The sequence below is a fragment of the Gobio gobio genome (assembly GCF_949357685.1).
Source record: "Gobio gobio genome assembly, chromosome: 6".
Lineage (NCBI taxonomy): Eukaryota > Metazoa > Chordata > Actinopteri > Cypriniformes > Gobionidae > Gobio > Gobio gobio.
In genome coordinates, this window is record NC_137102.1 from 52,630,092 (window position 1) to 52,702,180 (window position 72,089).

Sequence of the window (72,089 nt, forward strand, 5' to 3'; positions counted from 1 at the left end):
CGTTTTGGCCACTCATTTACATGACAACTGTTTTGTTTTGGGGGCCTGAAAACACATCATTTTCGATTTTTTTTAATAATTTTGAAATCGGTATCGTTATCATCTCCATGTAAATGACAAAAACACAAATTTGTGAAAAGTTGACGTCATGCGTACATGTTCAGTCTATAGGCGCGTAGTTATTTTTTTACAAAGTGACATCGCCAACTACTGGCCAGGCAAGAATAATAGTGTTTTTAGTCGTTTTCGCAGATCCGTTTAAACGGGTATCATTTTGACGTTGTTGTCTGTACAGGAAAAACGCAAACACGTTTCCTTTTTTAGTACATCTTTATCGTGTAAACATACCCTTATGCTGCGTCCACACCAAACGCGAATAGAGCGTCAGGAGCGAGTGATTTCAATGTTAAGTCAATGGAAAGGCACGTTGATACACGTCTGGAGGTCCTATGGCGTTAGGCGCATTTCGCGCGGCGTGATGGACGCGATTCCGCCTCGTTCGCGCGATTGATGCGAATTTGACGCAAATTAGGCGTTAAACTAGCCCAACTGGCTTTGGCTTGCTTAGTTGGGGACACTAAACACTCTAACTATATTACTGATCAGCTCATTTCAATTAGGCCTATCATAAAGTCATAAATAAGGGATAAAAAGTTGAAAATATGATTTTAAAAGTCATAATAGTGAGATAAAAAGTCAAACATACGACATGCTAAATAATAATGTGATGAACGGTTGAAATTCTGAGATAAAAAAAAAAAAATGTTGGATTTAAAGTCAAAATTATGACTTAAAAATCTAAATTATGATTAAAAAATACGACATGCTAAATCATGCGCGTTACGCGAGAATGGTGCTTTTTGTGCATTCACGCGTTTGAAGCGAATTCGCGTCTGACGCCCGAGTTGAAAAATTTGAACTTTGGCGTCAATTCGCGCCGCGTTACCATATCAGGAGCCTGCTTGCTGCTGTCACGTGGTAAAGTGACGTGATGAGAAACCCTGCATAATTTATACTACTACTGGGTCACAAAATGTAGACTTTTTCAGGTGAGAATATAGTTGTTTAAAAGCTCAAATCTGTGGTTTATTTATAAAGAGAGCGCCTTTTTTTAAAAAAAATTAATCTTGCGTTTTTGGAGTTGTGAGATCCAGGCTATCACCGGGCGCTCATCGCTCATTAACCCCAGCGAGAGCAGCCTTTCCTCGGACTGTCCTTCTGACGTTTGCCGCTGGCTCTGATGTCCTGTAGTGGTTCGTCTTGTGTAGATCTAACGGGCGATCTTTGATGTCATGAATCTATCATTTGTTGTCTGCCAATGTAACGGAGGTTGACCTGGGTTCGAGTCCCACTTAGAGAGGGTGGGTTCGAACAGGAGGGGTTACACCAAATCGTTTTGACTTTTATTTTTTGAGGATATTTAAATATACATGCAGTGAAGATAATGTAGGAGTTGCCTGGACCACATTTGTGTGGCTATTAATGCTTAATATATATTTTTAATGAAAATAAAAAGAGGCAGAGTGGTGTTTTATGACATATTTCTCCTGGAGCGCCTTGAAAGGGCATCTATTTCGCTTCAAATGCTCAATTTATACTGAGTAATGAATGGAGTCAAAATGTTCAACCATCCAACTAGACGCGGTAGGCGCGTTTTTGACGCTCTATTCGCATTTGGTGTGAACGCAGCATAAAAGCGTAACAATTAGGGGGCTCGTCCGGGATCTGCACAGACAACGGAGAAATTAAGAAATCAATATCAAATAAAGTGTATACGTCACAAGACATAACCGTAGTTAGGAACAATAAACACAAAAAATATTCTAATAAAGATCTTTATTCAGTTTTAAATAGGCCAACAAATCGTAAAAATACATAAAGGTCAATAAAATGACAAATCAGCTCCTCATGTGCATCTCAGCCTCTTGGGATACGGTTGTAAATTGTCCTCAAAACAATATTTTAAAAAAATGGATGACTTGCAGGTGTGAAAAAAATATTTTGTTGTTGGTAGGATTTTCCTTTTTCCAGATTGGCTGATCCTGAGAGTCAGTCGGTATGAGCTCAAACTCAAATCAGTGGGATGGACGCCAGCACTCACCAGCCTCCAGGCACCATAAAGGAAAGTTCCAATCTTGACATCACAACACAGGACGTGACATCGTTGCACGGAACGATAATGCAAAAGAAACGGCACAACAACAAAAAAAAATCCTCCAATAGTCCAAGAGTCACCCTATATCCCAAATAAAACCATGCCGAAAAAAACTAACAAAACCCCCACAACTGATTAAATAAGTTTCACTTAAGAGGACAACACAGGAATATCAGCATTGCTTAAAAAAAAACTCAGCTCAACGGAAAACACAACATCCACTCGCCAACCTACCCGATTACATTGATTTTCTGATAAGCTCCTATATCTTGGAATGAAGAAATACATGATTTCAATAATTTAAAGTGACACTAGAAGTTAAATAATGTGTGGAATTTAAGCACATTGTAGAATTTAGGCCATCATTTCTTTAGCAATGTTTCGATTTTGACATTGCAAAACACTTTAATATAAATCATCCTTTTTGTTGTTGTTGCTTAGGACGTCTCAATGTAATTTCTACTCAAATGGAGGGGGAATAAAAAGCAGAAAACTCAAACCTTGACCCCAAACTCGTAGCGTTTTATTGCTCAGATGTGCTTGAAGGCCAAAAAAAAGTGAGCGTGGGTGATCAAAGTGATCAGCTCTAAGAAATCCAAAAGAACAGTGAAGCATTCTTCAGCACAAAGCCTCATTCAAATAAATCACTCACTCGAACCTTAATTCAGTCACGCTCGGGGGTTGTTTTTTTGTACTTTTTGAAGGAACTTTCACAGAGCTGTCTGAAAGCGCAAAGCAAATAAATAATTAAAGAGTAGCTTGGAGAAAAGCCTGAAGGCCAGCACAGTTATGACACGGAGGGAAAACAACAGAACGCTTATTGAAAAACAAAAACAAATCTAATTTTAGTCCTTTAATTAAGGAAACAAAAATGGCCATCTGAGTGAGTGTAAATGCAGAGCGCATGCCTTGACGCTTCAACTTTCGGGGTGATGCTGATGAAGACAAGGATGAAGGTGGGAATGGGAATGTTGTCATGATTCCTCGTTTCCTGAGTCGTCCTCATCATAGCAACAGTCCTCGTCATCGTCATCCTCGTCCTCCAAGTCCTCGTCATCATAGTAATCATCGTATAACAGGTCGGACCCCTCGTCCAGTGCGGGGGCGCGTGTGCGCACGCAGTACTCTGCCAGGGTGGTGGGAACTTTCACTCCGTCCCGTTCTGCCTCGGCTTTAGTGGCCAGAACTTGTTTTCTGTAACAGACACAAACACCTCATAAATGGATTTGAAGGAATATTTGGCATCACTTTTGTGCTTTTAACCCTTCAGGCTGGACTTCAATTGTGAGTACATTACCATAAATGCACTATATTGCCAAAAGTATCGGGACACCCCTCCAAATCATTGAATTCAGGTGTTCCAATCACTTCCATGGCCACAGGTGTATAAAATCAAGCACCTGGGCTTGCAGACGCTTCTACAAACATTTGTGAAAGAATGGATCGCTCTCAGGATCTCAGTGAATTCAAGCGTGGTATCGTGATAGGTTGCCACCTGTGCAATAAGTCCATTTGTGAAATTTTCTCACTACTAAATATTCCAGTGTCAACTGTTAGTGGTATTATAACAGGGAGGAAGCAATTGGGAACAATCAGAGCGGGGTCAGCGCATGCTGAGGCACACGCACAAGTCGCCAACTTTCTGCAGTCAATAGCTACAGACCTCCAAACGTCATTAGGTCTTCAGATTAGCTCAAGAACAGTGTGTTAAGATTAGGGTTGGGTACCAAACTCTGTACTTTTAAGGGCACCGACCGAATTACGTCTGTACAACAGAGTACCGATTCACATTAAATAAATCGGTACCAATTTCAGTACCTGAGAATGCATATTGTGATATAGACCAGTGTCTGTGAATTAGTGCTGGGCGGTATGACCAAAAATGTATATCACGGTATTTTTCTAAATTATATCGGTTTCACAGTATATGACAGTATTTTTTCCCCTATGCATGACCGGGTGTTAATCACATTTTCTACTGATTAAGAGAGGAAATACTGCAGGAGATTCACTAGAATACCTGTTTTACTGTCATGATGAGTGACTATTGTAGAAAAATTCCACACTAGAGTTAATAGGCCTGGTTTACCAAGCCTCACAAAATGATGCTGTGGAGAGACAGCAACCAATAAAACACAGACTTGCAACACACTCAGAGTCATACTTACAGACGAATATTAAAAGTTGAGTTGAGGGCACCTTAAACATTTAAAAAATCTAACCCTATATAACAACAAACTGCCAAACGAAGAAAAACGCGGATATTTGCAATACATTTAAGAGCACTCTATGAACGAATGACACACATCAGTTTAACACAGAAAGAATAAAGCAGTTACTTTTTTGCCCATTCTTCTTTGAATTGTCAGTTTATTTATTAATTTACATCATTGTCTTTTGTGTAGCAGAATAATCCATCGTGTCAGCGCGTTCGTGATCAGACATACGGTTGTATCAGTGTAATCAGTGCATACTGCATACATTTCATTTTAAAAAGACGTGATGAAATATGCGCGCATTCACGCTTCTGGTTCATGTCTAGAGCACTAGAGTTTATGAAATATGTAAACGCGCTCGCTCCGGTCTATATCAGTGCTATATGATCCATGTGGTGAGCGTTGTTAATCCCATAGTGGCGCTCCGCGCAGAAACCGCTCTCTCTCGCGCGCCACATGTAGTTTGAATTCTCCACTATAATCAAGGGCTGAATCCGAAATCGCCCCCCATAACCTCAAATATAGCATTATTTGGAGGGGACAGCACTTTTTAGTGGTGTCCGAAACCCTAGTGGACGTTATTGAGTGCACTCATTCTTTATGAGTGTACAGCCGCAATAACGAGTGTACAGCCGATGTACACACATTGCCTGTCAGACTTCATGCACGTTTTCATTCACTCCTTCAAATAAAGTGATAACAGGGAATCATGAATGAGAGTATAGGATTCAGCCATAGGCTATGCTGTTAATGCGATCTCAACTGTGCTCTGACTGCTCCTTACTACAGTGTTTCAATGAAATGGGTCCCCTCTCAAACAATGACGCGCTGCGCCACGTTCCGAACGTTGTTTAAACGACATATACCGGTATAGCGGTATCATCAAAATTCATATCATAAAATAAATAAATACCGGTATTCGGTATGAACCGGTATACCGCCCAGCACTACTGTGAATATTAAAACGCAAAAAGACCATTTAAATACGAATCCTGCGTGTCTCTGTGCGAATGAATGCGTAGACGGTGGTTTACAGTCTATGGGTTTACCTCACAAACTCTCATTCAGAACCGTGCGTGACGGTCGCATGTTTCCATCTCTGCCGTCTCATATGAGGACATGAACGCACGAACGTCATCTCCAGAGCCACTGAGTCACTTTATGAGCATTTTACCGTTTCAATTGAGAAAAACTACCGTCATTTCATAAACACAGAAACTCAAATTCACGGCAACCCGTCAAAATAAAAGTTTGGCTAACTTGACAAATACATCACTGTTGTACAGTAGAATTTAGATACGTCTCAATGTAATAATAATACTAACACTAATTTAATAATAATAAATTATCAAAACTATTTTTTTTATTATTATAATAAATTGCGATTTTTCTTCATGTTTTAACCATATAAATCTCAGTTGTGCAGCTTTGTTTGACAAAAAAAGTTTAATAAAATGAAAAGATTAATTTAATTTATGTCTTCATTTGATTATACCAGAAAATACACAACACATAATCTGTGGGAAATCTTTTCATAGAAATGAAATTAAAAAGAAAAAATAATAATATGGTTGTTTTTATTAATTAAATTAAGTAGCCTACTATTTACTAGTAAATATTACAGTAATCAAACATCACAGACAATGGCAGACAGCGACCAGGGCAGCTCTGGCATAATGTCAATAACACTTCTATAAATGACTTACAGGTTCTTTACAATTTTTATGTAAACATCCCAAAAGTACCGAAAAAAAGTACCGGTACCAAATTTCAGGTACCGATACCAGTTAAAATGTGAACGGTACCCAACCCTAGCAGAGAGCTTCATGGAATGGGTTTCCGTGGCCGAGCAGCTGCATCCAAGCCTTACAACACCAAGAGCAACAAATTACACTTCTCTGTCTGGCAATCCAATGGACAAGTCTGGGTTTGTCCATCGCCAGGAGAATGGTACTTGCCTGACTGCATTGTGCCATGTGTAAAGTTTGGTGGAGGGGGATTATGGGGGGGTTAGGGGTTGGGCTTGGCCCCTTAGTTCCAGTGAAAGGAACTCTTAATGCCAAGATATTTTGGACAATTTCATGCTCCCAACTTTGTGGGAAAAGAGTGGGGATGGCCCCTTCCTGTTCTAACATGACTGTGCACCAGTGCACAAAGCAGGCTCCATAAAGACATGGAGGAGCGAGTTTGGTGTGGAGGAACTTGACTGGCCTGCACAGAGTCCTGACCTCAACCCGATAGAACATCTTTGGGATGAATTAGAGCAGAGACTGCGAGCCAGGCCTTCTCGTCCAACATCAGTGAAACACACTCCTAAACCTTGTGGAAAGCCTTCCCAGAAGAGTTGAAGCTGTTATAGCTGCAAAGGGTGGGCCAACTCTATATTAAACCCTAGGAATGGCATGTCATTAAAGTTCATGTGCATGTAAAGGCAGGCGTCCCAAAACTTTTGGCAATATAGTTTACGTATTCCATTCGGTTTCACATTTGATATTGTGGTTTGTGGGAATCGACAGCACGCCACAGACATTGCTTTGTGTTCTTTTTAGCGTCATTTTTATACAGCTGAAATATTAACCATGTAGCTTCTGTTTCTATTACATTAAGACTCATCTGTCTTAGGCAGTGGGACATGTTGACATTTTATGTCATATTAGTTCTCCGTTTGATTTGTTGCCCTGAGGTTGTAAGAAGCCAAGGCAGAGAAATAAACAACTGATGTCCTGAAGGATGAAATCTGATGCAAGTCAAATGTTCCAACTCAGATGGCTGAAAACATGAATTGCAACATGCAATAGAGAGATTGCCAAGGAGATAAACAGTCACTCGTGTTTCAGTGACTCATTCAACCACAGGAGGGCACCGCTGATCCAGAAAATAAATCAAAATCTTTATAAAAGGGGTTTCCATTAGCTAAAGTGTTGTTAAGCACTACGTCTTCTGACAGAGCCATCAAAATGTAAAAAGCATGAAACAAATCCACATTAAAACACAGCTGATCTCTTAAAGGGACCATATTCAGCATTTCTGCATTACCTAATGATCTCTGCGTATTCCCGGTCTTTTCCTTTGCTGTCTCTCCATTTGCGGTACATGACAGAGGCGTCCACGTTGGCCGGAGAAAACGTGTTGGGTTCGTTCAGTAGAGAGATGACGCTCAGCAGTATAGTTCTGAAACACACACACAGAAACTCAATGTTATAATGTCATTGCCTTTAAGCTCATCTGTCCCAGAGTTTCTTTGTGCTGCATTCTCCTGAAGTTGTCTTTATGTATTGCTTACAGCTACTCCGGTGACCTCACATTGGCCGTAGGAATACAGAGTAACTTCAGTTACCAAGTTGGTAATAAAAAAACAACAGTGTTCACTGGGAAAGTAACTTATTTTGAATAATCACTCGCATAGACATTCATTGTCAAATGAGCAAAGCGTTTTAAAGTTAGCAATTAGATGTAGGCCAAAATAAATGTAACAATTATAATAGCATTAATGATAATCATAACAACAGTAAATATTACTATAATTATTGATGTTATTAAAAATATTATTTTAATTATTAGTATTATTTACTTTTTTTTATTTATTTTTTTTATTTGAAAAAAATAAAAGGGACAATACATATTTATGAACATTTTCGCAAATGTAAATGTCAGATTATAGCCTTAGGCTAATTTCCATCTGCAGACCCCCGCAGGTTGGTGTTACACACAAGTTAATAAATACATACAGATACACTATAAACAAGACTATATACACAAGGACAAGAACAGTGATCACCTCATGTTAAAACAAACAATAACAACAAGAGTGGACAACAAAGGACATATAGAAAACAGGAAAGCATCGACTGTATTGCACAAACCACAATTTTGCACATGCCCTGACATTACACTGACCCGCATGACCCCTACTAGTTCTAGTTCTACCCCTACTAGTTCTATTTCTCTAGTTCTTATTGTTCTTTACTAGTTCTATGATGCTAAATTAATTCATATATTCATGTGGTGTAATTAACAAGTGGGAAAAAATAAATACACATTAGTTATAAATATGACTGGGCAATACAAAAATGTATATCTTGAAATTTTCCCAAATTTTGACGATATTTAATACATATATTTTTGTCATTTCCAATCGAAAAGACATGATCTGAAAAAACATGACCCCATGAAAAAAAGTACATACAAATCAACAGGTGGCAACATAACCATAACCGTAAAGCCATGTTGGCCAATCAGAAGCCTGGAAAAAGGTTATTGCCGTTTCCGGTTCTGATGCAACAAGCCAAAATCTCCGGTTTCACCGTCCACACGACACCACTGAAAACTGAGTTTCTAAAAAAAATGTTAACCCTGGCAGGATTTTTCAAAAAAGTTTGGTTTCAGTTTCCGGAAACTGCGTTTACGTGTGGACAAACGGCCAAACCTCATAGAAAAAGATGCGGTTTTGAAAATACCTGTGTTCGTGTGGACAGGGCCTCAAATCAACACTATGTCAAAAATCTAGATTTACTTACAGATACCGATATAAAAAACATGAAACATGAAAAATATGACAATTATACAAAAAGTTGTGGTTGTTGCAACAACAAAGCAAGTTCTTTGAAAAACATGAAACAAGAAACACATGAAGAACAAAGAAACAATACATAGATTAAATGGCAGGAGTATTTGTTTGCACTGAAGACTTCAATACACAGACCTATTGTGACACACAGTATCAGATTTTCAAATTAGTTTTATACTCAAACAATATAATAATAAGTCACTAAAAACAACAAGCTACACCTGAGCAGGGGAACACTAGGATTTGACAATGTAAACCATGCAACGTTCAGTGTGGGGTCAAAATATGCCCATCTCTCTGTGTACAGCGACAGGTGTTCTTCAACAACACAAATTATTAACATGAGCTTCCTGGAAGACACTAGCTTTTCCACCGAAGCACAAAGCCCAGTGAAACAAGACACCAGACTAACTACAACAGAGATCAGACTCGAGGGAGGAAACGCACAAATACACTGAATCTCCTCTGAGAATGCTTTCCTTAAGGCAAGCAACAGGAAACTCATGAACACAAAACCAGCCTGGTCACTCTTCCTATAATTCTGTTAGTGGGGAAAACACATGATCACTCTTCGTGACAGCTACTGCTGAAGATCTAGCCTGTAGACCCCTGAAGGGGAATTCATGTTAAAAAAAAACAAAAAATTTCTCTGTGGAAAAAGGCCAGAATAAGCTGCAAAATGGACCAGACTTGATGCTGAGAATGAAACAGGTCTGGCTGTTAGAGATTGCTCCGTACCTGACATTCTGTGTGGGGTTCCACCTCTCTGAGGGAAGCTCTCCGCTCTGTGGATCGTCTACTGGAGGATGCAGAATGGAGATGCACACATCCCCGTTCTGTGAAAGCACACGCAGAGATTCAATAAATCACACGATCATGATGCAAAACAAGCATGTCAGTGAACCCCTCGCCTCCACACCACTGCTGTGAGAACTCAGAGTCAGAGTGAGACGTGTGAAAGGGAGATAAGGAGAAACGGCCTGTGAGAACTGAAGGACGGTCTCTGCAGAACTCTGAAAAGCGTTGTGCGTGCGTTGCATAAATATCCAATACAAGTAAATAAACCGGTGCATGGGGTAGGCGATATGACCACAATAAGTAATTTTATATCACATTAGTGTTGTTACGATACTGGAATTTCAAACTTCGATACGATACCTAAAAAAAGTATCGATACCACGGGGGAAAAAACGCTTATATACTGTCAAACAGATATTTTTAATATAATTTAGTTTTTTGTCCGTCTATTGAAAGTCTAGGCAATTAAAAATTTCTTCAGAAGAGATCACTTTATATGATAAAGCTTTTAAGCTTTTTCCTCATATATAAACGTTGCTCAATTACCATTACAATTATCTCACAAATATTTGCTAGCTAATTTTGTTGCAATAGCTTACATAAAGCACAAGGAAGCTTGATTTCAAATTGAATTTAAAAAGACAAATAAACAGTAATAAAATAAGAACAAATAACCAAATTACAAACAATAGCACAAATAAATTAGACTGTAGGTCTAACAGTATTCAGGTAAGAAACTGAATTTAAAAACAAAACATAGTAATCAAATTTAAAATAACATTGGATAATCTTTATTGTAAAAAATGTAATACAGATGAATCCATTAGAGTTACACAAGTTAATCAGTCAAGAGCAGCAAGTGATCGTTTGTCTTTTTGTAGTTTGAATAATAAATAACTGCTGTCCCTTTAAGACCTGACGCACGCCTGGATCCTGCTACACATTCTTCCTGAACTGTTTACGACTGTGTTTATGTTAATACTCACCAATATGGGCATTGAGACATTTTTTGAGTGTATTTGACCATTAATAAGCTGGAAAAAGGGGCTCATTTTTGCACTTGTATGTCAGAGGCGACTTTATTACGGTATGCGTGTGCGCGCTTCAGATGTGAGCGCGGAATCTGTGGGAATGAGTAGATGTGCAATCCAGCGCGAAATTCAGACCAGTCACACCAACACTAAGACGCTGTCCGTGTTCAGAGGGTTAATCGGACTGAATGAGAGGAGGCGGGTGCGTGTCAACTCGCTGTCGGTCGGAGAGGAGAGCGCGGCTGGTATCAATACTGTTGAAAAGGAGTATTGTATCGTTTCAGATATTTCAGTATCCATACACATGAAATATACCTTTTAGTGTTGTCAGAAAAATATTTATATGTCACAATATTAGGGCTGGACCATTTTTTGAGCTTCGAAGCTTCGGTTGTAATCAACACCGGATATTCGAAGCTTCGGAGGGAGGGGGCTGAACATATTCTTCTCTCTAATAAAGGCAGGAATCTCGAGATTCTCAGCGGCACGCCTCACGCGGGCAGGGCTTATATGCTCCAAGAACTGACACTTCGCTGGTGATACAAAACACACAGGTCTGTTACGTCCCAGTAACAAGGTCCTATATTTCACAGTAGATTCATTACGATTGACAATAACGGGTAATATTAGGCTTGCGGCGATAGTCGGTGTTAGTGTTCAGGCATAACACCGGTTACATCACTTGCCCACTGGGGCACCGTCGTTTTGATATAGTAAAAATTAACTACAATTAAAAACTGAATGCGCAGCGTGAGCCAAACGAGAGTCGCAGAACAAAAAAGCAGCAGGAGTCAGATCTCATTCATCACGAGAGTGAAGAGCTGACTGACAAGATGATTGCAGAAGATTTGGTTTCAAAGCAAAATGTAAAAGCGGCCATTTAAGGGAGTTTGTCATTATACCGTTTTGTTGTGTTTTTCATTAAGAATAATATTGAACACACCATTCAAGCAACCCGCCCCTGAATTGGCAAACCAAAAGAAACTGCACTGTCATTCAGGTCATTCATGAGACGCAGTCTGGAGCCCTGTACCACGCATCTTTTGGTATGAGAAACGTGTGTCAAATATAATAGTACCACTTACTTACAGACTTACACTGATCACAGCATCAATTAAAATGTGATGCAAGATTGACGCAGAAGGGTAAGGAAATATTGACAGATCTGTAAATTGGCTTTTGCTATTGTTATGCTTATAATTTCAAACCTAAAAGGCACAAACAGGTCAGAACTGCAGCTCGGTGAACCACACATGTTGGTGCTTGCTGGTGAGAGTCACAGTTCTTCCTCCTTTTTAAGATTTCAAATAATGTGCTTACCTTATTTTCCCATTTAACACATTGCACCCATTTATATTTAATTGTATAAAGAGTAGGGGTGTGCCATATCATACCATCCACGATAACACCGGCATACATTATTACATGATAAAAAAAGTGTCATATCGCGATATCAATGATATAGCGACGCAATGACGTATGGTGCATTTACGTTCTCTAGCGCACACAACAACACCTGTAAGAGCAGCATGTCAGACCTCTTGACAACTGACAAAACATTGAAAACTTAAAGCTGTTATTGATGTTTGCAGCGCAATATTTGAGAAAGAGAGAATCGTAACTGCGTCTGTTCAGCGTCTCTCTTAACAACGAAGATGTGTGTTTAATACTTAAAAATAGGGATGTAACCCCATTGTTGCTGAGAAATATAATGTAGTGATCCAGTAGCTTAGCTGTTTTAATGCTAAAAGTTGAGGGCGGAGTTGATAAGTTTCTGTGCTCCTGAATGCGCATTGCCACCTCCGCGCTCTGAATGCAAATGACGCGCGCGTGTGTGTGTGTGTGTGTGTGCTTCAATGAAAACAGCGCATTAATATAGAACGGTGATTCAACTGACTTGAAAATACCTGTGCATTAAAGGATTTTATTGCACACCTTCCAACCAATCAGAATCGAATATTCAGACAGACCATGGTAGTGCTGGGCGATATGCCGGTTCATACCAAATACTAGTGTTTATTTTTGTTATGATATGAATTTTGATGATACCGCAATACCGGTATTTGTTCCAAACAACGTTCGTAACATGGCACAGCGCAACACTGTTTGAGAGGGGTCATGTTTTACTGTTGCACTGTAGTGAGGAGGACACCGCTGAGATCGGATTACATCCTATGGCTGAATCCGAAATCCCCCCTATACCCTCAAATAGGGCATTATTTGAGGGGACAGCCATTTGTAGTGGTGTCTGAAAGCATAGTGGACGTTATTGCATGCACTCATTCAATCCCACATTGCACCGAAATAACGAGTGTACAGTCCTCCTTCAAGTAAACTATATTAGTGGATAATGTAGGGAATAGTGAATGAGGGTTTAGGGGGCGATTTCGGATTCAGCCTATGATAACAGCGGAGAATTCAAACAACATGGAGCATGCACATGAGAGCGGTTTCTGCGCGGAGCGCCGCGATGAGATTAACAACGCTCACCGATCATATCAGATTTGGACCGGAGCGAACTTGCTTAAGTTTTTTTATGGACTTATTTCAATGCTTAAAGGGTGAGTTCACCCAAAAATAAAAAAATAATAATGTAATAATAAAATAGAAAATAATGTCATTTATTACTCAGCCTCATGCTGTTCCACACCCGTAAGACCTCTGTTCATCTTCGGAACACAAATAAAGAATTTTGTTGAAATCCGATGGCTGAGTGAGGCCTGCATAGCCAGCAATGACATTTCCTCTCTCAAGATCCATTAATGTACTAAAAACATATTTAAATTAGTTCATGTGAGTGCAGTGGTTCAATATTAATATTATAAAGCGACAAGATTATTTTGGTGCGCCAAAAAAACTAAATAACAACTTGAAGCAGTGTTTTGAAATCGGCCATCACTATACAAGGCGTTATTTAGTTTTTTTTGGGGCACCAAAAATATTCTCGTCGCTTTATAATATTAATATTGAACCACTGCACTCACATGAACTGATTAACATATGTTTTTGGTACATTAATGGATCTTGATAGATGAAATGTCATTGCTGGCTATGCAGGCCTCAATGAGCCATCGGATTTCAACAAAAATCTTAATTTGTGTTCCGAAGATGAACGAAGGTCTTACGGGTGTGGAACGGCATGAGGATGAGTAATAAATGACATTACTTTCATTTTTGGGGGAACTAACCCTTTAAAGTGCCCTTTTTTTTCCCTCTGTGGTCATTTAATATTCATGTGTCTGTAATGAGTGTGTTGCAGGTCTGTGTTTTATTGGTTGTCGTCTCCGTACAGCATCATTTTGTGGGGCTTTGCAAACCTGTATTAATTCTAGCGTGGAATTTTTCTACAATATTCACTCGTCACGACAGTAAAATAGGGCATTCTAGTCAATCTACTGCAGTATCTCAATCAGTAGACAATGTGGATAACACCCTGTCATGCATGGGGGGGGGGTGTCATTTACCACGAAACCGGTATAATTTAGAAAAATACTATGATATACATTTTTGGTCATATCGCCCAGCACTAGAACATGGCATAAATTACTTTAGTTATTGTTAAACTAAAATGTTGTGTTATACTTTTACTTAAGATTTCCAGTGAAAACACTACCAACTTGTACCAAGGCTACTTTGCTTCCATTTGACTTGTGCTGTGTGACTATAAAGCTGCTGCTGCCAACTTATGACAATACAGTTACACTTCGAATTAGGTATTCTGTCATCAACGACAGTAGCTCATTGGAAAAGGATGGAAAATGCCCTTCATTTTGTTTGCACAAATAAATGCTGCTGCCTACCAGCTGAGATCACCAATAAAACATTGTTCCATTTTTTTCTATATGGTCATAAATATCATTATGGCAAATATTCTTGAAATATCGTTATATAATTTTGAGGGTATATCGCCTACCCCTAATAAAGAGTTCAAATAACATGATGCTTTTCATCTCTGTTCCTAACTGTTCGGTGGCAATAGCCAAGATACAAAGGTTCGTGTTTACCTGGTGCAGTAATCCAGGGCTTAACTGAGAAGGAAATGAGGAAGCACAACGGACAAGCTACGTGCCAGAGTACACAGTGTGAGGGCTAAAACAATCCTCTTACCTCATAGATGTTGGGGTGCCACATCTTGGTGAGGAATCTGAATGTGGGTGGGGAGTATGGGTAATCGATCGGGAACTTAATGCGAGCCTGCAAAACAAAACCAAATGTCAGGACAAACTCTGTGCCAATGCATATTTGTTTATAACGTATTATGGCTAAATTGATTATGATCTCAGCTGCCAATAAGGCACTTTTCACACTTGTTTCAATTGTTGGGTCTGAACCAAAGTTCAATTCCAAACCCCTCACCCGCTGGTCTCTTTCACACTGTATTCCCATTTGTCTGCAACGGATGTGTCACAAGAGATGTGAAAAACGTGACCTGCTTTCCGAAAGCAATTCATTTATAGATAAGCAACCACGCATAATAACCACAGCAACTTAAAAAAAAAAAAAAAAAATGACTATGCCCTTGTGAGGGACCCTCTTCCTAAAATATGAATCAACAGCTATGAGTTTATACATTAAAGATCTACATATACTGTAAAACTAATTTGAAAAAAGTAAAATTATAAAATAATAACCTCTCATTATTGTAATGTTAAAAAAATAAACCTATGGCTGTCAACAGAGTAAAACGACTAAACTCATTCATAAACAACTGCCTCATTCTTGATTGAATCAGCCGTTTGAATGAATGACTCAATACCTCACTCATTAGGGCTTTTCACACTCCGTTTAACCTCGGGTTATCTAAAGGAACGTTTCACACTTGTAATTTGGAAGTAGGGTTAGCACCGCTTTTTCTCTGGGTCATAACAACCCTGCTCCGGAGCGCGGTTAGCACCGCTTTTGGAGTGTTAACCCCGAATTGTGGTGCCAAACTTGTACAGTGTGAAATGACGCAGTGTTAGAATGTTAAAGCTAGACATTTAGCAACAGACAACCAATCGTGTACTCATATTTGTGTGCTTTGGACAGTCACAGAAACACTGCACATTGTACATAAACAGCGTTTGAGAGGAAAAAATGTCAAATGCTGACAGAAAACGCGACAATTTGAGTGTATAAGAGACCATTTCATTCTAACCTCTATAGTATCCACACAATATAAACTCGATAGTCGGAAATTCGAGGATGTGCAATGCTAGAGCTTTTATGTAAATAGGTCGAGCGCTGCCTTCATCCAATCAATGACACCGTCCCCGCAAATATGCAAATAAGAACGTTTAGGAATGTACAATGTAAAACGTCATCTTATGACTACACAGGATTAATTGTTTTCCCCTAGGTAAATTATGTGCAGTGTGAAACATGAAGAAAGATAACCCAAGGTTCAGTTTAACCAGGGTTTAGAATGACCCAGGGTTAACTATTTCAAGTGTGAAAAGCCTATTGACTGTTTAGATTCATGTTTAAAAGTATCACCCTTTTTTCAACATTTCTTCAAAAAAAATTTCAAACAATCTCAGTGTAGGGTTGGGCGATGTCTCCTAAATTGGCAGTTGACGATGTTTACAGTAAAACATCGTGATGGACGATGATATCGTCGTTTTTTTTATTAATACAAATATATAATTTACTATATCTGTATTTTACCATCTCTTTACATAAATATTATTTTCTACTTAAAAACTATATAATCTCGTTATTTTTCTAACCCAAATAATGACTCATCCGCGCTAGGTTGCACACGTGAGGGGAAAAAAGTAGCTTCCTTCAACTTAAGAAGAGTTGTGCACTTTTTATTTTAATATATCTCTTTACATAAATACCATTTTCTACTTCAAAACTATAATTTCGTCAGTTTTGTATGGTAATGCTGTTTTACGTGAATAATACAGAGTGAAGCACAAAGCTTTGTTTACAAAGGAAATAAATTTTTTAAAACCCTCAAAATAAAAAAAAAATGAGAGCGGTAGGCTGAGCCCAATTTAAGATTTGTCAGCTTTTTTATTCTGTTTTGCGATTTCCGTGAATTTTAACAATAGGCCTAACATTAGTCCATTTTATCCCACATGGACATTTATCTCTTTTCTTTTCTCAAATCTTCACTCGCGTCGCACCCATTTCGCAGGGAATTATAAACGTTTCTTCCTTTCGTTTGTTTATAATTAAGTCTATTATACCCATTCACGTCCTTTACTGTGAGAAAGTAGAAAAACATTGTAGGACGAATAGGCTACCTTTTTACTTAATTTTATTTAACACAGTTTGTGCTTGTTATTAGACTTGGTAAGGCGCGTCAAGTTTATTTGAATAGCGCATTTCACACACAGAGGCCATTTTACTTTCGTTTTCTCTGGCAGTGAATAATCAAACATAGCTTAAATGTCTTTACCTTGTGGAAGATAAAATATGCTCTTCAGAACTTTTACAACAAGTGTTGCTTTGCAAGATCATGAAAAAATATGAAGACGAAGATATTTGAGAAGGTGTCTATCCAGTTCGTGTTTCATTTCGCGCAGAGTGGAGGGGACGCATCATTGAGGGGAAATGAACAAATTTTTTTTTTTAATAATATTTAATTTTCTTATATTCTTTAGGTTACCATTATTTACTGATAATTGTTTAAATATTTAACAGGCTGTGGTGTGTTGTTTCACTGACGGAAGCGCTGAAAGAAACATGCATGCTTGAAATGGATGTTTGAGCCTCGTTTATTATTTCAAAATGTAGGCTATATCTGGCATAGACTACAGTATTTAAAATAGAATATATGCATTAGTTATATTCTCAATTTAATTTTCAGGGCAATCCCTGCAAAGTTTTTAACTATAGAAAAGGATTTAGTGTGCTTCGCACTCACAACAAGACTCGCAATGGGGGTCGTGGCATCACGATGGTGGCGCTCCATCGTGATGTCAGTCAGCCATCACGATGGACGTAATGATTTGAAGAACGCGTATCGACCACCGTTACTGTAAAATATGCACATATGTCCATTTAAACTCAATTTTGGTCAAATGTGGATTATATCATTACACTGGCAAGAATATGGTTACATGTAAAGATGCCGTACCAAGTATGACACCGCTACATTCAACTGCTTTTGAAATACGGTGTTTTTTTCACTTCCTGAAAAGTAACCGTTCTGGACATACGTGAGTTTCATCGGGCAGCGACGATATATTTAATAAGATTAGGGAAAAAAAATCATGTTATAAAAGGTAAAAAATAACACCCTCAGGCTAAATATCACAAAAATGCTGATTTAATTTTATGTTTATTATCATTTAAAATGATTATTGTGTACATACTATTTTTTTCCTAAACTATTCGACAGAACCATTTTGCACTCCCTTGCAACTGCAACCTGTACTGGAAACTAGCTTACACAACAACCTAACTCTGGCATTAAATGGACTTGGACCCACACCAAAAGCTCTAGTGTGAAAGCTTGCAAAGGCTGTAGTACCCTCAGCTATATTTAACACATTTACCACTTTAAAAACCATTCTGCAGATTTCCCTCACTCCAAAAAACCTCATTTCGGTCCTGCTGGACAATGCAGCCAAACACTAAGTTCAAAACGATCAACATCAGAGTGCCGTCAGCTGGTACGCCACAGAGAGATTTCTTATATACAGCAGCTTTGGAGGATTCGGTCTCAGGGTGAGCCCAGGACAGCTGCTCTTAATAGGATTGGAGACGCATCACATTGCAGGAGAACAGTGCAGATGGACAGGGGGGGAAATCTGAGAGAAAACACACAAATGGACAGAGATCTGGAAAACCAGGAAGTGGGGCAAATCATTTTTTGGCACGAAAACAACTAGGTTAAACACTCGTTACGCAAGAGATATGCCCTCCATCTCAATTCAATACAGACCTAATTATTTTCAAATCTTGTGGCAAAACTGCCCTTGAAACATTTTATGCTGCTACTATTGAAAGTGGACATATTGACATATGCAATCAACTACATTGAATCGACTATATTAAAAGGAACAGTTCAACCAGTCATTTACTCACCTCTATGTTATTCCAGAATCGTATGACTTTCTTCCATTGAACACAAAAGGAGAAGTCTAAACCTAAATGTTCACTCTGTTCTTACTCATACAATAACAAGTAAATGGGAACTGATGCTGTTGAGCCCCACAAGTAGACAATAACACCATAAAAACCATAGTTGTTTTAGTAGGGCTGGGTATCGACACAAATTTCACAATTTGATTCGATTTCGATTCAATTCAATATCTACTATTTTGGATATACACACACACACAATACATGGCAAATTTTCTCAAGGAAAACAAATCTCTTAAGTAATGCTGTAAACTATGGGAGTCAGTTGTAGCCTATAGGCTACATTAGCCTACTATTGAATATATAATAATAAAGTTATATTAACTTTCCAATTACATAATCATATTTCTACTCCAATTCGTTTTTTGACATATAAACATTTAAATGGTGGTGGCTGTCATAAACTTGCCAGATTTATTCAAACATGCATTAAATATTGAAAAACGTTAAAGGTTATAATGAATATGTGATATGGTGCCAATATTTAGCAAAATGCTCCTCTCTAGAATTACTACGGAACTAACGGATTTATGGACACTGGATATGGTAAATGTGATGTTACATGACATTGTTCACAAGCAGTTTTATTGATGTCTTTCCACGCTTAAAACACTGATTGAGCGTTTCCATGTGACATGATACGGATTTCAGTAAGTTGTACTATATCTTTTAACACACTTTCAGATGCTCATTCATGTTTATTTCGCGTTGTAACTGGTATTAATGCGGAAGAGAAGAGCAGTTCATACGCAGCTTCTCGAGCGTTCTCATGCCACAGCGCCAGAAAGTCTCCGATTTAAAATTACGTCCATTTTATTACAGAATTCAAAAACAAATACCGATTTGTTTTTAGTGGACAGTAGTGAAAAACTACTTCAATTTTATTCCATTCCTCTCACAAAGCAACTATATGATTTGAAATACAGCACATATAAAGTTCAAAATTTGGGGTTGTAAGATTTTTTTTTATGTTTTTGTAGGGCTGTAATCAACCAAAGAAAATCTTGGTCGACTGAAGTCCTGAAATTTTCGACTAAAATCGACTAAAATTACGTTAGGAAAAAAAACGTTAAATGAATAAGCTGCGCACTGTGCGCAGTACTTGGTAGCCTTGTTGTCTACCTAAATTAATTATAAATAAACATAAAAAACTAGTAGGCTATTTGCAGTATATTAAATAGTTTTTGAGCTGATTATTTTGCTCTGAAATGAGTCTGACACACGAGTCTGTCGGCTCTGACTGCGTCGCATCAAGTGCACCTGCACAATATCATAGACTATGACTTCCGAAAATATAGTACTATGTGTTGTCAACTAGATATCATCACAAGAACTTTTGAGGAATATGCAACATAATTTAGACAATTGTTTTTGTCATATGTATTATAATAACTGACAGCAGTATCATTTCAGCCGCTCTGTGCAGCTCGAACAGGAGCTGAGCTCAGCTTCGCGGCGTAGACACAAATAGACTATTAACTTAAAGCTTTTACTCTTAAACACAAAAGGCACGTCCACTTTAATAAAAAATGAATATTTATTAAACAAGCCAGATCAAGAGCAGAAAAAACGCTCACAATTAAATAAATAATATACAAGAAAACTAGCCTTCTTCAATCTGTCTCTCTTCTCCAGTGGGTTGGGCTAATCCAAAAGAAGTGAAAACAATGGGGGTGTTCTGAAGACAGACTGTTACCTTTGGAAAACACCCCCATTAGCAATTAGTGCTTTCCACCTGATCAAATGAACGCGGCACGGCAAAACTGATGAAATGAATGAACGCAGCAAAACTAATGAAATGAACGTGGCTCGGCAAAACTGATGAAATGAATGCGGCAAAACTGACAGTACAGATCCACTTATAGCGCGGTGTTGTGATGCTTCCCCTCATGTATATTTTGATGGGCGTTCCTCAAGTTTACCGCTATTGGTGTGCGTTTGAGCCAGCGGGGAATGAAAAACAAAGGACCCGCGAGAGACTTCTCTTCGCCAGTTGGCTGGGCTAATCCAAAAGACGTGAAAACAATGGGGGTGTTCTGAAGACAGACTGTTACCTGTGAAACAGGGGTGCTCTCAAAACACCCCCATTAGCAATTAGTGCTTTCCACCTGATCAAATGAATGCGGCGCGGCAAAACTGATTAAATGAACGCAGCAAAACTAATGAAATGAACGCGGCAAAAAATCGACCAATCTGAATTTTGGTTGAGCCAGAACGTATCGACTAATCGACTGGGAGATTACAGCCCTATGTTTTTGAAAGATTATGCTCGACAAATACCGATTTGGGATTTAAGAATCGAGTTCGTAAAAATGAGAATCGATTAAAATCAATCAAGAAAATTCAAGAAATCAATATTTTTTACCCAGCTCTAGTTGACAGCCCATATGGCTTTATAGTCACCAAAGCCATGTGATAGCTTTTTTGTGAGAAATTGAATAAAATTGAAGTCTTCATCCACTGAAAATGCTCGTCTCCACTATACACTCAAACTCCATTTGCTGCTTATATTCAAAAACGGTAAGTGAAGATACATAACGACAGGTTTGACACCAATGATGCCAAACGGCAATATTATATGCATAATAGGGATGTTATCATGATACCAAAATTCCAGTAGTCGGTACCAATACCATCAAAATTGTACAGTTCTTGGTACCAATTTCGGTACCACAGCAAAATCTATTGGAACTATTTTACTATTTTATTTAACCATTTGATAAAAATATTACATTCAATTCAATGAGTTTATTATTTATGATATGTGCGCGCGTGTGTGTGTGGCAAATGGAGACATGCAGAACATGAAGGATTAACATTTAAATAGTCTTTTGCGGTTTAATATTCACATACAATACTAGTATATATCGTCTACAGTCAGCTGCCTATTTGTGGGTACTGAATATACTCAGGAAATGCTGGTAATCGTCACATTTTCAAAATTTCAGTACCGACTTGGTACCGTAGTACCGGTACTTGTGACATCTCTAATGCATAACAGAATGAGAGGGACAGTTAGTGAAAAACTACTTCAATTTTTTTCCATTCCTCTCACAAAGCAATTATATGGTTTTAAATACAGCACATATAAAGTTCAAAATTTGGGGTTGGTAAGATTTTTTAAATGTTTTTGACAGATTATGCTCAACAGGGCTGCATTTATATTGTGTTAAATTGTGAAATTGTTGTTTTCAATTTGAATATATTTTAAAATGTAACTTTTTCCTGTGATGCAAAGCCGAATTTTCAGCATCATTACTCCAGTCTTCAGTGTCACATGATGATTTGCTGCTAAAGAAATCAATGTTGAAAACCGTTGTGCTTAATTTAGAAAGCTAAAAGAATGTATTTTAAATATAAATCTTTTCTGTCACTTTTGATCAATTTAATGCATCATAAAAAATGTATCCTAAACTTGCCAAAGTCATGTGGATGACTCCTATGGTGCTTTTTGGGTTGCTCAACAGCATTTGTCAGCACTTCCCTTTTACCTTCCAAAGAAGAACGTCAGTTGAACTGACTGGAACAACACGAGAGTGAATACATGACATAATATTCATTTCTGGGTGAACTGACCTTTCAAAGAAAGCATGTAACTATTCCAGACAAATTAGGCACGACCGGTTGCACGTTCTTGGCTGACTACGAGATCTTGACAATGTGCCAGAAGAATACTCAAGAGAGCTTTAACATTGTTGTTCCTGTGAACAGGCAAACGGTGCAAAAAAAAATTCCCCTATCAAACAAAGAGAAGCAAGTCTCTGTCATGCAAATACACTCTGATTTATCCTCAAGCTGGGAGCAGTTGCGGCTTTGAGTACCATGCCTTCGGGCTTTGCCAGACTGGAGAGTTTAGTTTCAACAACAAGCTCATGTCCTGACACACCAGTGAACAGTGACGCCACTGTATCTGCCAAACCCACTGTACGTGTGTGAGTAAACAAAGACACGAAAAGTCATTGACCTACTTCAAATCGCTACACAGCCGTCCTTTACAATCCAGAGAGGAACTCGCATGAAGCTGAATAATTCAATAAAGCTTCTGACATTATTAAAGTCATTAATTATAAAGCATTCAGGCTGGTGTGAAGGAACAGGTTTATCTGCTCTGGTGGAATGAGGTGAGACCTCCATACATACAATGATCCCTTGCGGTCATTACTCTATTTTTATAATTATCATAATAACAAGAATAACTTGTGGTGCCACAAAAGACACAATACAGGTCAAACGTGATGTCAACGACTAATGATAAGTGGGTGCCTATTAAGTCTTTGGAAGGTCATGAATATGACATTTTTAAAGTCTGAACAATCAGTTTTGATGTGTGCTTGCATTCAGCAGAATTGGATCACAAAAACAAAAAAAATATTTTTATAATAGCTGGTAAATTAAATCCTTCGAATCAGTAATGGGCTTGCAAACTTAAAATAGCAATACTGTTATGATAAAGAACATTTAATTGTAATATTAATCATGTTTGTACAAAGTCATGTAAATCATCTCACCCTCCATCTATCAGAATCACAATGAGTCAATGAGGAACAAAGAAACCAAACAAATGAGCCCTATTATCTCAAACAAAGACCCCAGAATCTCATCAAACCGACATCTGATGGAAAACACAAGACGTGAGACCATAACCAGGCTTTAAATCAATCAAAACCCTCCATTATATCTAAATATGTCAAAAGAAAACAGACACGGGGGACACACATAAAGAGAGGCAGTTATCCAGAGCTGGTTCCAGGTCTAAATTTAGACCATAGCCATCTGTTCCTAAAAATAACGAATATTGACACCCTAAAACCCAACCTCAGCCCTTACCTTGAAATACCCCCCTTCATAGTGAGTGTTTGGGGGTCCGAAAATCGCCACTTCCCAGTTGTAGAGATCCGCTTCATCCACTAAAGTGATCTTGAAACCCTCCACTGGTTCCTCCTGTAGAGACTTCATCTCCAGCATTAAAGCTTTCTGTGAGCTGGCGACCTGAGCACTGCTCTGATGGGCCATCTCTGCTTGATTTCGGCACAACTGGACTCAAAAAGGGCGAAAAGTTGACAAGATGTGATGAGGCGATGAAAGCTGCTTTTCTTTCTTTGTCTGGAGTTGCTAGCTTAGCGAGGAAATGACAATGTCCTCAAAAAAAGAGAGTGTTTTCGATCAAATAAAATGTGTTATTAGCTATAAAGCATTATAAGTGTGTTTTTCGTCGTCCATGAAAGTAAAAAAGGTTGTTTGGTTGTTTATGTGTGGAGTTTTGTCTATCCAAAAAATAACAAATCGCTCTCCGGGTTTGTTGTTTTTTTTCGTAGCTGAAGGCTAGCTGTGAAAATCCACTTCGACTCAACACTAATCTTCACTAAAGGGAGGTTTTCGTGAAATAGAAGTAAATTCAGATGTCTGGACGTACAAAAAGAAAGTCTGCGCTTGAATTCTGTGGCAAGCTGGTCCGTCGAGAAGCAAAAATTGCCGTGAACTAGTAAATGTGTAGGAGAGTGGCGAGTTATGAGTCGATGTCCTGGATGCGTCTTTCCTCAATTCCAATGGGGTCGCGGTGCATTGTGGGTCTAGTAGTTCTGACGGCTCACATTACACTGTCAACAGACCTACATTCACAGACAACGTTCCAATTATTTGACTAATACTAACTCGAATGGTTAGTCGAACTAAATAATGAACTAATGATTTAATTGTTTGTGTTATTTCTTATGTTATAATATGTAGACTATGTTTATTTTCTTTTTCTGTATGGGAGAGTGGGGCTAGTTGTCACACAACTACACAACTTCTTTTTATCCTTCTATTGCCCAGCAAAATGTATTGAGCACAAGTACACAACATGCTCAAATAAACAAAACAAATAATCCCCCATATCATCCATTTATCCTAAACAAAGGCATGCAGATCTCGTCAAATCAATATCTGAAATCAAAACAAGGCTTAACATGATTAGATCTGAACTATATCAACATATAAGAAATCCAATGCTGTGTTAGCACTTTAACTCTACAGTAGACTACATTTACAAATAAAAAAGATGTGAAACTGATGTTTATATCATAGTTTAAATCTGTATGTCTTTGTGTACACAATCACATTAGACAATATAATGAATAAAATATTCCATAGTCAAAACATCCTAAAACTAAGGAATAAGTGGGACTACTTACAGAATTACTTTCATTAAATATATCAAATATATTTTTTGTACTTATACTGTTCTTTTGGCTTCAGTGAACCATGCAGTGAATATTCAAGAATATCTAATCCAGTTAACAGACTCTCTTATTTTGATTACATCTACACTCCGTTCATTATTAATCTCTTTTATGTAATCAATCAATGAGTCCAGAGATTGTAAGGCTAAGGCAGTAACAAAAAAAGTCACCCAGGATCAGCTATGATGTCTGTAGTCATACAGGCACGGTACATGCCAAAAAGGGAAATAACAACATATCAAATGATGTCTGAATCTCACCTGAAGTGCATAAGGCACATTAAATCAATCGTCATTACAATTATGTTTCTCTTCGTGTTGGAGACCCTGAAGTAACCTTCTCTCCGACGTCTCTACTTCTGATATGCTGTGGGTTATCTGATACAGGACAGCATTGCATCAGGAACTCACTGGATGTTTGCAAAGGACCATCTGTTAGTCCCTGACATTCATGTTTACAGTTGTGCTTTGACATTTAGGAATTTTATAGGCCAACCTTTAGTACAAATCACAGTACATTTGTCAGTAACATGATCTGTGGACTGTATTGTAGGATGCTTTCTTATAGAGTAAAACACACATCATTTTATATGTATTTTTTTAAAGATATTATTATATTAATATAAATATATTTTCAATACATTCTAGTAGGCTACTTATATACTTATATTTACTAATTATATATATATATATACTGTATATATATATATATATATATATATATATATATATATATATATATATATATATATATATATACCTCTCTACTTTACCGTTGGACTCGCACATCCGTCATGTTTGTAGTTTTTAAAACACGTTTATCCACGTTTGTAGTTCTAATCGAATCCTCGTCCAACTTGCAATGGGTTGTGGGCAATATCAACCAGTGTGTGTCGATCTGCACTTCGAATTCTGACCGGAAAAAGTAGACCATGCGAGTATCTTTGGAATACTAATTTCAACACTATACGATTTGGGACGTACTTTCTAATTTCGAAAACTATTTAGGACGCATAGTAGCTATGCCAATTGGGACGCACCGACAGTCTTTATGAATGGGTCATTGAATCATTCACTCTCTCGAATCATTCAAAAATGTAAATTCCTTCAGCAACGAAACACCAGTGTGTTGCTCGGAGATGCAACTGTTTCACTGTGGCTTTGTTTGGAACTATTTTCATTGTCAAAATAGAGAAATAACAAATATTTGCGCATGTTTGAGCTGTGTTAACTGAAAGCAACTTATAATTGACATATAAAATATGTCAGTGCCATTGTTTTGTCTCAAGAGGCACACCAGTAATGTTTTTTTTTTTCTCTTTGATTGTTTCTACATGCAATATAATATACATGTTTTCAGTGGTGTGTAAAGATACATAATGAAGCGTTATGTTTTTATTACCTTAGAATGAGCCATTTCTATCTACATACACAGTGGGCCCCCTTAAGTGAAGTCGCCAGTTTGCCCCATCATGTTTCTACAGAGCACTAGCTACTCTCTGCTGTCTCAGGCGACGACTTCTTTGTCCTGTGTTGGCCACCGTAGCTTCTCTTTGTGCTTCGAAAGGGAGGGGTGGGCGGTTGCAATTTGCAACCTCACCACTAGATGCCGCTAAAATGTACACAGTGCACCTTTAAATGTCCTAATCTAGGCCCGGTTTCAAAGACAGGGTTTAGACTAAGCCAGAATTAGGTTTTAGTTCAATTGGGGCATTTAAGTAGCTTTTAGAAAAAAAACCTTACTGGTGAGCATCTGTAACAGACATAGGCCAGTAAGAGCCCACTCCCCTGCTCGCTAGAGTCTGGAAAACTAACCAGCCGAGACAATGTGTCAGGTGGGGTTCAGGGAAGAGGCGAGGAGAAAATAACTGGCATTTATAAGTAACAAAAAACAAAAACTACCCCGTGAGAGAAAAACAGACAGGCAAGGCTGGGCAACGTTGGGCAAGACTGGGCAAGGCTGGGTAAAGTTGGGCAAGACTGGGCCTAAATGGAAAAACATCCACAATGAACTGGAAGACAGAAGCTGCATCCAAAATCGCATACTTCTATAGTAGGTGAAAAACAGCATGTGACAAAAGAAGTATGTCCGAATTCACAGTACTCATAAAAGAGGCAAAAAGTACTCGGATGACCTACTTCTGGTGAGATTCTGAAGCATGCATACACTCACTTTAATATGGTCCTGTCCCATATGGCACCTTAAACACTCGCGGTCTTCCTACGAGTCCGCACTTTCGTGATGTAACGCCGCTTTGACTGTTGGGTAGAAATCTGCTGCGGACCTTGACCCAGTGCAGGCTCAACAAAAGTGCACATCGAGGGTGTGTATCGACTACAAAGGGGGTGCTAGCGAGCACCCCTCTGAATCCTAAAATGACTAAATGGGACACCCTACGGTCTCATGGATTTAATGGACACGTGTACGTGGCAGCCATTGTAAGTCCACAAGAACAAAAGTACATATGAAGTGTGCCATTTGGGACAGGGCCTATCCAATGAGGATTTATGAATGGCAGTGAAGCGACATAACTGACGGTCACAAGATAGGCCCTGTCCCAAATGGCACCCTAAACCCTAAAAAATGTAGTATGTAGTGTTGTAGTACTCGAGACCGGTCTTAAGACTTTTTTTGAAGGTCTTGGTCTTGTCTCGGTCTCGACTGCAGTTCTTCTCGGTCTTGTCTTAGTCTAGGACTTAGAGGACACTGGATTTTAATCTCAAGACCAGTCAAGACCACAACTGCAAGGATATCACTACATTTCTAGTGCATTGTCTTATTTAACATCATTATTGTGATTTGATGTAAAACTTACAGCTTAAAATGCAATCAATAACTTCTTTGTAATGTGATTTTCTTTTGTTACTGTGCTGCCGGGTTCAAAAATGCAGCATTGTCGCAAAAATGCCCAAAATTATCATAAATGAGAGATTTGTTTTTTTTAATATAACATAGAACATAATTGTGTTTATGGTGCGCAGTATAACATGTCTTAATACTTCTTTTTTTTTTAAATGCTTTCTTATATTTCTTATATTTTACCTTTATTCCACACCACTGTCTCCACTGTCCTTTGAACGGCTTGTTTGCTTCCTGCTTCTGTGAAGCCCATCCCTCCGAAAAACGCAAGGGTCTTAGATTGGTTAGATGGCCAAATGTAGTTTGTAGTTCTGCAACAGCTCTCTCTCTTTCGTAATGACTGCGACGTGGCCTCGCCCACTTTGTTGCGTGTTCGCGGGGGCAGTGTTTATGTTAATAGCAAGGGTTTATGATGTCATCCACCCGGGAAGAAGCTTGTTGTAGTCCAAACTGGCCATTTTTGTAGGCAATAAACTGCCATAACTTTAAAAGACAATATCTCCGTTTGCATTGAACTTTCAGCGCTGTAACTTTGCAGATACTGTTTATGCTCAAGCAGCAACATTACACACTAACTAAAATGAAAAAAGTGAAATCGCATGCAGCTGTATTCGTGAATATAAGCGTGATTGCAAATTATATTGATTTATACAAACATTCAATAAACAAGAAGTTAATATTAAATGACATATTTTAAACGGTGTATTTGCTAATTCGGCCACGTTTCGTTATTAAATGAATCAACTGCTTTGAACAAATCGGTTGAATAAATGATTCCGTGTCTGTTAATGTTAATGTTTTAATGTTAAATTAATCTAAACATTATTTATGTGTAATTGTACTAATTCAGATGCAACTTCTGCAAGTGCCATGAATTTTATTGTTTGTGATTTGATTGGTAACAGCGCTATAGTGTCTAGTAAAAGTATAGTCTAGTATAGTAAATATAAGACAGTAATTTCTCAGACAGTAGATATGGATCTTTTAGATGAATTTAAGGAGTGCAGAGCCATAGAGAGAGAGAGTTGCGACAACGGAAGTTCAAAACGCTTGATAGTCACGTGATTCATGTAGACCTCGAATAGTTCCAGGAAGTGCTTTGACGGGCAATTCAAATTGATAGTCACAGTGACAGAACTGCGATTTCTGGTAATTAATAGTCAATAAATATATTGATTTTCAATAATTTTATTACACATCGACATGTGTATGTAGCATGAGTATGTACAGCGATGTTGTTTTTAAAATATAATTTTTTTTAATGATGAATAATCTACACAAGCAGGCTTTAATGTACAAGTTATTTTGATTAAGATGTGCTGATAATTTAAAATCTTACTGATTAAACGTCTTACCTTTTAAAAGTGCATCACAAACGGTCTGTTTGTTGCCATTGCCATTGCTGTAAAAAAAAAACGTTCCATTGGAGTCTATGGAGTTGTCGCAACTCTCTCTCTCTATGGCTCTGAAGGAGTGCTGGTCTGGTCTTGACTCGGTCTCGCCCTGCCTTGGTCTTGGTCTTGTCTTGGTCTCAACCCCACAAAGTCTCGGTCTTGTCTTGGTCTGGGCACACGCTGGTCTTGGTCTCGGTTTAGGTGGTCTTGACTACAACACTAGTAGTACGTCCAGATTACATTTACATTGTGAATGAAAGAGCCAATCGTTGATTAATAAAGTCATCACGTGACTGCAGCTGCCGATAGAAGCTCCGGTTGCTATAGAAACAGGCAGTATTCTGAGACTTGCGTTCATTCTGAGACAAATGCATGCGCATTTGTTTTGTCCTGGCTGAAAAATTCATTTTTTTGTCATGAATCGAGCATTTAGAAACAAAATTTATGAGACAGTTTTTTGTCAGATTTCATTAGTGATTATGAAATATGAAATTTAAAGTAGCACTAGGTAACTTTTCAACCTTTATAATATATTTTCAAACCTCTTGTGATGATACATCGACTTACAATAGGTTGAATGACACGTCTGCCATAGCCTGACGGGGTCTGTATCGTTTTTAATCGTACTTTTAAACTTCGGGTTTCGGGTAGTAACCCAAGAAAAAAAAGAATACAAAATTCGACTGCTTTACAGCATAAACATCACTTCCACCACCACCCCCACTTCCTTAAATTCGGACGTCGAGCCAAACTATTATTTGTATGCCGAATGTTATAGTCATGGCCGAAGCAGCACAGAAAAATAAGAAAGCAAAGGTTTTGTCGGAGGAAAGCAAAAAGAGGAAACGAGAAAGTGATGGGATTAAAGGCAGGACGAGGATCAACATTGGGCTGCGTTTGCTCGTTGGCGTGAGCTGAAGGAGGAGGGGCTACATTCTTGCAAGTAAATACGTAAGACGTACAAAATCATATTTTAGGATACCTAACATGTCTGTGATATTGGTTTATTTGTCTTGCCTCAAGCTATAATGCAAATCGATTTTTCACATTTGCAGATTCATCTATGGTAGCTTGATATTATAATATTGACGATATATGGTGATTCCTACCACTCAAACATTGAATTGAAGTATCATATAGATTCTGTAAAACGGGAACCAATAGACTAGGCTACTATAATGACGCTGGCTTGTAAACGTGAGCATCGCGATCATTTGGCGTTTGAAAAAAATAAAACCCATGAAATGATATTCATATGACATGCTGAAACATATGCCACTGTACCTGGGATGAAGACGTTTCACACGCGACGCAAGCAGAACACCTGCATGTGAACTCCATAGACATGTGAGCTCCTCCTGCAGTGTTCAGGGCTATCATAGTTGTCATGTCAACAAATGCACGTGCGATGCATCCACTGATGTAGAATGACAGTTTACGACAGTAGTAGAGGACAATACTGTTTCCCAACTGTAGGGGGACCACGAGAGCAAAAACTACCTAGTGCTGCTTTAATCGTTAGCTTGGCGAACACTTTTGGAGAATTTGATGTTTCCCCATTCAAAGAGATAGGAACTGCACTTGCATACCCGAGAGGTGTTTCAAAGATGGCCGCCGAGTGAAATGCCTTGTCTTTGAATAAACAAATAATCATGTAACAAGAGGGTGAAGTCAAGACTAAAGACTTATAGAAGAGCACACGGCACACATAAACAAAAAAAAAGACAAACTTGATAGTAGTCATGTCCTCCAACAGAAAAGACAAACACCCTCAAGTGCACAGAGCATGGATGTCAGAAACCCAACGCCGAAACTGAAAAGAGACTAGAATGTCAGGATCAGACACCATTCCATGAACACTCAAAACACAGACACACAGCACACAGCCCATGCAGAGAACAACCCCGACGCTGTGTACGCTCACACAAGGACAAGACAAACATATGAGTGCTAGGATCCTTTCACCAAACTAAAAATAAGACCAATCAAGATGACACGACCCTGACCCAATGTTACTTTTCATTCAGTAGAGATTTTTTTTCATCCACAACAACACACACTTGCTGCCGCAGTGTGTTACTCAAGGGCACATTGCTGATAGAATGTAATATCAAGGACTCTGTGGGTTCTGAACCTCAACCAACAACATTTGTTGGAATTGTTAGTAGTTAATAGCACAATAGACCACTCATTACAGAAATGCACATCGATAGAAATATATACATTTGTCACTTTATTACATTCACATTTGCAGCTGATGTCTTGGAAAAGTCCAAACATTCTCATTTTGAAAATATCTGCACTTTTTTTTTTTACATGATATCCAGATGTACAATTGTTATGGAGCTAAATAAATCAACCTATGCATCGATATGTGATTATTTACCTCTAAAATAATGTAATTATTTACAATTAGGCTTTTAGAGGTAAATAATCATATGTTATTATATCAATCTTATTATTTATAGTAAATGTATTTCTTTTTTTAATAACATCTGATGTTGCATAGAAGTTTATAGGTCCTGTTAAACTTTATGTATAGTTTTAGACAGGAATTATTTCTCATTTATAAAGATGTGTTGAGAGACAATTTGAATATCTCAAAAAATGTTGTGCTTAAGAATCAAACTTGAAGTGAGTAAAGCCACTGTAATTCTAAATCATATCTGGTCATGAAGTTATGTATGCTATCAGTAATAGAGATGTACTAGATTAAGAAAGTCATATGAGATAAGAAAGGCCTACTCGAGGTCTATCTTAACTGTCTTTGTTTGTTTTAGTTATACCCCCGGTTTCACAGACAATGCTTAAGCTAATCCTAGACTAAAATGCATGTTTGAGCTATTTTAACTGAAAGAATCTTGCACTGACAAATCTTAAAATATGTCAGTGGCATTGTTTTGTCTCAAGATGCACACCAGCAATGTTTTTTTCTTGGGCACGATTATAAAAGTTGCTTAAATGTCCTAATTGAACTAAGGCCTAATCCTGGCTTAGTCTAAGCCCTGTCTGTGAAACCGGGCCTTATAGTGATACAAATATCTACCTTTAGTGAATTAGGCAATTGTTGCTTATTTTCCTCTCCCACATCATAAAATGATAATGAATACAATTGTTATACCCCGTTGGGGAGTCTCTGAAATGAGCATGATGGGAGGATCACTCTGGAGGAAAAAAGGCTCATTCGCTTCCAAACATTGTCCATGAGCCCAAATCTAATACAAACTTTGAATAAACAAGTTTATTTGTGATAACAAGATTACATATATATTATTTTTTTTATTTGTTATATATATACTTATTGGTAATTCAATTAATCTTACAATTGTAATATTTTTTATAGGTTTGTCTGGGAAGTAAACCTTTCCGGTTAAGGGGCTTTTATTGTGAAATACTGCATATCCGGCTCTGCCTTCGTTTTGCCCGACAGATGAAAACATCAGTGTTGGGTGCTAATGCCGGGCTGATTCCTGTCACAATCAGCAAGATGTTTGTCATCCTACTGCCTATTTCCAGTCAACACGGATCAAACTGTTAGCGTTTACTGTATATGTAGGTAGCCAAAGCCCATTTTGTATTACAGTACATTATTGGTAAGTGATGTCTTTGATTTATTTGCCCAGAAATCCAGCTAGTGCTAACTGCCTAGATATTAATTCATATTGGCTGGATTATTTTTCAAGAGTGAATTATTTATGGTCATGTCAAGAGTAAAGTAATGCGTTTTTCTAAATTATTTGGATACATGTGATGTGCGGTTTGAAGAATACATTTGTTCAATGGATGCCTTTTTGTGTATTGTGCGAATGGTGTGTTGTGCATATGTTGTATCTTAGCATATTTTTAGATATATTGTATTTTATTTTATATTATATCGTACAGTGTAGCTGATGCAATACAATTTCCCCACATGGGGCTATCTATCTATATTATATTATAATACTATTTTATTTTCATTTGACTTGTACTACATTTGCTTGTATAGAGAGGTCACTAGTCGATTTATTGCATTTTAATTTAGTTTTAAAAAATGTCATTACAAATTATATTTTAATATTGTTTAATAAATACTATATTAATATAATAAAGTGGAACGTCAGATAAATACTCATTTCACATTTTCTTAGTATTTGGTATTATACAATTGTTAAAAAAATATATACTTATATATTATATGGTCTCTCTCTCTCTCTCTCTCTATATATATATATCTATATCTATATCTATCTATCTATATATATATATATATATATATATATATATATATGTATATATATATATATTAGACCATATAAAATTTGACTCAGCTCTCAGTAAGCTTTTACAGAAGAAGCACTTTCCCCCCTTTTAATATTCATTAAGCTGCTGCATAGATTTTTTTCTGCATAGAAGTTAAGAGGGTGAGCTCTGATCTGTGATTTAGTTTTGTGATAATTTGGGCAATATGATAATGTGTGATAATATGGCGCTATCCTGACATCCGCCTTGCTGTATTGATGAACCCAAATACAGCTTTGATTTCTGTGCCCCATTAAATGTCTCTAAAGGTTAATCACACAATGACCAAATCTACATTTCTCTTTAATCTAAATGTCAACCCTCCTTAGCATTAAATGACATTCTCACTTGGCTGGATTTCTTTTTTGGCATTGGCTTACATGAATGATATTTTGAAATATGATAATTAAACCATGCAATCTTTCACAGGTCTCTAATTTCGAGCGGAAGAAAATGAACGGCTTATCCATCAGTGAGTTGTGCGGCCTTTTCTGTTGTCCGCCCTGTCCGAGCCGGATTGCAGCGAAGCTGGCCTTCCTGCCCCCGGAGCCCACCTACAATCTTCTGCCAGACCTGGAGTCCACCTCACCTGTGACATCTAACCTTGGAGCCTCAGGTTTGCGCTCTCGCTTGGGCGGAGGTGCCGGAGGAGGAAGTGCTGGAGGAGGGGGAGGAACAGCAGGAACAGCAGCACCAGCAGCACCAGCAGGAACAGGAGGAGGAGGTGGTGGTGGTCTGGAAGGCCGGTGGAAGCTGCACCTCACTGAGCGAGCAGAGTTCCAGTACTCCCAGAGGGAGCTGGATGGAACTGAGGTCTTCCTTACACACTCCAGCCGTGGCAACAGAGTGGGATGTATGTACATCCGCTGTGCCCCATCCGCAAGGTGAGGAAGGATCATCTTAGGGTGTTTTCACACTTGGTCCTTTTCAGGGGGTCTGAGCGCGTTTCTCATGATTTTGGCCCATATGTGAACACTCCAAATTATCTCAGACCCCTTCAAAGCGAACCGAGACCATCTCGGGAGGTGGTCTGGGTACGGTTCGATCTCATCATATGGTACGGTTCGCTAAAAACACGCAATCTGAACACAAACCGCTCTGGGCTTACTTGATTTTTTTGTTCGCGATTTCCAGTGTAGTTTGGTCATCAGATGCCTCCGTACAAATCAGCTGTTCATCATGGCTGCTTCTTCTGGCAATTCTCTACAAATTATTTGTTCACAACTTAAGGCCTGTACACACCGGGACGAATATCGCACGCGCTTATCGCCAGCGTTTTTCGTGACGTTTTTCGGCACGTCTTGAGTGTTCACACACAAGCGATTTTCACTGGCGATGCGCCGAGTGAACGTGCACATTCAGTAGATGCGCTCCCGGTACACAAGGTGGTGCTGCGGCACTTACGCTTCTGACACTCGCTTGTCACACAGAAGAAGAGAAGAGACAGTATTTACGTGCTTGCCTATACCACAGATATATTATGTCTATGGCAAAACCATTCACACACTTTTTGCTAACTGGCAAGCAGCATTAGCAGCTCCTCTTCTTCTTTGTCTACTTACTACTTCTTCTTCGTATCAATGTGTGCTCGGCAAGACCGATTTTGTGCTTGAGCGCCACCCAGTCGTGTTTTACTGTCACTTCAGCAGCTCCAGGCACGTGAACAAAAGCGCTGATCTCATTGGTCGGCCAGTTTTTAACGCGCCGCGTCAAAAAAAAAAAACGAACCCGAGGCGTTTTTTTTTAAATGACGCTTTTACGCCTGGCGTTTTACGCGTCGGTGTGAACACTCACATTGGCGCCCATTGTTTAGTCACGAGGCGTTAAAAGTCGGCGATAAACGCGCGCGAAAATCGTCCCGGTGTGAACAGGCCTTTACACTTGTTTATTGCAATTTCAACCGCTTCCGCACTGTCTGAGAAGCTGCGCGCCTTGCCAGTTTAAAATAAAGCACGTGCACTTAAGCGCGTGTACTAAACGGAATCTTTAGCGTCCTATTGCATTTAGTCAAAAACACACAAGTTTCACATAAACAGGTGGTTTTGTTTTAAGTGAATGTAAACATCGGCATTACTAGCCTTTGCAGTTTTCAATTTCCATGTCTTACTTGAATGCTGTTTTAAGGCATACTTTACCTGGAAATTTTAAAGCAGTTTATTTAATTTGCATCTTTTTAAATTATTTTATTGTATTGTTTATTTCTTGTATGCTTATGTTATCATTGCCTTCTGCAATAAAATAAACATGATTCAAGGAAAACAATTCAAAATGTTATTTACAAAGGTCGATGTGTGTTAAAGCTAGTGCAAGAATATGTAGTATTGCAAAAAATATATTTTTTGTGTAAAAAGATAAACAACTCAATTTATTTGTAGCAATGTCATTTACATTTTTTCTAATAATAAATATCTTGGTTACCGAGGCACAAACAATGTAAGTGAATGGGATCAAATGTTGAAGGCCATAGGGTCAGCCATCAAACACTGAACTGGACTAGATCCGTATGAACACAAAGGGGTCTGGGACCCCATTCCTACTAAAGTGAACCAAAAAAAGATCTGAGTCTTCAGGTACAGGGACAGTGTGAACGTGAAGAGAACTGGGTCCTTTTTCACTTGGTTCACCTTATGGTCCACTTAAAGGAGTCTGAGTTTGGTTCTTTTAAAGAGGACCCAAGTGTGAAAACACCCTGTATTTCATCATGATATGGAGGTTGCGATAGTGTTTTCATATATCCGAGTGAAATGGCTTCTCGAACAAGAAAAAATGTAGGGCGGGACTTGATTTTATCCATGTAGAAATTGATTGGATGGTTGTGGTTTGCTATTCCTGTGATCTCATGTGAGTGACAGGTTGCCCCGCCCTCAAGCCAGTAAACACGTCAGTAAAGAGAAGATGTCACTGCAAGAGGGAGGGGGAAGTTATTTTGATTTAAGGATTACGAAAAAAAAAAAAAAGAAACATTACGAGGTCAAAACATTTTGTACGGACTAATTGTTAACAATAATACAGCTCTGGAAAAAAAATTATATTCCACTGCAAAATTAGCAGTATCAATGGATTTACTATTTATATGCATGTTTAAGTAAACTCAACATTTTTGTTTCATTATATAAACTAATGACAACATTTCTTCCAAATTTCAAATAAAAATGATTGTCTTTTAGAGCATTTATTTACAGAAAATTAAAGTCTTTCACATTGCTGTTGGGTGACTTTATGCTTTCCTGGTGCAAACATTCAAGCAGCTTGGCTTTGTTTGATGGCTTCCAACCTTGTGTCCTTCCTCTTGATCACATTCCAGAGGTTTTCAGTGGGTTTCAGGTCTGGAGATTTGGCTGGTCATAACAGGGTCTTGATTTTGTGGTCCTCCATCCACGCTTTGATTGGCCTGGCTTTGTGGCATAGAGCATTGTCCTGCAGGAAAAACAAGTCCTTTGATTTGGGGAACGGAGCAGAAGGAAGCAAGCATTCTTGCAGGATAACCTTGTACGTGGCTTGAGTCATGCATCTTTCACAAAGACAGATCTGCCTGATTCTGGTTTTCTCTGATGAGTCCAGTTTTCAGTTTTGCCCAACTCTCTGTCCTCTAATGGAGAGGCCTTCAACACAGTCTCGTAACCATTGTGAAATTTGGTGGAAGATTGGTCATTTATCTGGGGGTTCTTCAGTAAGACTGGAACTGGGCAGAGCCACGTACAAGGTTATCCTGGAAGATAACATGTTTCCTTCTGCTCTGACAAAGTTCCCCAACTTGATGGTTTTTCCCACAGGACAATGCTCCATGCCACACAACCAGGCCAATAAAGGTGTGGATGGAGGAAACCCGATCAAGACCCGGTCATGGCCAGCCCAATCTCCAGACCTGAACCCCACTGAAAACCTCTGAAATGTGATCAAGAGGAAGGACACAAGGTAGCAAGCCATCAAACAAAGCCAAGCTGCTTGAGTTGTTGTGCCAGAAGTGGCATGAAATCACCCAACGGCAATAGCCGCTTTTCCACCATCAGGCTGAATGGTTCCAGTTGTGTTTCCACTTGAGCCTGGTACGGCATGGCGTGATTACAAATCGTTCTCGGCCCAGAATTCTCGGCACGGTTGTCTATCCATGCTGAATCGTGCTGGTAGAATCGCCACTCAGGATTGGTGTCTTGTCTGTGTCCCGGCTACCAGTTTCTCTGTAGCTGGCTAAGCGTTCTATTTGAGTGACATAAACACACATTCATAATAAAATTAAAATAAATATCTGATCATCCTCCATTCCTTCATAATGCGGTCATTTACATCTCATATCGTCAGTAAACCGTTGTGTAACGGCAACGACTCACACTTTTGTAGTACATTCCAAAAAATGTCCGTTTCAGGCCCACAGTGGCAAATGAAACCGTACCAGCTGGCCCTGAGCGGCACGGAATGGACCTGTTACGCAATGAGAACCGTTCGGCCCAACGGTCGAAAAGCGGCTAATGTGAAAGACTGGTAGAGAACATGACAGCTGTGATTGGAAATCAGGGTTATTCCACCGAAAATTGATTTCTGAACTCCTCTGCAGTTAACATTAGTATTGTGTTGTTTAAAAATGAATAAATAATCTCTAATGGTGATGATACACATGGCAACTTTTTGAGCAATGTTACTTACTAGGCAATGTTGCCGTCAACGGGCAACCAGGTAAGACACAGGGCCCATGACCGATCTAAAGTATCCAGATAGAAATGTGTTGCCCATTCCCAATGGGAAAGTGGCCAAGCAACATTGCTCAAAAAAGTTGCCCCATGTATCATCACCTTTAGTCTTTGCATTATTCAAGGTCTGAAAGCATGGCATCTTGGTTATTTTCACCAGTTGTCATTTTCTGCAAATACATTTTTTTTTATATGCAGAAATAAATTGTATTTATTGCAGATTTTCATGCTGACTTTAAGCTCTATGTATAATGTCAGCATTATATTGCTTTTTATCTCTTCCTCTTAGGCCCTGTTTACACCTGGTATTAAGATGCGTTTTGGTCAATCAGATCAAATATAAGTGTTGACGAGGTCTAAAACGTTTTGAGCATGTCCACTTTCGACCACTTCCAGAGATAGTCGAAAACACATTTGACTGGATTGCTTTCGTAGTGTAGACGCTCATGTGGTCGAATGTGTTCGAACAGCCGCAAAAGTCCACCACCTCTCCGCCTACTGACCTAATGCGTAAACATTATGGGAACATTGTCGGCTGGAGACCAAAGTTTGGTTTGAAGCGGGGCTTAAAAACGGAAAAAAATATCAATCGGTTCACTCCGAGCAGAATCAATATTATAGCGTTTCCGTTTTTGCGTTCCTCAATAAACATTACTGTTCCGAAAACGGTTTGATTAGAAAAAATACCGGTTAATAACGTTATTTTAATTTAGCCTATACTTTAAACAAATATGTATAAATATACTCATTTTTCACTCAATAATAATAATACGCATGGTAATTAAACTTGAATATTTATTTCATAACATTTTTAAAACCACAACAGAAATACATGCATTAATTACAAAGCATAAACAGCGGACCTGTTTTAATGGAGCGTTAGACAATCGAAAGTGGCCTCTTATGCCTAATTCTTTTCAGAAGAGTGATAACATTCTTTGTACATAACTTTTTTTCAACACGACTTGTTTTAAAAATTGCATGAATAAAGAATAAATAAACTGGATAACCATTGCTCTTTTAATGCACCGTCAACTGGTAATTTCAAAGCAAACACTGCGCAACACGTCCTTGCATCACATAATCAAATTCAGTCAGCTAATAAAGCTTGATCATTTAATGCAATATAACATACCATTTAATACAAAGCATCAACCTTCTATATAGAAAACATTGACCTGTCCTGTATTGGCAATCTGAAAGACTATAGGAAAAATGTTTGATAGATGCTAGTAGCCTACTTGGATAGGCTTAAACGTAATCCATAAACTAGCCTAAATCAGTCTATTTGAGCTTAAAGTCCGTACTGCTTATTTAAACATATGAAAAGAATGTCCTCCAATACCTGCACATTCATTGTAGACCTCAGCGGGGAAAGAAATGTACTTGAGGCATGAAAATGCGCGCTCTACACTGACTTGCGTACCGGTAGATTCATAGATGACTGGTGCGCGGGCATTTCACTCACGCTTGATACGTCAACGTCACATGCTGTACTACTCAATTCATGATTGGTCACTGCCAAATTAAAATATTAAAAGAACGATAAAATAACGCTATAAACCGGTTAATGGTCATTTCAAATTAACGTTTCTGTTCAGAACGATTCAAATTGATTTTGATTTCGTTTTTGTTCCTCTTAAAATTTCGTTCGTTTACGGTTTTCGTTTTCGTTCCTTGAACCGGTTCAGAGCCCTGGTTTGAAGACGAAAAACGTACAAAGCACAATGTTCTCTCGCGGATATCAGAGCATAACCGAAAGCTGATACTCTCCGCGTGTTTTTCCGTCGTCTCCGGGCGCGTTCATATGTAAAATGCACGTGTTTATTTTGTCCATTAGATCCAAAGGCCATACATTTACCCTCCCCTTGAAGAAATCAGGAAAGAAGAGATTGAAAATGGACAAAAGAGACTGATTAAAACACCAGGGATAAATGAGTATGTTACCCCTTTTCCACCAGCATGAACCGGGTGCTAGTTCAGAGCTAGTGCTAGTTCCGGTTCGGAGTTGGTTCGACTGAGGGGCCTTCTAAGAACCGATTTGCCTTTCCACGGGCTAGAGAGCCACCACAGAGCCAGGTCTTACGTCACTGTATATGTCTCAGCAACGTTAGCGAGGCAGCGGGAAACACAAACACTCCAGGCTTGTTCGAGATGCGCAGCGCCGACTGATCCGCGTATGACATTAAAGTATCGCAAGAGCGATTCAAAAGCATAAGGGGTCGTATGATCTCGCTGTAAGTTACTTTGATGTCATACTGCGATCGGTCTGCGCATCGCCGATGCATCTCAAACAAGCCTTCCATCAACAATGGTGAACGTTGCGTTACTATTGATGCTCATGCCTTTGCGATCCTACATCGGCATCAAAACACAGTGAATCCAATGCATTCGTGCAGCTCGCCGTAATTTGTATAGACAAAGATTACAATCGAGCAGCTATTAGCTCGATTAGCTGCTATTTCCAAAATGCTGGTCACAAGATTGTGTTCGTCTTGTTGGTCACGCTAACCCCGCCCCCAGCCCTTGACGCAAGCGGTTCTTACTTCTAGACCAGCAATGTTTTGGTGCTACTTAAGAACCACTTTTCCTGGTTCAGAGCTGGTGCTTCGGGTGTCGCAAGACAAAGAACCGATTTAAAACTAGGCTCTGGCTCCGAACCAGCACTTAAACTGCCTGGTGGAACAGGGGCACGTGTCTCCCTCATCTACTTGTGCTCCTATTAAACAAAACGCATCTTAAAGGTGCACTGTGTACATTTTAGCGACATCTAGCGGTGAGGTTGCAAATTGCAACTGCTCACCCCTCCCTTTCGAAGCACATAGAGATGCTACGGTGACCGTAATAGGACAAAGATGTCGTCATCAGAGACCGCAGAAAGTAGCTAGTGCTCAGTAGAGCAGTTTGTCCATTTAGGGCTACTGTAGAAACATGGTGGCGCAAAATGGCGACTTCACTGTAAGGGGACCCGCAGTGTATCTAGAAATGGCTTTCTAATAGGGGTGTAACAGTACACGTATTCGTACCGAACCGTTTCGGTACAGGGCTCTCGGTTCTGTGCACTTGTGTACCGAACGGTTCCGAATGCAATATTTAACAGTTAACAGTCGGCTTGTTTTAAGCGTGGAAAACACTTCAATCCTAGTTCCCACTCGAACATATTAAGCATTCAGTCCATTTCATCACGAAATTCAAACGATAAATGCCGTTTTGATGCTCTTTAAAGGTCCTGTTCTTCGTGATCCCATTTTTCAAACTTTAGTTAGTGTGTAATGTTGCTGTTAGAGAATAAATAATACCTGTACAATTATAAAGCTCAAAGTTCAATGTCAAGCAAGATATTTTATTTAACAGAAGTTCCCTTTCAAAGCCTACAGCGAACGGCCGGTTTGGACTACATCCTGGTACATCCTGCTTTAATTACGTCAGTAGAACAGTTTGTTGACTAACCTCCGCCCACAAGAATATGCGAAAAAGGGGGCGTGGTCTTGTTGCTCCCTCGTGGAGAAGAGGAAGTGTTGCGTTCGGTTCGGTTCGGTTGCGTTTGTCGCCATGTCATTCAGACGCTGTTATTTTCATCCCGGAGTCAAATCACCTTTGTTTGGCCTTCAGGGGCTGTAGTTTGAGCACGTTCATCTCCCTGTTATGGTAAGAGGCGTGACCTTCCCGGGCAACTTGCGCTAAGCTGCTGCTGAATCACAACACAGGAACCGCTGGCACAATCAGAACTCGTTACGTATTTCTGAAGGAGGGACTTCATAGAACGAGGAAATTCTCAGGCCGTTTTGAGGACAGTGAAAACAGCGGTATACAGATAAGAAAATTGTGTGAAATATACTGTGTTTTTTTACACATGAAACATGAACACATGTTATATTGCGCACTGTAAACACAATCAAAGCTTGAAAAAAACACGAAAAACGGGACCTTTAATGTGACGACTGATCACTGTATAGATGCATCAATTCAAGCGGCGCGCGCGCAAGTGAGTGAACGCGATCATCTCTTCCAGAAGAATAAACATGAATTAATATCTTAAGAAATGTTGAGGATAACACTTACTGAAACGTATCATATGTCGTGTAAGTTAATCGCTCAATCAGTGTTTCAATCGCGGAAAGACGTCAAACAGATTGTAAACAATATCACGCAGCATCATTTACCTCAGAGTCAGAAGTCATTCAGTGTCCACAGCTTTTAATTCACTAGAGAAATCAACTCTTTCATGAAATATATGCACTATATTAGCCTATATATACTAAGATTATATTTCAACAACGAATTGGAGAAAAAACAATTTTATAATTAGATTTAGGAGTTAATGCAAAAACGGACTTATGTGAAGTTTACATGTTTGCACACAATGTGTAATTTGAGTGTTGATTATTATATCTAAACATGAATATCAGCTGAATATAGGCTCATAGTTTGGGCTCTGTTGTTAACCTTTAATATTATAGTAATAATGTGCAAGTAAGGGCTCCCTATATAGTTTACAGCATTATCTTTAAGAAACGTTTAGTTATAATTTAATTCATTTAAGGACAGACCATTTTTTTCAGTAAACCACTGTTTAATATAAAAAAAAAGCAATTTTTTAAAACTGCTGTACTGAACCCGTACCGAACCGTGACTTCAAAACCGAGGTACGTACCGAACCGTCAGTTTTGTGTACCGTTACACCCCTACTTTCTAAGGTAATAAAAACATTACGCTTCATTATGTAAGGTCTTTATACACCACTGAAAACATAGTTATGTATATTATTTTGCATTTCTGTAAATAGATCCTCATAAATATTACACACTGCACCTTTAATACCAAGTGTAAACAGGACCTTAATCAAGAAATGTAGTTCTTTTACAATGCCCTGATTTAAAGCCAATCCCTCTGTTCTGTGCTCTATAGGTACACTGTGCTCTTTTCTCACGGTAACGCTGTGGATCTCGGTCAGATGAGCAGCTTCTACATCGGTCTGGGTACTCGTATCAACTGCAACATCTTCTCTTATGACTACTCTGGTTATGGGGTCAGCACAGGGAAACCCTCTGAGAAGAATCTGTATGCAGACATAGACGCTGCGTGGCATGCTTTGCGCTCAAGGTATGTCAGAATCCCACTGGTACAATATTGAAATTCAGGTCTGTTTTTTTTTGTATGCATTTCATTTGTGAAATCACTTCTGTGCTCTCTCAGGTATGGCATCAGCCCTGAGAATATAATCCTTTACGGGCAGAGCATTGGCACCGTGCCCACCGTGGACCTGGCATCCCGTTATGAATGTGCTGCCGTGGTACTTCACTCACCCCTCACCTCAGGGATGAGGGTGGCTTTCCCTGACACCAAGAAGACGTACTGCTTTGACGCCTTCCCAAAGTCAGTGAACACTAAACGACAGGTTCACAGTATTTTTAAAGGGGTCCTATTATGCTTTTTGACGTTTAACTTTCATTAGTGTGTACCGGGCTGTAGCCAGCTATAAGGTCTCTGAGGTCTGCCACGTGTTAATTTTTTTTCATATTCAAAAATAAAATTAAGTTCTCTGAATGACTAATTAGCAGTTTAAAACTCCTGCTTTGAGTGTCTGCATGGATAATTCAGCCTGCACTTAAATCAAAAGTAATCAAAAAACAGTAATCAAAAAAGCCCATAGACAGCACTCGCATACTGTAAAAAACGTAAATCAATGCTATCAAAAACAATAGCGTAATAACATCTAGTATACAGATCTGTAGAAGATACCGCCACCTACTGCATGACAACTGCGTGACCGCTAGGGCTGCAACGACGCATCAACGTCATCACTGACGTCTACTACGAAAATACGTTGAAATGCGTCGATGCGTCGGCGTCACATTATTTACGTTCTAGAATAGAAAAGATCTAGAATAATGGCGGCTTCTGCTCCTGGGTGTAGTGAAAATTATCATTTATCATATAAAGCCAGACCGCGACATTCAAAAGTGTGGGAGTACTTTAAACAGAAGCCGAATAAAACTGGGCTGTGTTCGCTCTGTAATGCCGGTGTCCTGACATTTCATCCTACCCGTCAGATTATCCTACCAAGGCTTACTGCGCATGCCCACATCAATATTTTTTATTTTTATTTTTTATATTTACATTTTAAGGGTAGGTTTAGGGTAGGGATAGGGGTAAGTGTGGATATTAATGGATATTAATAAAGCAAATCACATTAATATGATTCTTGTAGCACAATCTGATAGGTAGCATTTTACATCCATATTTAATATTTATTTATTTAAAATATTTACATAGTTTTAAGGGTAGGTTCAGGGTAGGGGTAGGTATGGATATTAATAAAGCCTCAAATCAGATGAATATGATGTTGGTAGCACAATCTGATAGGCAGCATTTTTTGCTGTCGAATTGTGCTACCTACTGTTTTAATGGGAGGTAGCAAAATCTGACAAGGTAGGACAAATCGACAGAACACCGGTTTCACACTGCACGTGGTGGCAGAGCAGGAGCTGTGCGCGTTGAGAGCGGGAGCCGCACGCGCCCGTTGGGCTTTCGCACTGCCAGTGTTCGTCTCGCGCAGCTGAACCGTGGCGCGTGTATTGCAAATACAGACAAATATTGTCCATTCGGTCACATTTTCCAGTGTTCTTCTCCGACACCAGTATGTCTCGTGCTTTGATTTATTATGGGCAGCATATATCTGCTGCAAAAACTGCAAATGCTTATCCCCTCTGTCCCAAACACATATGCATAATAACATGCTGTATATAGGTAGTTTACATGATTAAAGTAACATTAAAGTTAAGATATGCCTCTAGTTTTAATCATTTAAATGTGTCTTTGAAGTTTGGGGAAAAACTTCTGGCAGCTTTAGTCATTGTTTATGCACATGTATCTTCAAAATAGACGACTAGTTATACATTAACACTATGCTGAAAGCTCCTGTATGTGAACCTTTTGCAGATAAATACAAGTGCATTTTCGTTTACTATTGACACAAATAAATAAGTAAATCATACTCAACTATTATAGTAAACAACATTTCTTAATTAGGCCTACTCTGTATACATCTTATGATGAATAGTAGCCTATCATTAGTTATACATAATGTTTAAAATGCTTCTTGTGTTCATATATTTCATTATAAAATGGCATACTAAGTACACTACCCTTCCTGAAATACAATTAATATTGTCATCATTCATTGATTTCATGTTAAAATAATATACCAAATTCCAGAGGTGGACAGTAACTAAGTACATTTACTTGAGTACTGTACTTAAGTACACTTTTTGAGTATCTGTACTTTCCTTGAGTAGTATTTTTTCTGGAAACGTATGACTTTTACTTCACTACATTTGAAAGACAAATATCGTACTTTTTACTCCACTACATTTCTATCAAGGCCCTCGAAGTAGAAAGTCGTAGCTGCTTTGAAAGTCAGTGGATGATTCGTTTTTTTTTGTTTTTTTTTGCAGACAGCCTATCAGTAATCACTCTTGTAGGATCACATGAAGTTCAATGATTTCCAAGTATTTTTTGAACACTAATCAATTGATGGCAAAATAGAAGGCGGCAGTTCCCAGACTCAGTGCGCGCAACCATGGTCATACTTAAAAGTTAAAATTCAGAAGAGTAGACATGGATCAGTCTGAAAAAGTGCGACGACATGAAAGTGCACACAGAAAGCTGCCTCTCAGACGCCAGACCACAAGTACTGAGTTTTAGTTCTACTAATTCTACTAAAATCTTATTATAGACTAAAACTAAAACAATTCAGATGCCTAAAATTTTATAGTCAAAAGACTATGACTAAAACTAAATCAAAATTTGCCGTCAAAATTAACATTGGTATGAAATATGGTTGGTCAAATGATTTTTATAGATTTACCCGCCAAGTTGCCATAGCCTTGTGGATACAGCGCTAACGGTAATGTTCGACAATTATGTTAGTTAGCATGCAAAAACGTAGTTGGGTTACTAATGTTAAATGAAGTCCTTTCAGAAATGTTTTTTACATAATCCTATCAAATAAACACAATGTAGAAACCTTTCTTTTCTAGTATGATTTTGACTTTGATAAGAGCTTTAACTTTTAAACAAGTATTTAAATGAGTTCAAGGTATGCTAGCATGTCAGATGGAGCATGACTGGCTTAAACCACCATGATGGAACAGCGTGCAATGCATTCATACAACAATGCAACAATAATAAAATAATGCGTTTACTTTTACTTTTGATACTTAAGTACTTTTAAAAGCAAGTACTTCTGTACTTTTACTTAAGTAAAAATCTATCTTTACAACTTTCACTTGTAATGGAGTAATATTTAACCAATAGTACTTTTACTTTTACTCAAGTAATGGAGTTGTGTACTTTGTCCACCTCTGCCAAATTCACTACCCTCTTTGAAATACAATAATCTGTAAAAAAAGAATCATCAGATGAATCTGGAAAAATAACCGTTAGATTAGTCGACTAATCGGGAAAAAAAAAATCTCTAGATTAGTCGACAGAAAAAATAATCGTTAGTTGCAGCTCTAGTGATAGCTGACATAAAATGTCAGTGTTCACACCAAACGCGAATAGAGCGCCAAAATCGCGTCTACCGCGTCTAGTTGGACATTTTGAATCCATTCGCGTGTCCACAGCGAATTGGACGCGTGTATAAATCGTTTGAAGCAAAATAGACGCGCGTTCAAGGCGCTCCAGGAGAAATATTTCATAAAACACCACTCTGCCTCTTTGCATTTTCATCAAAAATATATATATAAAATAGCCACACAAATGTGGTCCAGGCAACTCCTACATTATCTTCACTGCATGTATATTTAAATATCCTTAAAAAATAAAGTTATGAAACTTCTCTTTGCCCTCAGTCAAAACGATTTGGCAGACAGCAAATTATAGACTCATGACACCAAAGATCGCCCGTTAGATCTACACAAGACGAACCACTACAGGACATCAGAGCCAGCGGCAAACGTCAGAAGGACAGTCCGAGGAAAGGCTGCTCTCGCCGGGGTTAATGAACGCTGAGTGCCCGGTGATCGCCTGGATCTTACAACTCCAAAAACGCAAGATTATAATTTTTTTAAATAGGCGCTCTCTTTATAATTGATTTGAGCTTTAAACAACTACATTCTCACCTGAAAAAATCTTAACCTCATTTTGTTACACAATAGTAGTATTTTTAAATTATGCAGGGTTTCTCATCACGTCACTTTACCACATGACAGCAGCAAGCAGGCTCCTGATTGGTTAACGCGGCGCGAATTGACGGCAAAGTTCAAATTTTTGAACTGGACGCGCGAATGAGGTGGAATCGCGCCGCAGGACCTCCAGACGCGCGTCAACGCACCTTTCCATTGACTTAACATTGAAATTACTCGCTCCTGACGCTCTATTCGTGTTTGGTTTGAATGCAGTATTAGGATAGCTGATACCGATCAGTTAAAAAAATATTTAAAGGGCCACTAAAGTGCCTTGAAACGCGCAGCATTATTCAATATGTTGACATAATTTCCACTGAAACAGGAAGACCGGGTGGGACAACAAACAGTCCCTCCTGTTTTTTTTAAATAGCCAATAGCGTTTAGTTTATATCACAGCTCGGCCAGAACCATTGAGCTCTTGACTAGGTAAACCCAGCCTGATCTGCCGGCGATTTGATTTCGCCCTGCAACTCAGTCTGGAAACCTGTACATTAATTTCTACTGCTTCTGTTAAACTTTTGCGGGAACCAATCACAGACTGGCTTATCCACCTGGGGTACTATTGGTAGGTTTAACACGATGACGGATAGAGAAGCGATGGGTCATTGCCCGTTGATCACGCCTCTTGTGGTCTGATAGTTTGAAGGACTATCCAATTGTGTACGGAGTCATTTGAATTATGCTCGTTGATCATGCCTCGTGTGCAGTAGAAAATACATAGATTCAAGATTCAAGAGATTCAAGATTCAAGAGTTTTATTTGTCACATACACAGTTATATACACAATATACAACTGGCAGTGAAATGTAAACAGGTCCGCTCCATGGACAGTGCAAATAACAGTTACAAGAAATTAAAATAGAAATAGAATAAAATTAGAATAAAAAGTATTAACATAAGTAGAATTATAAATAAATCAAGTAAAAGATAAAAATAGGAAATAAGATAAAAATAAAAATATAAAAATAAAAATATAAAAATATAAAAAAATAAGTGGATATGATAAGTGAGATAAACTGTAGACTTAGAAATAAGTGGTTAACATAAATATATATATATGTATATATAAAGAAGTATAATGTGCAAGGTTTATTACAGGTTGTTACGCAGTAACAATAGGAAAGTAAAGTGCAGTGCAATGGCAGTATGTGGATGTTAATGTATAAACTGGATGTTTATGCGTGTGCGGGGTGAAGTGAAGTCACGTGACTGAGTTCAGGAGTCTGATGGCCTGGGGGAAGAAACTCCTCCTGAGTCTTTCAGTCTTTGCCATCAGGCTACGGAAGCGCTTACCAGATGGCAGCAGGGTGAAGTGAGAGTTTGCAGGGTGATTAATGTCTCTGATGATTTTAGTAGCTCTACCTCTGCAGCGTTTGGTGTAGATGTCCTGCAGAGACGGGAGAGCTGAGCCTGAGATGCGCTCGGATAAGCGCACCACTCTTTGCAGGGCTTTGCCATCGTGACTGGTGCTGTTCCCGTACCACGCTGTGATGCACTGAGTCAGGACACTTTCTATCGCCCCTCGATAGAAAGTTTTCAGGATGGCTGGTGAAACCCTGAATTTCCTCAGCTGGCGCAGGTGGTACAGTCTTTGCCTGGCTTTTTTCACCTGTGTCTGGATGTGTGTAGTCCAGGTCAGATCCTCGGAGATGTTCACACCCAGGTATTTGAAGCTGCTCACTCTCTCTACCGGTGTCCCGCTGATCATGAGAGGGGAGTATGACCGATGCTGTCTCTTCCTGAAGTCCACAATCAGTTCTTTGGTCTTGTTAACATTCAGAGAGAGACAGTTGTCCTGGCACCATGATGTCAGTTGCTCCACTTCGTCCAAGTATGCCGTCTCATTGTTGTTGGAGATGAGACCCAGGACAACAGTATCATCAGCAAACTTGATGATCGAGGTGGAGCTGTGTGTGGACAAACAGTCATGGGTGTAGAGAGAGTAGAGCAGGGGACTCAGCACACAGCCCTGTGGAGCTCCAACACTCAGGGTGATGGAGGTCACCCTGAGACTTAGCAGACTCCGCAGACCAATGTTCAATCTTAAATTGAGCTTGGTCTGGTGATAGCCAGACAAATTGAGCTCTGTAAAGCTGCAGTTTCCTTCTAATCTCCTCCATTATTGCTTTAAAATGCAGCTTTCTGTGCAGAATTCTGCCTTTTCTGGTCCATGCCGACTAGCATATATGATCCGCTCTGTGCTATCGTGTCTGGACTGGAGCAGACTGTGCACGCCCTGCGGTGGTTCTTGTGATGCTAACATGAAACCATTCGCCCCAACTTCATTCGCCCTAACAATGGAAAGCATATTTACATTCTAAATTGTTACATATCCCCTATATTAGTGCGTATGCGCCATTCACCATGTAGAAAATAGTAAATGTGTGAAAAAGTGACCGCTTTTAGCCGCAGCTTCAATGTCTATTTATAATGATGAGAAGCTGAAGTGCAGAGTGATGTCATCAAAATCATTGGCGGAAGTGAGAGACTGTGGCTGAATCGCCCCCGAAACCCCTAGTGCACTAATATAGTTCACTTATGAAAACGAAAGAGTGAATTCAGACAGCCGTTGTGTGTTCATCGACTGTACACTCGTTATTGATAGAATGAGTGCACTCAATAATGTCTACTATGATGGGCAAAGAGGTTCTGACAAAATGCATTAGAAGTATTTCTTTTTTTAAAAAAAGCCTAAATTTAAAGACCAGGAAGACAAAGGACAAAAAGGAGGACAAAGAGGAGCACAACAGGGAGGAAGAGGAGGAGGATAGAGATTGGAAAGAGACAGATCTTTTAAAGTTTCTTTGTAGTTTTTATTGGACAATTCTTAACACTCAGCCCCATACCTTGCTTATTTTTAAACCCTGGTTACGGCCATTAGTGTGTAATTGTAGTCTTGAGTTTTCTTCCTGGAAATAAAGCGTCACAATATTCCTGATTTAAATAATTCTAAATACCCAAGGCATACGCAAAAAAGGGCGAGGCCTGGTTGAGTTGCGTTGCGTTAGTGTGTTGAAACGCGCACTTCTGGTTAATTTCTGAAACGGGCTAGAAACGGTTGACCAATCAGAGCACAGTGTGCTTTTTGGAAGGAGGGGCTTCATAGAGACAGGCACTAGACAGAGCGTTACTGACAGACTGGCAAGAGAGGTGCTTCAATAATGTATAATATGTGAAAAATAATGGAATTTTTGTAAAATAAAGCATAACCTATTCTAGTAGACCCCAAAATAATAAATCATAATGGGTCCCCTTTTAAGCAATAGGCCCTCATGGTCATCATGCAGTAATATTGAACTTAATTGATGCGCAGGTTTGATGTTGTTGGTGAGATTTATGTCATTTATTTCTTAAAAAATGCTGTCTTCAAACATGTCTCACGACCCAATAAGATATAAGAATGTAAGTCTCCATTTATGCAAGGACTGTACCTGTGATTATCCTTCTGCTAGTATGGATGGTGCATCTTTGACGTCACAGCTTATAGAGAGGGACAAATAGCAATACCTTTCACTTGTGGTAAAACACCTATCATAATATATAAAAAAATAATTACAATAGACTGTTTATAGTTATTTTATGTCCTTGAAGGTTGAACGCTCCAATGCCCTTAAAGTATAATTGCATAAGGACTGTTATGTTCTTCCAAATGTCCATTTATGGTAAGTTCCACAGAAATAAATAAGTCATGCTGTTTTGGGACTGCGTTGGGTAGAGTAAATGGTGGCATGATTTTCATCTCTGGGTGGACTGTTCTTTTAATGGCCTTTTGTTGTCTTTTTCTGTTCTCTCAGCATTGAGAAGGTGTCTAAAATCACATCTCCAGTGCTGATCATCCATGGGACGGAGGATGAAGTGATTGATTTCTCTCATGGTCTGGCCCTGTTTGAGCGCTGCCCGAAGGCCGTGGAGCCACTGTGGGTCGAAGGAGCCGGGCACAACGACATCGAGCTGTACAGCCAGTACCTGGAACGCCTGCGCCGGTTCATCAGCCAGGAAGTGGCTGCGCAGTAAACGCACCCTTCGACATCAAGAGAGGCAGATCTTTCAGGCCTGTGCTCGCATCCATAAATGGTCGACATGTATGGAAAGCAAACAAACAGAATTCAGTTCTGGAGGGTTTGTTTTTCTATAAACTGCAGTCTCTTTCTTTCTATCAGCCTGGAGCTGAGTTTTCTACTGAGAAGACATCTCGACTTCACACTGAAAAGATCAGAATGTGTGAGCGTCGGTCTCAGGAAGGACCTCGGGACATCTGAGGCACTCGCTCGCAGTTGATTTGGCTTGTGATTTTTGTGACTAGGACAAATGAAATGTCATTTGAACAGAACTAATATCTCTTTATGAAGCTCTTATCTTGTGGTTGTTTATGTACTTTCCCTTTTGTTAGGTCTCGTGGGTAGGCAGATGACCAGTCTGTTTTAAAATACAGCATCACCACCTTTTCAGACAAGAACTCTCTGCTGGACAGATTCTGTGTGTGTTTGTACTTGTACAACTATCTCTGTGAGGACCGGTTTGAGTTTTAGACCATTGGAGTGACAACAAAGAGAGTAAAGTGAGGATATTTCGGGCCGTTCCTCACTTTCTGAGACTCCTTTAAAGACCTGTGTTATGGTCAAGACTTGGTTTTAGGGATAATGTTATAATTGGGTTCAGGTTAGGCACTTGTGATGATGTGATGGCTAGGGTAAGGAGCTAGAGAGTGCATTTTGTCAATGAATGTCCTCACAAAGAGAGATGTACAAGAATGTGCGTGTGTGTGTGTGTTCTCAACCTTTTTTAGACCATCTGCTGTGTGTGTGAATGTGTTTTCATTGAAACCTTCTGGCCCTGTTTTGCATTTCAGTCGATTGGATCACAAGTGGATGACGCTAAATACAAGTGTAAATGGGGTCTAAAACGTTTCGAACGTGTCCATTTTCGAATACTTTCAGAGGTAGTCGAAAACGCATTTGACTGGATTGCTTTCGTAGAAGTCTCAGTCTCAGACTGACCGTAGGCTGAACGTCTGTTGCATATGGCACACTTATCTGGAAACGCTTCAGAAGTTTCGAAGTCGTCATCTGATTGCTTCTACAGGATGTCGGCGAGACGTGTGTGTTGCGTTCTTTAACGGTCCGCCTAGAAACAAATGCTGTGACGGCAAACTCCCTCGTAGAAGAATAACGCCGTCGTGTTTACAACTGTGACATTAAGCGCTTACCAGGATCAACTAAACGCGGGATTTTCAAAACTATGTAAAGTTCGCGGCTCCATTGTTGAACAACTTGAACAACGTTTGTGAATGAGTGATTTATAGATGCACGCCGGTCTGTTATTGCAGGGACATCGACTTTACATTTCCACGCCCCTAAATATGACGAGGAACAAAACGGTGATTGGTTGCATTACATGTCAGTCAAATGTTCTCTTGAGCAGTCCTAGACCAATGAAAGCTGCGATAGAATCTAGACCAGGGGTTTCCAAACTGGGGTCCGGGGACCCACAGGGGTCCTCCAGAAGGTTTTTAAGGGGTCCCCAGAACACTTCAGAGAATAAAAAGACGAAGCAAAAAATGTATAAAGTCTAACGAACATTCTACCCGTTACATTCTAAATGTTTCTCTCCTTTCTTGCCGTAAACATACTTTCCAGAATTGTATATGTTTGCTTTGTATCTTTCTAGTGAGTTTTTCTCACTATAGTCCACTTTATCTTGCTCACTGGTGTTGTAAGGCAGTATTCTTAATGCAGCACGTAAGCTGCACATACATTTATTGTGAAAGTTGCTTATAAAAATAAGTTTTAATTTAAAAAATGTCTTCTTCGGGTTTATACATACAGCCAGTGTGTTTGGAAGCAATATGTTGTATTTATAATGTCACACTTACTATTTATCTCTGTTTTTTCATATAGATATATATAGATGGATTTTAGGAAGGGGGTCCCTCATACAAGGTTAATCATATTTGGGTGTCCATGCCATGATAAAGTTTGAAAACCCCTTGTCTAGACCTTCTGCCGTCAGTTTGAAGGTCTGGCTACGCGAGACTACTTTCATAGTGTAAACGCTCATGTGATCGAATGTGTTCGAACAGCCAAAAAAGACCACCTACTGACCTAATGCATAAACATTAGGGAAGCGCATAAAAATTGTGGGAAGCGCGCTAACCAGACGGGATTTAAACTTTTTCGGCATTAAGACCCAAGTTTGTTTTGAAGATGAAAAAACGTATCAAGCACAATGTTCTTGCACCATTCCTGATTTCTAACACGCACTCACAGCTTTTGGCTATCAGAGCAGAATGAAAAGCTGACGCTCTCTATGCTTTTCCATCGTCTTTAGTGCGTTCGTATGTAAATTGTGCGAGCTAATTTTGTCCATTAGATCGGAAGATATGAAAAATCCCATACATATACCTGCCCATCGACCCTCCCCTCTAAGAAATCAGGACAGAAGTTGTTGAAAATGGACAAAAGGGTATGTGTTTACCTCGTCTACTTGTGATCTGATCGACCAAAACGCTTCTTAATACTAGGTGTAAACAGAGCCTCTGATGAACTTGAACGTCTAGAGATATACACTACCAGTCAAAAGTTTGGACAGTGAGTTTGTTTGTCATGATTTTAAAAACGTTTTGTTCTGAAGGCTTCGATGCTTGAAATGTAGCCTGACAAGCCAGACCCACATCAAGATGTTGGGTCTGGGAACACACCATTGGCAGGGCTCAATCTGAGGGGCGGGATAAACGGTTGTCTTTCAAATCCCCTCTGCACGCAATAGGATAGCGCTACAACCAACCAGAGCAACGAAGAAGGTGAAGCGGAGCTAGTTGATGGATTAAACTATGGCCGTATCCAGTCGGCAAAACTCCAAACACATCTTCCTTTCTTAAGAATGACTTCAGTCCCGTTCTTTGTTCTTTTCTCAAAGAAAAGCTTAACTCCAAGTCTTCCAGAGTCGCAGGCGATTCAAAGCCGATTCGAAAAGACCGCTGTTCGCCAGCTTCTTTGTTTACGAGTAGCACACCGAACCGTTGCAACTCTGCCGTCATTATGTTAAGACCGCCCACCCACTCTATTCACGATGTGATTGGCCTGACCAGAGTTGGGTTTTTTCCAGCTCGCAAGCCAACGGAGAGTTGCTAGACTACCCTGGCTGCAAATTAGATTTGCTGCCGCTAGGGTGCGTCTAGTTTTCTAGGCTACTTGAAATTAGATTTTATTAGACAAATATAAACTGTGCACGTTTCTTTACAACGCTAAAATCTTAATGTTCTTTTTTTTAATGGAGGTGTCAGACCAGATAGTGATGTGTCCAGCATGCATGCAAACTCCTTCAATAGTGTTTAAAAACCGTCCTAGGATGCTCCTTATGAAGTTGGTTGATGAATATCCAGAGTCCAGAGCTGGAATCTAGACAAAGAAGCAGCTTTTTGATTACACTTTTTTTTTTTTTTTTTTGTGGTTATTATATATTTTGTCACTTTCTATACATACACTAAATCTGTCCAGACCTTTGACTGACTAGTAGTGTTTGTCTCTACAGGTTTCGTTTTATCAAGAGTCTTCTGGGTTTTTTTTGTTGGTTTTTTTTGGTCCATTTGATTCCCTATGATTATAAAAAGGAGTCCCAACACTGTTTTCAAGGATGTGACATATGGACATACACTGCCTTTCAAAAGTTTGGGATCAGTAAGATTTAAATATTAATTAATACTTTTTTCAGCAAGTATGCTTTAAAGGAACACACCGACTAGCTTATTCACCGTATCCCTAAGAGTTAGATAAGTCCACGCATACACTCTAAAAAAAAAGGCTCGTAATCATAGGGGAACCTTTTTTAGTGCTATATAGCACCAATTTTGGTGCTTCAGTGGTTCTTCAGAGGTGCTATATAGCACCTTAGTCAAAGAACCGGTGAAGAACCTCTGAAGAACCGCTGAAGAACCACTGAAGAACCGCTGAAGCACCAAAATTGGTGCTATATAGCACTAAAAAAGGTTCCCCTATGATTACGAGCCAAGAACCATTTTTGGTGCAATATAGAACCTTTTTTTTTTTAGAGTGTACCATTCTCATTTCCGTGCGTGCCATAACTCTGTCTGACGCACCCACCGCTAGCCTAGCTTAGCATTCCTGCGTAATAATCAAGGAACTTTGCAGCGGCGCAATGATATTACACAGCGCCTGAAATAGGTTAATTTCCGTCAACATAAACAACCTGCTTGCACTGAGCGTGCTGGGGACTTTTTTCAGGCGCTGCGTAATATCCTTGCGCCGCAGCACCCACGGTACGGCAGCAAAATTCCTTGGTTTTTTCTTTTCTTTTTGCAATAAGAATAAATACAGCCTTGGTGAGCAAAAACGTTGCTGACCCCAAACTTTTGAATTGCAGTGCATCACGATTTTTTTTTGTGTGTATTCATTCATTCATTTTGTCTAAATTGTCCAAAAGCAAAAACTCTAAAACAAGTAAAGTGAACGTGCGGGGAAGATTGAAACTCCTCCCTGCTCCAAACGATATGATTTTGTGATGTATTGAATCACGACACAAGTGTCACAATGAAGTAGTTGGCTTTTCCAGCCCCAAAAATGAGGAATGAATTTGTAAATATTTCATTTTGTGATCCCTTTTCCCCCTTTGTCCCCACACACTGAATTGTGGCAGGTCAATAGATGTAATTTTGCCCACTGTGAGCACCTGAGAACGACAGGAAACCTCACTTTCTACCCAAAAGATCACTACACCTGTTCTTCTCACATCGAGTTCCCCTCTTAGCTTGTGCACGTTGATGTAATGGTGCATAAATGACCTCTGACCTTAACGCCCAAGTCAACCCCAGTCTGACTGACAGTTTTCTGAGCCGTTTCAGAATGGGGTCGTGACCTCCATCCACCGCTGACCTCTTGTCTGTGTTTATGTCTGCGAGAGGAAGAACTGTGACGGGTTTTTTAATATTACCGCATGCTAGGTCATTGAATCACGTTTTTTGCTATTTCTTATCGCATAATGGTTTGTATATTGAGCTATTTAAGCGTTCACTTCTGTCGTAAAACAGCCTCGCTGTAATAGACATGCTCTTGTGTGTTCAGTGGATATTTAACAAGAACTTCCAGATCTATTTTTATAAGGTTGATATGTCTTTGCTATAATCTAAACAAGCCTTTCACTGTTTAAGAGCTGTTTTTAAAGGGATAGGTATGTCTTTTTAGCCTTTTTCACTTAAAGGGATAGTTCACACACAAATGAAAATCATCATTTCTTCTGTGGACCATAAAAGGATCATTTTGGAATATTAGAAGTCAAACACATTTAAAGGGATAGTCCGCCAAAAATGAAAGTTGTGTCATTTACTCATCCTTGTGTCATTCTAAACCTGTATGAATTTCTTTCTTCTGCTGAACACAAAAGAATATATTTTAAAGGAAGTTGGTAACCAATCAGTTTTGGTTCCCATTAGCTTCCATTGTATTTCTTGTCGGAAAAGAAACTGTTTGATTACCAACGTTCCTCAAAATATCTTTTTACGTTCCACAGAAGAAAGAAAGTCATACAAGTTTGGAATGACATGAGGGTGAGTAAATATCATAATTTTCATGTATATGCGGACTATCCCTTTACATTTTTATCAATTCTAATACAAAGCGAATGATTACAGCTTATGTTTAATACTTAATAGTTCAAAAAGCAGCTCTGAAATTCTTTAACATAAGAAGTCAGACCGGTTTAGAACACCATGAGGGAGAGTAAATGATGAGAGTTCATTTTTGAGCGAACTATTCCTTTAAAGGGGCATTGCGGCCTCTTTAAAATCTTGTTTGCTATGCACCCCCTTGCTTTTTATCCTGATGTCTGTAGTTCTTAAAGGATAATTCACCCAAAAATGTAAATAGTCATCACTTACTCACCCTCATGTTGTTCCAAATGTGTGAGTTTCTTCCGTTGAACGCAAAAGAAGATAATTTAAAGAATGTTGGTATAGGCAGACAGTTGACAGCAACCATTGACTTCCATAGTATTTTTTTCCCCTATGGAAGTCAGTGGCTACCGTCAACAGTTTGATTACAAACATTCTTTAAAATATCTTATTTTGTGCTCAAAAGAAGAAAGAAACTAAAGCAGGTTTGGTTCAACTTGAGGGTAAGTAAGTGATGACACAATTTTCATTTTTCGGTGAACTATCCCTTTAAGATTTTGAAGACCTCTTTAAGACCTGTAAAATGAAGTGTGTACTCAGGAACATTTCAGTTTTTGCTTTCATCTGGCAAAACCTTAGCTGATAACACACTGCATGTCACCAAAATGCTGCCAATAAAACAAAATCAGATTTAAATTCGTCTTAAAAACCATAGACTGCAGGAAAAAAAAAATGTTTTGCTTCATAATGAGCATAGCAAACTTTGTGTTAAAGCAGGTGGTGTGTTCAGTATGCATGTAATAGATCGAAATGAAAATGGATTAATTATAGTGTGCAAATTTCAGTGTATAGTATGACTTTCCGAGATTAAATAGTTCACATTAGCATAATATATGAAAAGAATGGTAGGATGTTTTTTTTTATTTGCTTTTTAGAGCTCTAAGGAAAAAGGGTTAGTATTCACATTCTCTGAACAACCGAGCAATAATGTCAAACCTTAGACTGTGAGAGCTGGACGGAGTCGATTTACTCGGCCAGACTCACACGAAACTCCACATAATGATCATTTAAAGTGACGTAGCACAACCTTATCTGAAAACTCTAAAATCCTGTATGCCGACTCACAATTTTGTATAGCGATATAAAGCTAATTTGCTGTATTTCTAGTCACGCAGAGTCACATATCTGTATCGAGATCTGCAAGAAAATTACTGTATATTTCCAGGTACACGTCTGTATGGTGTGTCCCCCTATGATGTAAGATGCATTGTGTGTGTTGGGTAATGTTTTCTTTTTAACTTTTTTTTTTTTAGCTGGAAAATGTGATGTACTGTGGTTGAGTAATAAAGGAAAGCTGTAAAGTCACAGCTGTATTTTTATATTTATTTTCATAGGTTGGCAGATTAGTGGTTGAATGATATGGGTTTTACAGTGACTGTTTAGTTGCAACACTTCTGTTAATCGCTGATGATGATCTTAAATATCGGCTGATTTATTATTTTTATTCTTAAAGGGTTCGTTCACCCAAAAATGAAAATTAGCCCATAATTTACACGCCTTCAAGTCATCCTAGGTGTATATGACATTCTTCTTTCAGACGAAAAAAATCGGAGTTATATTTTAAAAAAGTCCTGGCTAATCCAAGCATTATAATGGCAGTGAATTGTTTCGTTTATGAAGTCCATAAAAGTGCATCTATCCATCATATAACTGCTCCACACGGCTCCGGGGGTTAATAAAGGCCTTCTGAAACGGTGGCAGAAAAATATCCATATTTAAAACTTTATAGACTAAAATAACTAACTTCTGGCGGACCACCGTATGCATCGATTTACAGTGAAAGAGTAACCCTTGACACATGCATATTGACGAACACAGAAGGGCAAAGGATAGAGCAAAACAAGTCTAATTGCGTACGGCTTTCCACCGGAAGTTATGTTAGTCTATAAAGTTTTAAATATGGATATTTTTTTGCCGTACACAAACGCATCGATTCGCTTCAGAAGGCCTTTATTAACCCCCCGGAGCAGTGGGTGGTATTCACAGCCTTTGCCATGACACTCAAAATTGAGCTCAGGTCAGTGTTAATTTTGACAGCAAATTTTTATTTAGTTTTAGTCATTGGCCTAGTCTTTTGACTAAAATGCCATTTTAGTTTTAGTCATATTTTAGTCACCTGAATGGTTTTTAGTTTTAGTCTAGTTTTAGTCGACTAAATATCTTAAAGGGTTAGTTCTCCCAAAAATGAAAATTCTGTCATTAATTACTTACCCTCATGTCGTTCGACACCCGTAAGACCTCCGTTCATCTTTGGAACACAAATGAAGATATTTTAGTTGAAATCTGATGGCTCTGAAAGGCTCACTGATTCATAACGCTTCGAAGCTTCATGATGCCTTGTTTTGAAATCGTCATCACTATGTAAGTCGTTATTTAGGGATTTTTTGCGCACAAAAACTATTGTCACCGATTCATAAAGTTATTGTAGAACCACTGTAGTGAGATGGACTTTGTAACGACGTCTTTAGTACCTTTTAAGGGTCTTGAGTGTAAAGTGCCATTGTGCCAATGGAGGCCTTTCAGAGCCATCAGATTTCAACTAAAATATCTTCATTTCTGTTCCGAAGATGAACGGAGGTCTGACGGGTGTCGAACGACATGAGAGTAAGTAATTAATGACAGAATTTTCATTTTTGGGTGAACTAACCCTTTAAGATTTTAGTCGACTAAATCTACAGTAGATTTGATCTCCTAAAATCTAATGAGTTTAGTTAAATTGTAATACATTAAGTATTTCAGCATTACATAACCGACTGTCGCTTGAACTGACATTTTGACATCATTTTGTTTTTTACAGGAAAAATACACGAAAGAGCTCAAATCACTTTTTTGTTTTTTTAAAAACATCTATATAGTTTGTATAACTTTGTATTTCTCTTTTAGTTAGTAGGCAATATCAGGTTAAGCTAAAGCTTCAAATAAGTTTGTTTATTTATTTTTTTTAATTTCAGTTAACATTTGTTTAATTTCAAGTAATGAAGATTTTTTTAAAGGTTTTATTTAACCGTGATACTTTATTGAATATGTGTCAAATACTGTTTTTTCCTCCTGACTATGAATTAAATGGGAATGAAATGAAATACAGTTTGTGTAAGCAAAAACGAATATATAATGCGTGACTTTTAATTATAAACGAGCTCGAAATACACATTGACTCTTATTTTGAAATGTCTGCGCCTTACTATTGCAGTTGCAGGAGCTCATTCAAGTTCAGGAGATAAAATATGCATTGTTAGTTGTTACAACCGTCTAAAACCTATTACTATATAAACATCGTAAAGTAAACATTGTCATTATTCATCAGCATTAGTTCATAAACAATTGCCTGGCATAAATGTGTGTTATTCAATGATTGTGAGCCGCTCTGGAGCACTGGATTGGGTATGCGTGAGCCTGTACAGCTCCGTGTTTTCTAGCGGTTAGATCAGCACGTTCAAATCAAATCTGCGCATCTGTTAAACAGGACATCAGTTCTGACTGGATCCCTAATCGTCCCTCCCTAACATTTTCGTCTCGTTTTTATTTGTTGACGAAAATAACAGTACGTTTTCGTCATAGTTTTTGTCTTCCAACACTAGTTTTTATTTAGTTATCGTCTCGTTTTCGTCAGTGAAAAAAGATTGTTGACGAAAATGATGACGAATTATTGGTCAGCGAAATTAACACTGGCTCAGGTGCATCCTGTTTCTACTGATTGTCCTTGAGATGTTTCTACAACTTGATTGGAGTCCACCTGTGGTAAATTCAGTTGTTTGGACCTGGATTGGGAAGGCACACACCTGTCTTTATAAGGTCCCACAGTTAACAGTGCATGTCAGAGCACAAACCAAGCCATGAAGTCCAAGGAATTGTCTGTAGACCTCCAAGACAGGATTGTATAGAGAGACAGATCTGGGGAAGGGTACAGAAAAATTTTGCGGTATTGAAGGTCCCAATGAGCACAGTGGCCTCCATCATCCGTAAATGGAAGAAGTTTGGAACCACCAGGACTCTTCCTAAAGCTGGCCGCCCAGCCAAACTGAGCAATCGGGGGAGAAGGGCCTTAGACAGGGAGGTGACCAAGAACCCTATGGTCACTCTGACAGAGTTCCAGCGTTTCTCTGTGGAGAGAGGAGAACCTTCCAGAAGAACAACCATCTCTACAGCACTCCACCAATCAGGCCTGCATGGTAGAGTGACCAGACGGAAGCTACTCCTCAGTAAAAGGCACCTGAGACTCTCAGACCATGAGAAAGAAAATTCTCTGGTCTGATGAACTCTTTGGCCTGAAAGGCAAGCGTCATGTCTGGAGGAAACCAGGTACTGCTCATCACCTGGCCAATACCATCCCTACAGTGAAGCATGGTGGTGGCAGCATCATGCTGTGGGGATGTTTTTCAGTGGCAGGAACTGGGAGACTAGTCAGGATTAAGGGAACGATGAATGCAGCAATACACAGAGACATGAAAACCTGCTCCAGAGCGCTCTGGGGCGAAAGTTCATCTTCCAACCGGACAACGACCCCAAGCACACAGCGAAGATAATGACTACGGGACAACTCTGTGAATATCCTTCAGTGACCCAGACTTGAACCCGATTGAACATCTCGATTGGTGAGATCTGAAAATGGCTGTGCACCGACACTTGTAAAGAGGAAGAATTGTGCGCACATCCAATGAAACTTTTACAGGCGCCAGATTCAATAAGGAATAAATCAAAGTAAACAAAAATCTGCACACTGTTAATTCTGCTCCCAAAGATTTATTAAAACATGCAACGTTTCGACCCAAAAGTGTCTTCGTCAGGCAAACAACAAGTACAAACAGGTATAATTTGTATCTGTGTGAACCATCACACCTGACCTCATTAATGAGCTGATTACCCAATCATCCAATCAAAATAATAGACACAACCAAAAAAGAAAAAAAAAACATAATTTCCTAACCCAAATGTAATTAAAAATATCATCTTAAACAATTTAGAAGCAAGGAAAAAGAACCAAAAAAGGAGAATTTTTATAACAATACATAATATTCACAAAAAAGGTTTCAAATCAAACTCCATATTCAAACCTTTTGGAGAAAGAGTATTAAGTGTGTATATATAAAAGGCTTCCCTCTGTAAAATAATTTTGTTAATATCACCACCCCTTCTGGGTATTCTTACTTGTTCTATGCCTAAATATCGAAGAGTTGACAAATTGTGTTTACAAAGATTAAAATGAACAGCAATGGGGTTCTTTTGGTCATTCAAACGTATATTACTTCAACTTGATGGAGCTTGATAGGTCCTGTAAAGAAGTTTGGGAGAAACTGCCCAAAAATATACAAAAAAAAAAACTCCTTGGACAAACTCAATTTAATTGAGGGCAGGTTTTCCATCCAATAGGTGTAGCCAAGCCAAGCTTGTAGCATCATACTCAAAAAAAGACTTGAGGCTGTAATTGGGTGTTTCAACAAAGTATTGAGCAAGGGCTGTGAATACTTAGCCTATGTGAATTTTTTTTATTTAATTTTTTATAAATTTGTAAAGATTTCAAACAAGCTTCTTTCACGTTGTCATTATGGGGTATTGTTTGTAGAATTGAGGAAAAAAATAATGAATTGAATCCATTTTGGAATAAGGCTGTAACATGACAAAATGTGGAAAAAGTGAAGCCCTGTGAATACTTTCTTTTTTTTATACACTTATGTGATTGCAGACATGTTAATCGAACATATTGCAAAAGTCCTCAAAAGCAAAAACAGTGATTTGCGCAAAGCTAGTTGCTTGTTTCTTATTCTCAGAATAAGATTCCAAGATTATCTAGTAGGAATCATAAGTAGCTTTTGCGTTTCTGAAGGTTACAGTAGTCGGCCACGTAAGAATCTGCGTCCCTACCGACGTCCACCACTAGATGGCAGAATCCATCTGTGTCTTCACACACGATGCACCACTTTCCTGTCAGGCTACCCACTTCTCAACAATCACATCCCACATTCAATAAACCTGTTTGTGATTTTCAGGTCCATCTCCAGGGATACGGTAATATGTGTGTCTATTTTTACCTGCTCCGCAGGAGTATCGATTTAAATGTTTTGAGGTTAAGTTAAAAAGTAATTAGATTGAATGGCTCTTAAAATAAAATCATCTTAAAGCTCTAGTTTGCCATTTTCTATGTTAAAATACTTTCCCAGCTTGACGTTCAGAGTCAACGGTAAGCAAGTGGTTTTGTGATTTTATTAAATGATTGCTTTGTTTGTACATCCCCAGATCGACACAGCAAATTAATTCAAATTAATTGTTCATCCCAAAATGAAAAACAGGCCAATTTTTAATCCATTTAAATAAAATCGCTCTCTTAAAGGGATAGGAAAAATGAAAATCGTCATCATTTACTCACCCTCAAGTAGTTCCAAATATTAATTTCTTTCTTCTGCTGAACACACACACACACACACACACACACACACACACACACACACACACACACACACACACACACACACACACACACACACACACACACACACACACACACACACACACACACACACACACACACACACACACACACACACACGTTTGTTTTTGTGAAATGTGAGGACATTCCATAGGCGTAATGGTTTTTATACCGTACAAACCGTATTTTCTATCCCCTTACCCTGCCCCTAAACCTAACCCTCACAGGAGACTGCGCAGTTCACTTTCTGTGAAAAAAACCTTGTTCTGTATGATTTATAAGCATTTTGAAAAGTGAGGACAAGGGGAACGTCCTCATATTTCACCCTCTTTTTGTAATACCTATGTCATACCCATGTCATTATACACATTTGTGTCCTGATATTTCCCAAACACATATTTTGAAGAATATGGGTAACCAAACAGTCGATAGGCGTCATCGACTTCCATACTATGGGGAAAAAATACTATGGCAGTCAACTGTTAGGTTACCGACATTCTTCACTCTATCTTCTTTTGTGTTCAGCAGAAGAAAGAAACTCATACAGGTTTGGAACAACTTGAGGGTGAGTAAATGATGACAGAATTTTCATTTCAGGGTGAACCATCCCTTTAAATCTCATTTGTTTGGCATCAGTGAGTCTATATGCACAAATTAGATTTGAGAACCGTGGACAGGCTTTTCATTTTTAGCTGAACTGTTTTATTGACATTAAATCTCTACAGTGTTTTGGTCTGGCCTGCTGGCTTTTGTGGCGATTTGCACATAGGTTTCCCATTTTGCAGGGGTTGTGCTAAAACTCTTTCTGGAGTGATTTGCCACTGACCTGTGTCCAATTTGTAGATGTCAGAATCGGATACTTTTCACCCGTTCCATATCAAAGCAGCATCTGTTCCAATGCGTGCCTAAAAATATCACCCTTAATGGTTTCCTGATGCAACAGAAGCAAGGATGATGAAAACCTGCCTGACAGGAATATTACTAAAAAGTGTTGCCCTCTCTCCTTTTTTCCCTTTGATCGCAGTTTCTTTGAGGGATATCTGCGCTTTCAGAGTCTTGTTTTCAGTCCTGAAAAAATATTTGCCTTGCACTCTTGCAAAGGGCTTGTTTTTCTATAAAACTCGTTTTATTATTATTATTTATTTAAGGAGTACTGAGTGTTACTAATTTGCTAATTTGTCTCATTTAAGCATTGCTGTTTGATGTGAACAACCCTTGAGAAATGCATGCCTGTTCTTTTGATCCTGTGCTTCAGGTGTTTGTAGTCTTTTGAGTGTTTTAAACTTTAATGAGTCATATCGTACTGGTGAATATATCCGAATCTGAAGCAGATATCCCACACATCTCGGTGAATCAGCCGAGAATCCATCTGGAAAATTAGTTCTGCGTGTGTGACAGAGGGAGATGAAGCACTACCGTCTACGCTGCTGAGTCACCTAAAGTGTTGAAATGACATTGTTTTTTACATGCAAAATATATTTTTAGACTCCCAGGATTATTTATACATGCCCTTCGTTTTGTGGACTGTTACGCTTTTTAACAAACACTTTTCCTTTACTGCAGGTTCAACCATGAACATACAAAGAATTGCAATGAAATGAAGTCAACAACAAATTAAGGTACTATATTATATTTAAAAATCAATATTTCTGGCCTCATTTCCTGACATTTTACAAACAATACCCCATGATGACAATGAGAAAGAAGTTTGTTTGAAATCTTTGCAAATTTATAAAAAATAAAAAGCGAAAAAATCACATGTACATAAGTATTCACAGTAAATGGAAGAAGTTTGGAACGATCAGGACTCTTCGCTGTCGGCCCGGCCAAACTGAGCGATCGGGGGAGAAGGGCCTTAGTCAGGGAGGTGACCAAGAACCCAATGGTCACTCTAACAGAGCTCCAGTGTTTCTCTGTGGAGAGAGGAGAACCTTCAAGAACAACAACCATCTCTGCAGCACTCCACCAATCAGGCCTGTATGGTAGAGTGGCCAGATGGCACATGACAGAGTTTGCCAAAAGGCACCTGAAGGACTCGGACCATGAGAAAAAAAATTCTCTTTTCTGATGAAACAGATTGAATTCTTTGACCTGAATGACAAGCGTCATGTCTGGAGGAAACCAGGCACCTCTCATCACCTGGCCAATACCATCCCTACAGTGAAGCATGGTGGTGGCAGCATCATGCTGTGGGGATGTTTCTCAGCGGCAGGAACTGGGAGACTAGTCAGGATCGAGGGAAAGATGAATGCAGCAATGTACAGCGACATCCTTGATGAAAACCTGCTCCAGAGTGCTCTGGACCTCAGACTGGGGCGAAGGTTCATCTTCCAACAGGACAACGACCCCAAGCACACAGCCAAGATAACAAAGGAGTGGCTACGGGACAACTCTGTGAATGCTCCCAGCCATAGCCCAGACTTGAATCCGATTGAACATCTCTGGAGAGATATGAAAATGGCACAGACGCTCCCCATCCAACCCGTTGGAGCTCGAGAGGTCCTGCAAAGAAGTTTGAGAGAAACAGCCCCAAAAAATAGGTGTAGCGAGCTTGTAGCGTCATACTCAAAAATACTTGAGGCTATAAGTTGTGCAAAAGGTGCTTCATTCAGTATTGGGCAAATGCTGTGAATACTTAAGCACGTGATTTTTTTTTTCGTTTTTAATTTTTTATAAATTTGCAAAGATTTCAAACAAACTTCTTTCACGGTGTCATTATAGGGTATTGTTTTTAGAAATGAGGGGAAAAAAAAAAATTCATTTTGGAATAAGGCTGTAACATGACAAAATGTGGAAAAAGTGAAGCGCTGTGAATACTTTCCGGATGCACTGTATTAAACTGACAAACAATTACAGTAAAGACTTTAATAATGGTACAAAAGTTTCTATCTCAAATAAATGCTGTTCTTTTGAATGTTCTATTCATCAAAGAATCCTGAAAAAATGCATCACAGTTTCCACAAAAACATTACGTTTTCAACATTAACAATAATAATTGTTTCTTGAGCAGAAAATCATCATATTAGAATGATTTCTGAAGGATCAGTGACACTGCAGACTGGAGTAAAAATGCTAAAAATTCGGCAAAATAGAAAACAGTTATTTTAAATTGTAATATTTTTTTATCAAATAAATGCAGCCTTGGCAATTATAAGAGGCTTCTTTCTATTTACCGAGCCCAAACCTTTAAACATTAATGTACATGTGATATTTATTTCAGTTAGAAACCAAGTTGTATGTATCATTAACAATCTTTCTCCAACAGGTTAATGGAATCCAGGTTAAATTACATATTGGTAGGTGAATAGGTCATTTGTGTGCAGGTCAGTGTCATGACCTGTATCTGAGATGAGATCACAATGAAATATTATTTTCTATTTCTATTTATTAACTGGTTCAGTCTGTTGATGTCTATTGTTGCTTCAGCAGGTGTGGCCAAAAACAAACACAGATGGTCCAATGAAATGATATGAGAAGAGGCTTTGTTGTCCATGCTGTGGTGAGGATTCTTGCTTTAAATGAACAGAAAGAAAATAATACTTTTTTTTAATATACCCTGACTGACATACATTCTGTATTACAGTCACATATGTATTCACAGACAATAATATGTTTAAACTTATTCCTTAATGACAACAATTCTTCTGTCTATTAAACCTTTGACGATCACAGCGAACATTCAGATCTGCGTTCTGATCCAGAGAGAGCGTTGTCATGTACAGGTATGAAACGCTTTTTCAACCACACAGTATCATATTTCTGTGTTACAATAATTCATATAATTACTGGGATAAAAGTTTAAATGTTAAATGTAAACACTGATGTCTACAGAAGCTATCGAAATAGAGTAAATCACCTTTAGAAAGTAACGTGGCGCTTCAAATAACATGTATCTAATGTATGTATGTATGTGTGTGTATGTACAGTATGTACTGTATGTGTATATACACAGATCAGGCATAACATTATGACAGGTGAAGTGAATAACACTGATTATCTCTTCATCACGGCACCTGTTAGTGGGTGGGATATATTAGCCAGCAAGTGAATATTTTGCCCTCAAAGTTGATGTGTTAGAAGCAGGAAAAATGGGCAAGCGTAAGGATATGAGCGAGTTTGACAAGGGCCAAATTGTGATGGCCAGACGACTGGGTCAGAGCATCTCCAAAACTGCAGCTCTTGTGGGGTGTTCCCGGTCTGCAGTGGTCAGTATCTCTCAAAAGTGGTCCAAGGAAGGAACAGTGGTGAACCGTCGACAGGGTCATGGACGGCCAAGGCTCATTGATTCACATGGGGAGTGAAGGCTGGCCTGTGTGGTCCGATCAAACAGACGAGCTATTGTTGCTCAAATTGCTCAAGAAGTTAATTCTGGTTCTGATAGAAAGGTGTCAGAATACACAGTGCATCACAGTTTGTTGTGTATGGGGTTGCATAGCAGCAGACCAGTCAGGGTGCCCATGCTGACCCCTGTCCACCGCTGAAAGTGCCCTACAGTGGGCTTGGAGCATCAGAACTGGCACCCTGGCACCAGGATGCACTATGGGAAGAAGGCAAGCCGGCGGAGGCAGTGTGATGCTTTGGGCAATGTTCTGCTGGGAAACCTTGGGTCCTCCATCCATGTGGATGTTACTTTGACACGTACCACCTACCTAAGCACTGTTGCAGACCCTGTACACCCTTTCATTGAAACGGTATTCCCTGGTGGCTGTGGCTCTTTCAGCAGATAATGTGCCCTGCCACAAAGCAAAAATGGTTCAGGAATGGTTTGAGGAGCACAACAATGAGTTTGAGGTGTTGATTTGGCCTCCAAATTCCTCAGATCTCAATCCAATCGAGCATCTGTGGGATGTGCTGAACAAACAAGTCCAATCCATGGAGGCCCCACCTCGCAACTTACAGGACTTAAAGGATCTGCTGCTAACATCTTGGTGGCAGATACCATAGCACACCTTCAGGGGTCTAGTGGAGTCCATGCCTCGACGGGGCAGGGCTGTTTTGGCAGCAAAAGGGGGACCAACACAATATTAGGTCATAATGTTATGTATGATCTGCATATGTATATGCTAAGAATTTTAACTTACTTTGTGCAATCCATGGTTATGGTTAGGATTTGGGCTACGTCGTTAAAACAAATATTTTTTACACCTTAGGATCAGCAAGGAACAAACAGGGACTTTGGCAAGGAATTTACTTTGTTTTTGCTCCATACGATTCTTTGTGTGTGTGTGTGTGTGTGTGGACTGGTAATCCCTACGTTATGGGGACAAAATGTCCCCACGAAGATGGCAATATCTGAAATCCTCATCCTTGTGGGGACATTTTTATGTCCCCATGAGGAAAACATCTTATAAATCAGACTAAGTGATGTTTTTTGAAAATGTAAAAATGCAGAATGTCTCCTGTGATGGGTAGGTTTAGGGGCAGGGGCAGTGTAGGGGGATAGAATATACGGTATGTACGGTATAAAAACCATTACGCCTATGGAAAGTCCCCATAAAACATGAAAACTCAACGTGTGTGTGTGTGTATGTGTGTGTGTGTGTGTGTGTGTGTGTGTGTGTGTGTGTGTTTGTAGGTTTATGAAGTTCTTGATGTATAATTACAGGTTCTTAAGATTGCCATATAAAAATACCAGGACATGGATACAATTACTAGATTATCATTTTAGAGAATAAAAAATGTTTTTTTTTAATCAATTGGAATCTTTATTAAGACTGTAATTATAATTAGCGTTTTTGATAGCAATACAAGTGTAAGGGAGGTGTGCTTGAGTAGCTATTGAAAATCTCATTACTCTGCGGTTGTTCTTTCACATCTTAGAAGACATAATAGAGATGTCAAATATGCTTAATTTAAGTATCGAATTTGTCTCAGGTGGTTCTCCTGATGCAATGGATCATATAGCTATATAGAAAAATTATTTCTAAGTTGTAAATAAAACAAAGATCACGGAGGTAAGCTATTTACGTGAGATGAAACTATACATTTCTAAGTGAAAACCGTTTTAAATTAAATCTTTCACCAAAATTTGGTCACCAATAATTTGGTCTTGAAAGAATTGGATGGGATTTCCCCCCATGTCTCCGGAACCGTTTGAGACATTGTTGAGATCTGCTGAATCTCCAAGGACGTGTGAGATTAATAGGATATTTTTCTCAAGGGACAAATTTGGTCTCAATTTTCGTTTCATTTAATCTATAGGAGAAACAACTGAGATATTAATTAGATCTAGTTATCCGAGGGTGTATACGTTGCCTAACTGATGCGTGTGTCTCTGTGTGTGCGCGCGCGCGTGTGTGTGAGGGCAAGAGAGAGAGAGAGAGAGAGAGAGAGAGAGAGAGAGAGAGAGAGAGAGAGAGAGAGAGAGAGATCCATCCCCCCTCTCGGATGGTTAGGTTCCTCAGTCTGAAGCCCGCGGATGATGCTCGTGTTTACGCAGCGCTCGGTGTCTGACCGGTGGATGTAAATATCAGTTCAGACGTCGCACAGACTGATTCATGAACATCGCCAAAGGAACCGCTGGAGAGACGCTCCGTTCCAGACTGCAGGAGGATGTATGGCGTTATTAACCATCCCCGAATCAATTTCCTCCAACATTGATATCTTCATATGCACGTGAATCCTCTGCATTTGAAAGGCTTTCAGCGGGCGGGCACACACTGCGCCGTGCGTCTTAACGCAGGGCTGCTCTTTTGGACCCGTGCCACGGTTGTCTGTCTCCGTCCGTTCACCCAACCACACCTACCCGTTATATCCTCACCGAATTGCAGCAGCAGCGTCCCCACACCGGATCCCGTCGCGAAAGGGACATTGTGTCTGCGTGAGCGGGTGGAAGAACGCGGACCCACTGCGCTATAAACGCCTGGTGCGCACCGGACCCGCTCAAAGACGCCCGTGTTTTACCGATATGTCATCCCGGGGCGCGTGATCGCTTTGGAGGAGAGGCAGGTGAAATTATCAGCTTTGTCCCGCATCCTGCGCCAAGAAGAAACGCATCACCTTGAGGATTTAAACACACCGACATCCAACTTACCAGGTGAGCCGGCCAGTCACTGTGGAATAGGTTTAATGCACATCAGAGTCAGAAATTAACTTTTTTTTTTAATTTAGGAAATGAAGTGCAGGGGCATTTTGTGAGGGTTTTAATTGCTGATTGAATCTTTTCCCATCACAAACACTTCATATTGGCTGCACAGAGTCTGATGAGGCATTGAGCCCATAACCCAACTATTGGCCTAAAATAATAGGAATTATGAAAAAAAGCAGAGGATGAATTATATATTTCTTGCCCCCTGACTCTATATATATATATATATATATATATATATATACAGCTTGTTAATTTCTGACAATGATGCACATTAGATCTTGTAGAAGGTTCATCAAGCAAATATATCCACCCTAGTCAAAAAAAACAAAAAAAACACCTGGAGGGATATTTATGAAATATAGCAATAACATTTGGAACCAAACTTAATGGGATCCATAAGAATCCTTACTGGAATCCAACTGGATTAAAAAAAAAAATTACAAATGTGTTGTACTGGAATAATGTGTTTGCTACTGGGCAGTTAAAGGAAATCATATGGAAGCAAAGAGTTTGTGGAACATTTCCCTTATATTATTTTTGATGAAGGGCATTTGTTTAATTGCAATAGTCATTTCGGGAATCATGTGTTCTGAAAGATCACAATAATTCCTTAAGATTGTTAATCAAGTAATACTTACATATGTTCACCTTAGTCAAAAAGCCTGGAGGAATACCTTTCTATTGGAGTATTGTCCAACAGGATAAACAAAAATTCATAGGATGCCCAGGATTTTTTGATTGTTAGAGTCTTATTATTGGATATTGTGTAATCTGCAGGGCTATGTCTTATACTGAAGCAATGTTTTGCTGCTGGACATTGAAAGGAAATCCCATAAATTCTGAAAAATCTAGTTTTTCTTTGTGTGATGTTTCATTTTCATTCCAATTATTTATAGGATTGCTTTGAAATAATGACTGGAATTCTGTTCACATTCCTATAGGAATTTTAAGCAGGTGTACGTGGTTGATAGGGCTCTTTTCCTTCTCGTTTACGGCTTGTTGGATTTCAGCAGCACGTCTCATAGTTCATGCATGCAAGATCCATATCTTGCAAAACTGTTTACTTTGTAATTCGCTCACGTGCTGGGGAGAGCGATCTGAGGCGGTGTGGTTTCACTGGTTCATCGTCCTATTGTTGTGAATGCATGCACACTCCAGGCCCGCTGATGCTTCATAATTCTGCGGCTCTTGCTGCTAATAAACAAACCTCTCCAGTGCCAGACTTATGTAAAGCACGTTTCGCATGTCAACAGTGTTTCTGAAGACAAAGCTTCCATATATTGGCTTGGAGGATAGGGGATCATTTCACCATGTGCTTTGGGATATACATGCATGACTGAAATGCAATCGCTGCCTGAATTCAGCCTTTGTCCTTTGCGTTCTATATGTGATGATTGTCTGGGTTTGTTGCTCTAGTAG

General features: G+C 39.1%; 2 protein-coding genes across 3 annotated transcripts; one reads left to right on the top strand and one right to left on the bottom strand.

The window, feature by feature from the left end:
* Positions 1–1,821: 1,821 nt before the first annotated feature.
* Positions 1,822–24,400, bottom strand: cdc34b (cell division cycle 34 homolog b). 2 transcript variants are annotated; one of them, XM_079819965.1, is made up of 6 exons: positions 22,423–22,758; positions 18,258–18,512; positions 14,875–14,961; positions 9,677–9,774; positions 7,408–7,542; positions 1,822–3,349 (listed from the first exon to the last, which is right to left on the bottom strand). In XM_079819965.1, exons 2-6 carry the CDS (start codon positions 18,303–18,305, stop codon positions 3,130–3,132), a joined length of 588 nt encoding a protein of 195 aa, XP_079676091.1. In that variant the 5' UTR covers positions 18,306–18,512; positions 22,423–22,758; the 3' UTR covers positions 1,822–3,129. The 2 variants fall into 2 exon arrangements, with proteins under 2 accessions (XP_079676091.1, XP_079676090.1); XM_079819964.1 differs by lacking the exons at positions 18,258–18,512; positions 22,423–22,758 and adding an exon at positions 23,674–24,400.
* An 8,336-nt stretch (positions 24,401–32,736) lies between these two features.
* Positions 32,737–53,013, top strand: abhd17aa (abhydrolase domain containing 17A, depalmitoylase a). Its single transcript, XM_079820225.1, has 5 exons — positions 32,737–32,913; positions 34,028–34,482; positions 43,192–43,386; positions 43,480–43,659; positions 51,272–53,013. Exons 2-5 carry the CDS (start codon positions 34,052–34,054, stop codon positions 51,489–51,491), a joined length of 1,026 nt encoding a protein of 341 aa, XP_079676351.1. The 5' UTR covers positions 32,737–32,913; positions 34,028–34,051; the 3' UTR covers positions 51,492–53,013.
* The last annotated feature ends 19,076 nt before the right edge of the window (positions 53,014–72,089 follow it).

What these genes read in the sequence shown, in the direction of transcription:
- cdc34b (XM_079819964.1), bottom strand. Translation starts at nt 23,859, where the DNA reads ATGGCCCATCAGAGCAGTGCTCAGGTCGCCAGCTCACAGAAAGCTTTA. An exon ending in ATGAAGGGGGGTATTTCAAG is followed by an intron (nt 14,962 to 23,673) that starts GTAAGGGCTGAG and finishes TTTGTTTTGCAG; the next exon opens with GCTCGCATTAAGTTCCCGAT. An exon ending in GGCACCCCAACATCTATGAG is followed by an intron (nt 9,775 to 14,874) that starts GTAAGAGGATTG and finishes GTGCTTTCACAG; the next exon opens with AACGGGGATGTGTGCATCTC.
- abhd17aa (XM_079820225.1), top strand. Translation starts at nt 34,052, where the DNA reads ATGAACGGCTTATCCATCAGTGAGTTGTGCGGCCTTTTCTGTTGTCCG. An exon ending in CGCTGTGCCCCATCCGCAAG is followed by an intron (nt 34,483 to 43,191) that starts GTGAGGAAGGAT and finishes TGTGCTCTATAG; the next exon opens with GTACACTGTGCTCTTTTCTC. An exon ending in TGGCATGCTTTGCGCTCAAG is followed by an intron (nt 43,387 to 43,479) that starts GTATGTCAGAAT and finishes GTGCTCTCTCAG; the next exon opens with GTATGGCATCAGCCCTGAGA.